This window comes from Aythya ferina (genome assembly GCF_964211825.1).
Source record: "Aythya ferina genome assembly, chromosome: 1".
NCBI lineage: Eukaryota > Metazoa > Chordata > Aves > Anseriformes > Anatidae > Aythya > Aythya ferina.
The window spans coordinates 139,722,848-139,794,936 of NC_140296.1; the positions used below are offsets into that span (position 1 = coordinate 139,722,848).

Sequence of the window (72,089 nt, forward strand, 5' to 3'; positions counted from 1 at the left end):
GTGTCTCACCACCCATGCCTCCAGGCTGCTGTTGGGAAAGGAAGGTGCTACAGAAGTAGATTCTGATGTAGAAGGGATTGTGGTAGGGAAGACTGGCAGCCCTTCATTGTTGTGCCATTCCTGGCACTGAACTTGGGATTCGGGAAGATGTAAGTAATGGCACTATGCCCATTTGCACATGAGCAAAGCTATGCATATGCAACAATCTGATCAGCTGCCTGTTATTTTGCCCACCAGCCATCTTAATGGTGGCTGTAGAATTGTAATATTTCTTTCAATAAATTATATGGGGAAAAAAAAATACTTTCACTTGACATACTTTCAGTTGACAGCATGGCTAAGGATACAGGAACATTTGGCTAATGACTGTCCTTCAGAATGAGCTCATGAATCAAAAACTTTTACTGTACCTAAATGCTTTCTAAGGAATACATATGTAATTCCTGTTCATGATTTCATTTCTGGTTTTGTGAGCTTTGAGGGAAAAAGATTGCTAAGCTTAATATCCCAGTGCTTATAATTTCTTCTAGTTTCCCTAACTCAATTCATTTGGATTCTATTCAGATACTAAGCTTGTCTTTTCTATTATTTGACCTACCTTGTATTTTCCTCACTTTCCTCCACTCTCTCTGTATTCACAATCAAATATATTTTCAGATAGATCTATATTTAGTATTTTTAAGAAACTATTGCTTTAGTTACTGTTACAAATATTATTAAAGGACTTAATAAACATAACCCACCACCTTCTTCCAACATTTCAAAATTCATTTAACTATTCACAAAATCTACAGACTTCTGCCTTAGCTCAGACCCTTCTGAATAGAAAAGGAGAATTCTTTTGGGGGCAAGTGACAGTAAGAGAGAACTTACGTTTCATATTGTTTCCTGAAGTTTTCTTTGATGTTCCAATGTCTACACTTGGATTTTTCTGAAATAAGGCTCCTAAATTAAAAATAAAAATAAAAATTGAAAATTCTGTGTCAAAGTTAGGCTATATGAATGCCCCGCAAAGTATTAGGAATTGTCTGTAGTAAGCAAAGTGCTATCTGATCAAATATTTAACCTTGAACAAAATCTAAAAAGAACTTGAAATTAATTTAATTGTTGCAGTATAACATGTTGTGTGAAAAGCCAGGTAGTCCAAAGTGAATTTTTAAGTCTGTCTCAGACAAAAAGTACTGTCAGTATAAGAAACAATTTAGCCAATCAATTTCTAAACAACTCCTGAATCTATTTGGCACAACCTGGATCAAAGCCAGCCTTTTATATTAAAAGTGAGGAGTCTTGCCCCATTTACAGAATTGAGACTACTTGACCTGCATGTAGAGTCCTGTTTTTACCAAAAGGTCAAACTCAGGACAAATGTATTTGTGGAATGACCCAGTCACACAGTAAGAAAGCATTAACTGTTGTAGTGGCACAGCTTATCCACAAAGTTTTGCTGCCTGAGTCACTGGCTGACACCATTCTTGTACATGACAGCTTGAATGTCTGTGCTAGCTTTGTAGCCAGAAGCATACAACATTGGAGACACATCTGGAAATTGGGTTTTATCTCATCTAAGCCCAGAATCTTCAGTACTTCTTAGATTTATCTGGGATGAAAGCAAAACCTTTCCTAATTGCTTGTGTATTTCTATTTCCAGTCTTTTTTTTTTTAAAAAAAAAAAAAAAAAAAAAAAAAAAAAGGCGGGGAGGACAGAGGGGATGGACACAGATGACAGAAGGAGAAGGAGAAATAATGTGTTCTTTTTACAGACTGATTCATGTATCGATAAAAATATATTTTGATTAATTCTTATTTGACCTAGACAATTTAACTCACTCCTAAAGATATATATATCACAGAATCACAGAATTTTCTAGGTTGGAAGAGACCTCAAGATCATCGAGTCCAACCTCTGACCTAACGCTAACAGTCCCCACTAAACCATTTCCCTAAGCTCTATATATTTATACTTAAAGTCCCCTACATTCTATTTGTCAGTGAATTCAAGATAAGTGTTGATTGAAAACATGTGCAGCACATCTTGTGAAAAGCCAATAGAAAAATCAAAATAGTATTGCTCACAGTGAAACAGAATGCTTGTGACAAGGATATTGAGACTTAATTCGTGAGAAGAAAAAAAATGGGCTGGGTTTCAGAAAGCATTTTTTAATGTTGAGATCTGATGAACTACAGCAGAGCTTCTCAAGACAGGAGTCTTATTGCATGAGTTTCTTAAAACAATGCAAAGCACTCAAGAATAGAGTGTAGGGAACAATCTAAATTGGTCCCCCGGGTAAGGACTAGCTGACCTAATTGGTATTTCCCATCTTTAATTTATGTGATCATACAGTATGCTGTTATCTTTTCATTACATTAACCCATAGGGTCAAACATTCCTCCAGTGGAGTTCCATTGGCACAAGCAGATTTGCAGCTGCACTCAGTTTGGCCCACACTATTTAAATATGAAATGAATTTCAAACACCGCTGTAATCAGCCTTATTAAATAATATTATTCTCAAGCAAGAAGACCATGTGGTTCCCTGATAAGAAAGACAGATAATTTTATCAATGCAAACTTTATAAAACACAATACCCATCAAATAGTCCGTGCCAGAAGAGCACTAAACTACTTAGAGCGATAAATAAAACATTAGTTTGGAAAAGTATTTGGATCCTTCCTCACATTATTGCAATGTTTTATTCATATCCAACTCTTATATTCCTTTCATTCTGTTAATCTAAGTGACCAATATGTGATCAAACAGCACAGTTCTATACAGTTCTGCTTCCTTTGAGATTGCACTGCACCTCCATCACCTTCAGGGCAAGAAGAATGCCACTATGGCAGTCTCAGTTTGTAAACACATGCCTTTTAATTTGTCTGTCAATCTCTTTTCACTAAGCCACATCAGTAATATCAAGCAAAACACTGGTACATTCAGGATCAATCATTAAATGATAGCTTCTGCAAAATAGAAAAAATACATTTTCTGAAAGTAAGTGAAAATGGGAGCCCAAAATAGTTCTATTAAGAGATCTGCCAGTGATGCCAAGATGTTGTCTTTAATAAGAAGAAACATGGATAATAGTCCTCTATGGTTCAACTTCTTATTTTACTCTTGTGTCAAAAAGAGGAAACCAAAATCTCCTAAAAACTGTTATTCTGATTTTGTTTAAAAATGCTAAGTGAACATCTGTAAATGTTCACTTTGTTTACTTACCTGTAAAATGATTTTGGAGTCTTCCTGAAATTATTGCAAACCACCTCACAGGAGTTGCAACACTATGTCAAATTTGTAAACTTGCAGCATTTCTTAAAATTTTAGGTACTGGGAGAGTTGCTCAAAAACATTTAATCTAAACTGGTTTGTGATGGACAGACAAATAAATGGTTAATAATCAATCAGGCAACAATTCAGTCTTCTTTATGAAAACCAAAGCCAGAACTACTCAGACTCAGAAATACAACTATGCTGCCTCACAGGAGCTGTATCAAGAAGCTTACGTATCAAGTCTTTGGAACCAAAACCCAAAGATGCACTAAATTGCAAAGGAGGATAACAGTGGAATATTATAGAAGATGTAGATTATGTTTATAATGCAGGAACATCAGAGGAATTTTTGGTCTCTCAGACTGACACCCGTGGTCTGACCGCATCTAGTCTCCAAACTGGATCTCTCCTGACACTGAATACATGTTAGAATTGAATAGCAGTAGTTCCCACAGTCAGCTATGGAAACTATTCTTTTTTCAGCCCATTTATGTCTTTGATAAAAGATGTACAGAAACTGAAATTCTGGTCATGACCACTTAATATTAATTTAACCCATCTCATTCACTTTAAACATGTTAATCTCCATGAGGACAGGCACTGAGACCTATCTATAGGACATAATCCATATCTATAGGACAGAATCCATACTGAACTTGACGCAAGATTAAGTGTTCAAGCTTTATACAACTGAGGCTACAAAATCTGACAGATTATTATTCTCAGGTAAAAGAAGTTACAACAGAAATTGCATTAATTTCTCCTAAAAGTTTTTTTCCTCTTTAAAATTTTGTTTTGGTTTTGTCAAGAGCAAATATTAATACTTTTCTTTGAAAATGAAAATAAATGTGTGTGTGTTCTCTTCTTGTCATTTTGTTTCCATACCCTGAGAAATATGCTACTTTAAAAAAAAAAAAAAAAAAAAAAAAAAAAAGGTAAAGACAATCATATGAAAGATGAAATTTCATTGATAATTACTGCGCATAAAATAGGTGTATGAAGCCCAGTACATAAAATGCTTTTATCATTTGGGGAAAAAAGACCCTGAAAAATCTATGAACTGTCAGAAACAGGGTGAGAGTTGTAAAGCTATCCTATCTGCTGTACCAAAAGGTTACTTCATCAAGTAACTTACAAGTTAGAGGCACACATCACTGTTGAGGGAAAAGTAATTTGTTGTAATCATTTTTAATTATAGTTATTCTTAATTATCTTTGCTGTATGTTTAAACATTAAAATACAAACAGTGCTGCCATAGCACAGATGGCTGGTGCCTGCTATGCAGACTGTCAAGCTTCATTTGAGCACCACTGTCATTTTTCCTTACAGTTGTAACTTAAAGTAATAATGCACTTTCTCTGAACCATAATTATTCATGTTTTAAAAAGAATACCTACCATAAGGTATCTAAACAAAAACATTCTGAAGCAAAAACCCTTTCTACAAGTTCCCCTAAAGCACAACGGCATTTGAAACCTGAACCCCAAAACTGAATGCACTACTAAACTCATATTCCTAATGGAAATCTTAGTGGTAACTCCAGTTATAAGCATCGGAAATTACAGTGTTAAGGGCAGGGGAGCAATTGCTACAAAAGGAACAAATGACTGGATTTTGCTATCCTTCCTCATCCAATTGCAGTTAGTTTTGTCTTTGAAAATGTTTTAGATAATAAATAGGTGGTAGTGGTGGGTGTTCTCTTTATACTTCCACATATGTTGATACAAGTACATTGTTCCTTAGTGTTTCCTTACAACATTAAGTACCATTTGCCCTAAACCAAACTTCAGTATTTCTGAAATGAAATATCACAGCTGCTGTGAGTCTCAACCCAACAATGTCAAAATAAGTTCAAAATTAGATGAGAGAGGTCTTCATTCTGGGAGACAAATATTTCCTCAAAACAGTACCCAGGAACATGCAGAACAGAGGAGAAACAAGAAAGAGCTACAAATGAAAATGCATGAGGAGCAACTGTGACTGGCCAAGGAAATTCTATAAGAAAATCTGAAAGGTGTGCCTGGATGAAGGTACTATTCAGTATCCGTTATTTAGTATCCAGTATTCCTGCTGGATATTAATGTGAAACACTACATGGAAGAATATCAGTGCACCATAAAAGAGGGATGAATGGATGCAGGAACAGCAGCAGTCAGGCCTCTATGTCAATAATAGTTAATTGTGTAATAAGGTCACGTGTCACATACAGATTTGTAGTATTGTGCTAGTGCAGTATACATTCCTACTGTCACCTCTACTTTGCCATTATTCTGTTATGAAAGTGGTAACTCGTTCTCTCCAGGAACTCCATTAGACTCATTCCAACTATTTTGCAAACCACACTTGACATATATATTAACAATTCCATCACTTTTATGAATAAATATTTAAATTCCTTCATTCTCTATTTCTGTAGGTTCTTAAAAGCAGTCCTAATTTGCAAGACAATGCTACTCATTTGCGTGAAATAAAAAGTGACTATTTCTATCTTGCAAATAAAAATATTTAATGAATGTTTTCTAATGATAGTAGGAAAAAAAAAAAAAAAAAAAAAAAAAAGTACATTTATTTGAAAAGATTTGGAACTCTTACTGTGGCAGGAAACCCAACCCATTTCTCTGAAGGCCTGGAATTTCTACTGAGGCCTGTGGCTCAACACCACAGATGAAAAAGTTACCATGAATAAAGTAGATATGAAGCTCAATTTACACTTGCAATACATAGCTTAAACAAGTATATGGATTTCAAGAGAGGTCTTCACAATACATTTAGCAAAATTTTCTGATTGCATTAGGCCATACTGCAATGTGAATGTGAACTAACTGTTAAAGCATAACTTAAATTGACGGTTAGTAACAGTGTAAAGTTGCCTGTTTGGGATTTGTACATCTATATCACATTTACTTTGTTTGGGCCATTACATTGCTCTATCACTATGGATCACTTTATTTGGGCTCTCTACATTGCTCTATCATGATGGTTCACCTAATGCTTGTTTCAGAAAAAGAAAGCTGAGCTCATTCTGTAAAGTCCCTTACTTCATTCTCAGTAACAGTACCATAGGCATCTTTCAGTATTTTATGCTATTCTTTGATGGCCAAGTTCTACAAATGGGCACGTTTTTTTGTTTGTTTGTTTGTTTGTTTTTCTCTAGAAATTGGTCTTATTTAATATCTCATTTCTTGCATGTCTTCAAAAAGATACTATGTAGTAGTTTTTGACCTGGTTTGAAAGCCTCAGTATTCTATTATCAATTTGCTGAGCCTCCTACCACAACACTGTATAGTTTTAGTGTTAATTTTTAATATTATTTTCATGCATTTTTAAGGTAAGAGGTTTTTTTATTTATTTTAACTAGAGTGCAATAATAGCATCTCAATATTAAATAAATAATGTTACAGTGTTGAGACAATTATGATTTTTTGACAGTGTTGATATATTATTGTTTCAGCTACAGAAATTCATCTGTTTCATGTATTTTGTGGGCCCTTTTTTGTCCTCTTTCTTTCTTTTTTGATTTATTTTTTATTTTTTATTAAATTTGTCCAATTGCCAAGATGCTTTCCGTGGGTCAACACTGACTAACACTTCAGGGCTGGATTTCTTTTTTGCTATGAACAACACACAACACATACCCTCATTTCCAAAAGATCTATAGCAAGATTCTAGAAAAAAATAAAATGATAGCAGCAATGTTTTATGAATCAGGCTCTTTTGAAGTTAGATAGTGGAATTAAAACCTTTGTGAAAATTCGACATGGTATTGTCTTAAAATCCAAATCAGTATAAGACTCCATGTTATTTTACAGGTCTTCTGTCCTTCAGAAGACTTATTTCTATCTGAAGAAAATAGTGTGCATGTATGAAAAGACCAGATGCACCTCCACTTCCTAATAAATCTCAAAAGAAATTAATGAGTGGGAAACAGGAGACATGGTTTTAAGCCTAAACTTTTGAAGTAAGAAATATTTAGGAAAATTGTTCTGGATCAATATATAAAGAGATGCTTTACATAAAAACTGAATTTTCATTTTGTCCTGGTTTCAGTTAGAACAGAATTAATTTTCTTCCTAGTAGCTGGTGGAATGCTGTGTTTTGGCTTAGGATGAGAAGAGTGCTGATAACACCCCGATGTTTTAATTGTTGCAGAGCAGTGCTTATACCAAGCCAAGGACATCTCAGCCTTTCGCTCTGTCCTGCCAACAGGCAGGCTGGGGGTGCAGTAAGAGCTGGGAGGGGACAGACCCAGGACAGGTGACCCAAACTAGCCAAAGGGGTATTCCATACCATCTGACGTCATGCTAAACAATATATAGGGGTGGCTAGCCGGGGGAAGGGGGCTGGACTGCTCGGGGCTAGGCTGGGCATCAGTCAGTGGGTGGTGAGCAATTGCATTGTGCATCACTTGTTTGTACATATTATTATTACTTTCCTATTATCACCGTTGTATTATTATTATTATTATTGTTATTATTATTTTGTTATTATTATTTTCCTGTCTTATTAAACTGTCTTTATCTCAACTCACGGGCTTCACTTTCCATTTCTCTCCCCCGTCCCAGAGAGGGAGGGGGGAGGGTGAGCGAACGGCTGCGTGGTGTTTAGCTGCCGGCCGGGTTAAACCACGACAGTCTTTTTGGCGCCCAACCTGGGGCACGAAAGGTTGAGATAACGGCAGATCTGACCAGAGTGTGTTAAACTAAAATTGGTGTAAGTATTAGACCTGCTTAATAGTCACTTGTCATAATGCTGATTGCTTTAATCTCAACTCTGCTGCGCCTGTTTTCCAAATTGAGTATTATAGTACATTATTTTCTGTATTTGCTCTCTGTCATGTTGTTTATTCTCTCCGGGCCCTGGTTTCAGATCATTATGGTACTGAGTGTTTTAGCAATGGCTTATGAGACGATGAGATATCTGGTCATGACTCTAACTTGGTATTTGTACTCAGTAACATCGTCAACTCTGTATTTTGGAAACTGTATCTTGGAAACTATTAGCAATTATACCTATTGTTTTTTTCCATTAGGGAGTCAATCTGTGGAGGGGAAAGGGGAAGATATTTTTTCTTACTTGATTACTCTCCCTTTCTCCTTCACCACCCCTGTATCCTCCTGGATCACTATGCTTTCCTCCTTCACCACCCTCTTACCCTCCGAGCTTGCTACAATAGCTCTCCAAGATATTGAATATCCTTGGGATACTCAGACCAGCATAGTCTTGTTGTTCTGCCTCCTGAATGCACTTCAGGTTCTGCTTAAAGTTAAACAACTACTTAGGAAGCTCATCCGGAGATCTGCCCGGAGGCAGTATAGTTGTGGGTGGCAGGGAGTATGGGAGGATATGGGCAGGCATCTAGAGCAGTTGGCACCCCCAGCCTAATTTGGAGAATGCACATCCCAAATTACAGTCTGATTGTAAACCCGCTCTACCAAGTAACCTTTAAGAAGAATGAGTTTGAATGGGGCCCTGAACAACGACAAGCCTTTGAACAAATCAAGCAGGAAATAGTCCATGCAGTAGCCCTTGGGCCAGTTCGAACAGGTCCAGATGTAAAGAATGTGCTCTGCACTGCAGCCGGGGAGAACGGCCCCACCTGGAGCCTCTGGCAGAAAGAACCTGGGGAAACTAGAGGTCGGCCCCTGGGGTTTTGGAGTCGGGGATACAGAGGATCTGAGGCCTGCTATACTCCAACTGAAAAGGAGATATTGGCAGCATATGAAGGAGTTCGATCTGCTTCGGAGGTGGTCGGTACTGAAGCGCAGCTCCTCCTAGCACCCCGATTGCCGGTACTAGGCTGGATGTTCAAGGGAAGGGTCTCTTCTACGCATCATGCAACCGATGCTACATGGAGCAAGTGGGTTGCACTGATCACTCAGCGGGCTCGAATAGGAAACCCCAGTCGCCCAGGAATATTGGAAGTGATTATGGACTGGCCAGAAGGCAAATACTTTGGGATATCATCAGAGGAGGAGGTGGGTTGTGCTGAAGAAGCCCCACTGTACAACCAGTTACCAGAGAATGAAAAGAAATATGCCCTGTTCACTGATGGGTCCTGTCGTATTGTGGGGAAGCATCGGAGATGGAAGGCTGCTGTATGGAGTCCTACACGACGAGTTGCAGAAGCTGCTGAGGGAGAAGGTGAATCGAGTCAGTTTGCAGAAGTGAAAGCCATTCAGCTGGCTTTAGACATTGCTGAACGAGAAAAATGGCCAGTTCTCTATCTCTACACCGATTCATGGATGGTAGCAAATGCCCTGTGGGGATGGTTACAGCAATGGAAGCAAAACAACTGGCAGCGTAGGGGCAAACCCATCTGGGCTGCTGCATTGTGGCAAGATATTGCTGCTCGGGTAGAGAACCTGGCTGTGAAAGTACGTCACGTAGATGCTCATGTGACCAGGAATCGGGCTACTGAAGAACATCAAAACAACCAGCAGGTGGATCAGGCTGCTAAGATTGAAGTGGCTCAGGTGGACCTGGATTGGCAGCATAAAGGTGAATTATTTATAGCCCGATGGGCCCATGACACCTCAGGCCATCAAGGTAGAGATGCAACATACAGATGGGCTCGTGATCGAGGGGTGGACCTGACCATGGACGCTATAGCACAGGTTATTCATGACTGTGAAACATGTGCTGCAATCAAGCAAGCCAAACGGTCAAAGCCTCTTTGGTATGGAGGACGATGGCTGAAATATAAATATGGAGAGGCCTGGCAGATTGATTACATCACACTGCTTCAAACTCGCAATGGCAAGCGCCACGTACTTACAATGGTGGAAGCAACCACCGGATGGCTGGAAACATATCCTGTGCCTCATGCCACCGCCCGGAACACTATCCTGGGCCTTGAAAAGCAAGCCCTATGGCGACATGGTACCCCAGAAAGAATAGAGTCAGACAATGGAACTCATTTCCGAAACAACCTTATAGACACTTGGGCCAAAGAACATGGTATTGAGTGGGTGTATCACATCCCCTATCATGCACCAGCCTCTGGTAAAGTTGAACGATACAACGGACTGTTAAAGACTACATTGAAAGCAATGGGCGCTGGGACATTCAAAAATTGGGATACGCATTTGGCAAAGGCCACCTGGTTAGTCAATACTAGGGGATCTGCCAACCGAGCTGGACCTGCCCAATCAAACCTGTACTGTAGATGGGGATAAAGTTCCTGTAGTGCATGTAAGAAATATGCTGGGTAAAACAGTCTGGGCTACTCCCGCCTCAGGAAAAGGCAAACCTATTCGTGGAATTGTTTTTGCTCAGGGACCTGGATACACTTGGTGGGTGATGCAAAAGAACGGAGAGGTCCGGTGTGTACCTCAAGGAGATTTAATACTGGGTGAGAATAGCCCATGAACTGAATTGTACCATGTTAATTACTATATAAGACTGTATGTTATCACTACTATGACTACTGTAGGTGACTAATTAGAATGTCTGGAAAAGAGTGTAACCTGAGCATGACATAAATGGTATGGAATAAGGGGTGGATAGATGTCCTGGTTTCAGTTAGAACAGAATTAATTTTCTTCCTAGTAGCTGGTGGAATGCTGTGTTTTGGCTTAGGATGAGAAGAGTGCTGATAACACCCCAATGTTTTAATTGTTGCAGAGCAGTGCTTATACCAAGCCAAGGACATCTCAGCCTTTCGCTCTGTCCTGCCAACAGGCAGGCTGGGGGTGCAGTAAGAGCTGGGAGGGGACAGACCCAGGACAGGTGACCCAAACTAGCCAAAGGGGTATTCCATACCATCTGACGTCATGCTAAACAATATATAGGGGTGGCTAGCCGGGGGAAGGGGGCTGGACTGCTCGGGGTTAGGCTGGGCATCGGTCAGCGGGTGGTGAGCAATTGCATTGTGCATCACTTGTTTGTACATATTATTATTATTTTTCCTATTATCACCATTGTATTATTATTATTATTATTATTGTTATTATTATTTTGTTATTATTATTTTCCTGTCTTATTAAACTGTCTTTATCTCAACTCACGGGCTTCACTTTCCATTTCTCTCCCCCGTCCCAGAGAGGGAGGGGGGAGGGTGAGCGAACGGCTGCGTGGTGTTTAGCTGCTGGCCGGGTTAAACCACGACACATTTTGATAAAAAGTCCCAACCAGCCAAACTACCGCCACCATTCCCATTTTCCTCCCCCACATTTTTCAAATGAATTTTAAAAATTGTCTGCATATTCATTGTGAATTTCATTGATTAAACTGAGATAATAGTATGTACTTTTAGAAACATGAAAGAGCTTTAGAGATAAGTGGTTTTGTTTTGTTTGTTTGTTTGTTTACAATAAAAAGTAGAGCCATTTCAATATATATCAGTAGATTAAAAATTCCAGAGCTCTATGTCAACAGAGGGGTTTCTCAATTTAATACAGATTCTGGAGATCCAGTGCTCACACGCAACACCTTCAAAAACTTTGGGGGATATAATTTTGGAGTAAACATACTGAATCATTGCCAGGAGAACTCCATGCAATAGAAACAATGAGGCAACCACAAAGATAATGGTTCCTATGCACTACTCCAATGCATCAATATGCACTTTCCCTTGCTCAGATTCTCCCCTTCTATCCCTTATTCTCAACCATGCTGACTTTTAACTTGCACCGTTAGTAGGAGAGCTGAATTGGGAGCATTAGAATCTCCCATCTGATCTTTTTTTAAAATATGAAGTAAAGTTAAAAACCACTTCAACAAAAGGTAAAGCATTCTTAAAAGCCACAGACACCTGCAAAGGTCAGCTTTAAATTAGAAGTCAATGCCATTTGGGCCAGAGGAAGGACTGGGATAAGACCAAGAAAACTAGAAAGGGACAAAGTAGTAGTGGAATAAAATAGACAAAGTAGTTCAACATTTTCTATAAAAAATACTGAAACACATGACATAGAATATGATGCATTTCTGCATGTTGAAAATATCATCTAGCCATATAACATTCTCAGAACATGAAAAGGTTACACGATATTCAAGGCAGCATCTTCAAACAGTAGTAACTGACTTGTCCATCTCTTCACAATTAAACCTTAGGTGTGGGACTGTGATAGCAACCCCTGTACACACTAACAAGACATAGCAGAAGGGGATGAGGAAGGAGAAAAAAACACATCTATTGCTGTTCAGTCAGAATAATTCCTAGAAGTAAGGCTTGCCCAGTTAAGGGCTGGTGGCAAGGCCTAATTAGAACAACCATCACTTTCAGTAACTAACAACATACAGATCTGAATGATTTCAGAATTGGCACAGCTAAAATGTCTCTTCATCTTTGCAGCTCATTTTTTCATGTTGATTGCCCGGTGCTGAGGACCAAAGGCATCAGCTTCATATATTACAGAAAAACGATTACCTGAGAAATAAGATTTTCCTTTTCTTTCAAATATCCTTAGATATGGTTGTTATGTAGTCCAGAGGAATCCACTTAGTCATCAGCACCTTTGGACATAACAGAGGTAGGTTGTTGGGAATTAAACAGCTTTGAGAAACAGGAGGAACGTATGTCTTTAAAATGATGGTTTTCCATGGTCTGGAAGGTTAGGTCAAGATAAATGCTTGAAAATCAGAGTCAAAATCCATTTTTAGGTATCTGATAGTTCTCAATACTACAGAAAATCCTTCCACTTCCTTAAGTGCATGAATATGGATTTGAGAACATAAGTTCAAGTAATGTTTTAAAATTTAGTTCATATGTATGCACCTTAGGATCTTCCCTGAGAACCAACCATGCTCTTTTTATTATTTTTTTTTTTCCTCAAGCCATATTAAAGGCTAAGTAAAGGTTATGAAGTTGCAAATATTGTATCATAAGAGCAAGTACTAATTGGCCAGGCCCTCCCTGAGGATACATTTTCATAGCAACTTCTCAGAATTAACCCTTACAGATTAACCTCTTACAGGAGTCACAGTAGCCCAATGAAAGGTTATGACCACACACAGAAGTGACTCTGAAAGCCATAAATGACAGAGTCTAACTCCTAATAAAAAAATAATAATATGGACTTTTTAGCTTCTCTGACCTCTGTCTCAGGGCACTGCCCTTTTGTATATATAGATGTGGACAACCTCAGCATAATGGTATGATAAGACCATAATTCTAATTGCAGAGGTTAGAGATCCACTATAGAGAAATTCAAGGTCAATGACAAGCTTGGTAGTATATCCAGATCATCTTCCTCCATGCTTAAAATTTAGATAGTATCCAGAAAGCTACTTTAGTGCCTGCAAAACCTAAGCATGCATAAGTGCAAATTTCTAGTATTTCTAGTATTCTTTCCTTCTACTTTTAAAGTTTTGACATTGGCAGAGGAAGTCAAAGTGTTTATAGCACAAAAATCCCCAAAACAAGGGTCAGATCATCAGGGTTCAAAAAAATTATGTTGATTTACACGAACAGTGGATTTGGCACATGATGTCTAGCAACAAAAAGGTACATAGATATTCCACGACACCTCTGATTTCTGGACTGGTCATTTGTCATGTTCCTCTCTCTACTGGGGTCTCTGTGTCAATCAAGTGGACTCAACTGTGTTTAACAGATTTTTATTTTTTTAAATACTTAGGCAAAACATCTGAGTGCCTCCTATAGGTTTATTTATTCATTACATGAATCTCTTTGTTATATACAGTCTTTGATAATGGAACCAGATAAACCTCTTCATTCCCTTATTATATGTGCAGTTTGATTTGCAGAAAACAGTGGAACAGAATACTTGGATTGAGAAGTGATATCAGAAGCCAAGGAAACAACTTGTACACAGTTCATTTTATTCCTTTGCTTAAAGCAACTCTGTTAGATGAAACAACTATTAAATACAGAGAACTGCACACAACATGTTCTGTGCATTGTGCTGAATACAAAAGGCAACACAGTGCCTCTCACAAAGATCCATACAGTGTTGTTTTTTGTTTGTTTGTTTGTTTGTTTGTTTGTTTTAATTTTACTTGGTTCTATTAAAAGAGCAAAAGATCAGCATGTGTCAGGATCAATCCAGACAGGAGAGCCAAACCCAATCATAATTCCAACTATAAATAAACCAGAATAGTCTATAGAATTGCTGATTTGAATTCCCTATAAATCTGTAGGTGTTTGGTCTTTGATTAACCCTATCTCCCTATCAATATCTACCAGGTATGTTGACTAAGATTAAACGCTTATGCAACTGGTGATATTTTTATTTCTGTAACAATATACTGAGGGACTTCATGCTCGGAGGACTAATTAGTATCCAGTCCTGTAAACCTTCCAAAAGTGCTAAGAACACAATGATGCTGTTCAGCAGAAGACCCTTGCAAAGGAGCAGGGAGTACTCAGGTCGAGAGATGAATACAGTGTGACTCTACGTGCAGCAAAAATCTACAAGACAAACATTTTGTGAGTGGGAGCACAAGGCCACAATAACACCCTAAGATACAGGCCATAACACTATATCATGGTGACTGAGCACCAAATTTGTACTCTCTAGGCCTCTGAATCCATAGCCCTTTCACAGTACACAGATTATATGGATTAATGCATTGTTTCTCAGGTCTTTGTTACATGTTTACCTAATTCATATTTAAGACATAATTGTATTATATAATATACTTTGAAAATATAAGTCATACATACTTGATTTGCCCAATGCTTTCTTCAAAGCACAGTATTCTAACCTTTTCTCACCTCCTCCTTAAAAAGATATTTACACTATCAAGGTCACCAGGAAAAAATATTCACTACTTACTTTCTTCTTCAAGAAATGAATCAACTAGCTAATACCGCAGTTCCTACACAAATTTATATTCTTGGCCACTTAGATCTCAGCCTGGAATTATTTTACTTTACACACACACATAAAATTATCCCATAAGTGAAAGAACTAGCTTTCCCACTTAATGAGAATGGAATTGCTGAGTTTTTTTTCCAACAAAAAAGTTAGTTCTATTTTGGCCTTAAAACTGACACTTATTCTGACTACCATTGTACTTTGTTCACTCAGCAATGGGAAGAAAATCAAAGTTCTCTCAATATTTCATAGAATCTACACCAAATGAATTGCATAACTTTGTAAATTTTCAAGATACTGCTTTTGAAGACCACTATTTTTCTTAAATAGTATTTTTTTCATACAAAACCAGCATCATGGGAAGGTCTATTCATTTTGTACTTTCTGGATATAATCATTTAATTGTAAATTTACATTGTATAGAAGTTAGTCTGGACCACTTAACTGAGGTAAATCTGTTAATTCTTGTAATAAATCTTAACACAGAAAACTGTACTTTTTTATTTTTTATTATTATTATTATTTTTAATCCTTATCAAGACTGATGATGCTGTAAAGGCTTTTTGGAACAGATGGTTGGTTCTTGTGTGTGATGCTTTTCTTCCCTCCTCTATTTTTTTAAAAGCACATATTGTTAACATTTGACCTGATGTGTTCCTTTGAATAATTATTCTGGCATCTTTAAAGCAAAGGAAAAAATCTGAGATTTTTATCCTTATTAACAACCTAAATATAATTTAGCAAACTAAGAAATGTCAAACATGCTTGTAAATAGTGCTAAGCACGGTAGATTTGGTGCTTTTCTCCATCACTTTTAGTTCTGTTGTGTGTACACATTACCTTCTTTAGGTGGGTGCTGTTAGCAATTAAAGAACTGAACCTGTGTGGCACAGCATGATCTCAGTTACCCTAAGCAACTTAATTACTTTAAGGAGTTTCTCAGTACATCATAGGACTGGATCTCCAGTTCTCTTTCAGCTGTTGCCCAAGTGAATTATCAATGGGACTCCTTGACTAAGCAACTTAAGTAGGCAAATATTAAAAGGTCTCTACAATATATAAAAGACGTTAAACAATGCCATGAGATGTACATGTACATAGCTGCTGTCCCAGCAGGGAAGCATTTCAGGACTTAGTGTTACCAGAACAAAGAAGAGTCAAATAGGAAAAAATACATCACACATAAAAGATTTAACAAACCTCTGTGCATACTCCCAGGCAACTGCAAGCCTTTTACTCATTTAGTATCTCCATATGCCCTTTGCTCAGATTTTAAAAAGAGACTTTATTTTTTATCTCTCCTTTGGACTGTGGGGACCACAGCCTCTTCTTCTACAGTGTGATAAACTGTTCCTCTTGCTCAGGGCCAAGCAACCTACTTGTTATGAACTTGCCCATGGAAGTCTCAAAGACAGACATATGAAATTCCTTTCACCCTTATAGGCTTCCAAAGAATAAACAATGCTGATGATGATCTTAGCTATTTGTTGAGAGGTAGCTTTCATGGGTGTAGCAAGAGGTGCCCAATCATCATATAATACAAACAATTAGAAGCAAATGAAAAAATCAAAGATGATGTAAGGAATATATAACAACAAAATAGATTTATGCAGGTGAAAAATATCTTCACATTTTGAGACTCTCCTAGACATGAGATTATCCTGAAATTTCAACTTTGTATAATTTGGTATAATAACCAAAAATGCAGTGAAAATTGCTCCATGCAAGACGTTCTGACATCACACTTTTAACTCTCAAGAAGAGAAAAACAAAAGCAGATTCTGAATTATAAACTTCCCCTAAATTTACAACTCTCAGCTAAGATAAGAGTTTCCAAAAACAAGCTTGAAAATCTAAGCATCCTCTCTTTTGAGATTATGAATTTAAAAACTGTGTGGATGCCAGAGGCATTTTTTTTTTTCCTGTGAGGATCTATAGCACATGTCATTACTTACAGTGCAATCTTAATGCTTACTATTTTCTGTCACTTTAGCACAATCATCTTAAGCGAAACTGTAAATATTTTGAATCAATGTAAAATTAATGCAGCTTTTCTATATTTTACTTACATGCCTGTGAGTGTGTGTGCATATAAATATATTCCCATGTATTTCCATACGCAAAAAAAAAAAAAAAAAAAAAAAGTTAACAGAAAATTAAGGTCGCCTACATTCATTCCTTAAATCTAACCCACATAAAGAGCACAGTGCTGAACCGATTTTTGCTAACTGGAAATCCAGGTCTAAAAACATCAAGAACTATTAGTGATGAAGTCAAGATTAACATCCAGTGTAATCTGTGTCCATATCTAACATGTAAACATTCGGAGTTATTCTTCTCCTCACACACACACACACACACACACACACCATATATATATACATGTATTATATATAGTGTATGTATATATATACTTCTAGTTTTCATTAACATACTCTCTCAGATAGATTTACAAGGGGGCTAGAGGAAGACTGTCCCTTCATGGGAAGTGCATGCTGTGATACACGTCCTGTTTCACAGTAAAGGCTGTGCTATTTCAATACAGTCTTCATTTACACACAAAACCCCACTCTCAGTGATGCAGTCAACTCCTTAAAATAATACTCTGACACACCATCTTAATTTTAGTCTCAGAAACGTTAATATTACCCGCCCAGACATTAGAAATATATGTAGCTGATTTATACATTAGTAGAGAAATTAAAGATCAAAAAGATTTATTAGGGTTACTCTACCATCCCCCCAACAGAGTATAATTATTCCCCATCGTATATATTTTTATGGTAATTAGACATTCAGGGCTCCATTCTACAGAATTCTAAGTGTTCTGGACCAGTCCAGCACCACAATTAAGTGTGTGCATAACTTAGTGCTTCTACAATCCCTCAAAAGTTAAAGTAGGTGAACAGTCCTCCCAATTTAAACACAGACTGAGTTATTTTCCAGGTTAGGTTCTGAGACTCAGCATACAGTAGAACAGAGCTAAATCTTTGTTTATGCCACCTTTTAATCTCTACTACTTTCCACTGACAGCTGTAGCAATGACAATGACGCTGGTAGTGAACTCAAGCCATTGGCACGCTCTTTCTAGCAGCAACCAGGGCTAATATTCACCGAAAAATTTGCACAACACAATTGTATTTCTTTATGTGTGGTCACATTTCAGCCAAACCAACTAGAGAAAAACTTCAAGACCACTGCAACAACCACTTGGGAGAAAAAAAGTCCTGTCCAAAGCAAACCTTAATCCAGCAATATGCTCTGTGTAAATTATGCTTGCTCTATAAGCCTGCTTCTCAAAGAAGCATGGTATGTTGCTCCAAAATGGTGGCTGTCCTTCCAGTTCCTTGGAGAAATGAAAGCAGCAGAGCAGCCCTGTTTCATGAGAGTAGATGTCCACCTCTTTATTGTACAGTGCAAGTACACATATCTATGTCTTTTTTTCTGTTCCTTCTCTCCTCTTTCTCCCCTGTTTTCTTCCATGCCTTCATAAAGCACTGTACATTGTATAAGCAGTTATATAAGGAAAGTTCTGCAGTCTCTAGTCTTGGATATGTCACCACATCCAAGAAGAACAGGGCTGAATCAGTATGTTAAAACTGATTTAAACATATGTTTAAATGTCAAAAAGTATTTAAATGCCTTTAGGTTATTTATATTACACACACACAGGAAACATATTCTATCCCAACAAGCACCTCGTAATACTTTAAACAAACATATGAAACATATGGCTAACTCTCTGCAGATGTGCATGAAGTTTATAATCTTTAATTTTTATTCCAAATACATTAATGTTTCTTACTTCAAAATGACCTGGGTAAACTGTGAAATTTGCTTAAGCTATTAAGAGTAAATCTGTCACACTGACAATTTCAAACAGTGTCCTTATTGCTAAAAGGGCATATATTGTGTGTTACAGGCTTAATGGCTATTGCTTTTTGCCCTGATGTGCACTAGTCGTTTACCTTCACATTTATTTATTTCCTGATAAGCAATCAATGTACAAAAATAGAAAAGCCAAATGGATTAAGAGTCTGGTTCTTACCCGATCTCAGTCTAACAAAAAGGGTTTGTTGTCACAAGTAGAATCAAATCTACAGTTAGAGGATTTTGTCACTGATGATTGACTAGATCAGTATGAGAAAGCATCAGAACCACTACAGCTTGTCTTGTTCCTAAAGGTCAGAGGCCTCACACTCTACTTAAGTCATTGACATGGACATATGCAGGGCTCAAGAAATTTATGTGCGTATGTTCTGCACAAGCATTTGACTGCCTAGCTCTGTAGCTGTGTCTAAAACCCCATACTTTTGAACCTTACATGTCAACTGTATTTTATTCATGAAAAAATATATCTACTCATGAAAATAAAGACAAGTGCATGTATAAGTATTTGCAAGACAGCTATACCCATGTGGACTTGCTTATAATTGACTTTAATGGGTTACCAAATAGTCATGAGACTTTTGATTTTCAAATGTAACATGGAAGCAAAATAGTGAAAAGAAAAAAACCAACTGCATACTGCAAGAAGTACTGTGGGGTTTAGAATTATCTACCCTCAAAGAAACAGATACAACTTGATTTTATTTGTGATACAGGGTATAAAATATTTCAATCCTCTGCAATAACTGAAACTTGAAAGTAGTTTACTTGTCCTTGTCACCAGCCTTGCATCAAGGGAGCAAACAGTATTCCCATGCCCCTCAAAACAGTCCATTATTCTACCACCAAAAAAAAACAACACAACAACAAACAAACAAACAAACAAAAACAACCAACAAAGACAAAACAAAACAAACAAACAAAGGTAAGAAATCAAACAAACAAAACTCCCTAGGGAATGCAAAGAAGTATTCAAAAATAAAAGTAAAGGTGTAAGCTGTTTTGGAGATAGCAAATGATCAAGGATATATTAGTTGTAAATCAGAACATAGAAGGACTTACTCCAAGTACCAGAGACAACTTCAAACAATGAAATATCATAGAGTTTCAGGAGAGGAAAAGTGGTGGAAGATTTCATGAGCTGTGTCACTTACAGCTGCACTAAACAAAGTACTTATGGTGTACTGTGTAGAATAATTTGACATTATTTCAGAGAGGGTTAAACAACTATTGACCCAACAGCTTTCTTCACTATTTCTCTGGTTCTAAACATCACATGTTATGTAGATTGAGAGGTTAGGGTCATGCTGCTGGAAAAAAAAAGAACGTGTGATGTTGTGTCAGATGTTCCTGTACATACAGCTGAAATCACTGGGAGGAAATATATGCAGGGCATATTTGTGGATGACCTTTTAGTTTTGTCTGTCACATGAAACATAATGGGGTTTTACTCAAGTGTTTTGTATGAAATTAGTAGCTAGAGGCCTGATCTAGTTCTCAATGCAGCCACATATATAACAATATGTTTCCTGTACATGCAGAAAGACACTTTTTCAAAAGATAGACTTTGGAAGTCATTCCTCATCAGGCTTCATAAAGATGTCTTTTATAGAATGGAAGGATTTCAAAAGATAATGCAGAGGAGTTGAAATCATTAATAAATTACGAGGAAGAGAGAGAATCAAAACATGAGACTGAAAAAGAGTTATAAAGGAAACTTGATCACGATGAGTGCAAAGCCTGTTAGAGACAGGCAGCTGATACAGAGGGGACTGCAGCCAGACAGGAGCATTGCATATGTGCTATTCCCTACCCACTGCATTGCCTTCCGGAGACAGACATCCTCTGTTACTGGTTCGGCTGACTGCTGGGGCCATTGATAACCATATGAAACCTTGGATTTCAGTCGAGTGCTTTTACATCAACTCATAGTGGGATGGAGTCAGGCTGTCTGTCCATTACAATCCACATCACAAGCACCTAGAGTTTAATCTAAACAAGGGACTTATGACTGCAAGTATATCACTATATTGGCATATCATATTGACTTTCTGATAATGTTCTAAGCCAGTCAGGTAAGAAAGAGAAAGTGCCACTGGGTACAAATTGTGGCATCAATTCTCTGCCAGACTGATCAATTGAATTTATATATTACCTCCAGATACACACTTAAAATCTATAGTTTCATTTCCTCCAGTGCACAGCTCACAGTTTAAATAATTGCAAATACAAATGAATTTTAAAAGGACTTAGCTGGCTTTAAATTAAAAATTTGTGAACATTGTTGTTTTAAGCACTCTAAATTATTTACTAATATGACCCAACAGATTCACTTTTCTCTTCTTTCTGTCTTTTGCTTGATTTTTTTGATCCCTGATGCCTCAGTGGAGCTTAGCATACCTCTGATAAACTGCAAACAGTAAAATAGTACTCTATTTTACCCAAATAAAAAAAAAATCAAATTCAGTCTATGAAATAAGTAGCAAAATATAAACAGTATGAGGACTTTTAAATCCTACATTACAAACAGGCAAGTTGTCAAGATAAATAAGCAGTTAAAGCTCAAGTCTAAATTCTTAAAGTTAAGCAAGTGTTTAGGGGTTCTGTTATATATGAGCACTGTGGTGATATAATAAAATGAGAGTGTTACAAAAAATCCTTAGTGCATTACAGTAAAGGACTCTGGTTATAAGACACACTTGCTGAGTATGATTTACCTTAATCAAACATCACAGCTGTTTTCTGTTTTAATCACATCTTTTGGATTAATCTATAAGAAACTTGATTCACAAGATAAACATTGCATCAAAGTAATAAATTACGTCATTTGAACTTGTCTTAAAAGTGAGCACCATCTTACATTTTTCTGACTTCAGTCTCCTAATTGTAAAAATGATTCATAAGCTTCTTCAGAGATAAGGGACAGATTTGATGCACTGAATAGCTTGTGCATATAGAAATTGTGAAAAGTGACTTCAATGGGCCCTTACAGAGCTGGATCCAGTCCTGAATCACAGCTAAAACCTCCCTTATATGCCACTAATGATATATAGACTGCAGAATTTGAGAATAATCTTAAAAAAAATAAAAAAATGTTAATTCATCTGAATTCATCTGTAATATTAAATTCCCAGTTCCCGATTTACAAGGGCATTGCTTATTCCCTGAGCAGATAAATGTGATAAAATTCCATTTGTCTTCTTGCTGGGAAAAGGTATAGGTAACTCTATATCTGTTTGTCCCCACTATTCTTTTTTCTTCAATGTGTTGAGAGAAAGAAAAACACCTATTGTGTATGGATTGTAGCCTAGCACATAAAAATATAATGTTGGGAAATTTGCAAATAATTGAAGAAAGGGTATTATTGGCTTGAAGGAAAAAAAAAAAAAAGTTCTTATTAAGTGGATAATTATACCTCACAAAAGATATTTGTCCACATTACCATTGTTATTTTTTTTTTTATTGTTAAAGTGAAAATTTGAGGTAATTTGAGATTTTCTCCCAGAGTAATCCTGCAATTTTATTCAAATACATCTTCATCAGAGTCAACAGTAGCATCACCAAAGTGTGTCAAAAAGGCTCAGTCACCCTCAGTCCTGTTTTAAGACTGTTCTGTTTATGGCATTTTTTTGTAAAGCCTGAATTAGGGGGAAGCTGCATTTACATTCAATGTATATCCTTAAGAAATTGAAATCTTACCAGAAGTCCAGGTTGAATATAAAACAGAAAGTCATTTTTCACAGCACTGACTCCCCAGATTCATCTAGATCACTCTGGAGAGGAGTTTCTTAATCTAAACTTCAATAACAGGTAGAGTTATTTGGTATCCTGTAACACACTGGATGCTCATAATTCCAGTTTGAAGTATCAAGGCCTATATAAAAGCATATACATTATTACACCCCCACTCCCAAACCCCAAATTCCCATTTGCTTTCAATTTGTATAATTAATCTGAGGCTGAAAGACAGAGAAATTCTGTTGGTTCACCAATGTTCCCATACTCTGCCATATATCACCATATATCACCATCACAAAGCTTAGAGCTGCTACTTTTCTGCTGCAGCCTTCTACTTACTTTCTTTGCTGTGCTCCCCAGTATATCTATCTCCTGGATACTTCAAGCTACTGCATAGCCAATAGTAGCAGATGTGGCAGTAGCCTACAGAGTAACCCATAAGAAACAGAAAAGGGGATAGAAATATTCAGAATCCACAAGGCTGGGAGGAGGTTAGACCTAAGGGAACACCTTTAAGGACCCAAAAGGCTCAAATTTAGGGTTCACTCTTGTTTTCCTCAGTGATCCTATCATGTGTGAGGAATATCTTTAAGCTTAATGGGATTTTGAAATCAATAAGAATCACTTATTAATGGTTCAGGGAAGTTTTTTGCACTACAGAGTGTGAATTTACAAGATGTTAGATATTCTGTCATAGCTCTCATTCTGCACTAATGCACCACTTCCAAAACAGTGAGGTACCCACAGGAAGACTCTTTGAATGGGAAGATATTGTGGAGTGTCTGCGTGCTCTGAATTTACACCCCAGCTTATCTTCCCACAGGGCTTCCTTTGTGCACAAGTTAAAGTGTGTGAAATCAGTACTGCCAGGTTGCAGGGCAATTTTTGTTGATTTGTAATAAGATGTCATATATTTGTCACCTAATATTTACAGAGATGTTTCTGTAAATATTGATTCAAATAACTGAGACAGCTAGATTTAAAAGTTTCCATTGAAAGAATGTGTTTCACGATGGGGTTTGTTAAACATTTTTTTTTTTTAAATAATGATTTTGCATAAGAGGTGTTTTTGTTTGTTTGTTTTTGCTATTAGTTCTTATTGAAACCAAGGCATTTTTAATGTGTCTGTGGTTCTTTAAATGTAAAGTAAGGTAGCGCAGGGTTTCAAAGGGATGCTATAAATTGCACAGTGGTTGCCATCCTACATTCAAAGCCAAAGCAATAACCCAAACTACCAATTCCTTTCATCAAGAGGCAATAACCAACAAAACTGGATGTTGCTGCCATGTTATGGGGTACTCTGCACTGTGGCAGAACCATTCTCATATTATGTACCTAGCAGATATATGTAGTAGCAATTTCATAGGAGAAAAACATCCCTTTTAACCATCTTGTCCTCCCTGTGAGAAATCTACCCTGATTTATGCAAAATATGATACAGATTAGAAGTGATGACTCCATACAGTTAACCTCCTGATATATAAACAATTCTTCATATTACCCCTCCACTTTCACTGCAAGAATCATATCAGTATTACTACCTTAGATATGAAATAAATCATCTCTTTTTTCCTTAGAAAAGATAATTTGTTCAGAGAAAATCTTGAGGAAGCAGCCTGATCTGTTTGGTATTAAAGTCTTGTTTGACAAAACAAATTTGCAATAAACACTCAGAAAACAGGAGCCATGCCAGTTAGAATGATAGAAAATCATGTTGAAGAGATAAATGGATCATTAAAGAGAAAGTACTTGAATTTTCATTACAGATCACTACACAATCACTAAAGGTTTCTGAACTTGTCTGGCTTGTTGATCTTGTGCACTCCTCCTACCTCGAACTATTATGCCTAATATACATATTTTCTCATACCTTTTTGAAACCTATATATTTCATCCTCTGAAAATATCATTAAAAGATCTTTGTAGCTATCAGAATTCATGAATTTTGATATGCATTGGCCTAAATGGTATAAGAACCTATTTAGTGAGTAATAATGTGAACATCATACCTAATGATTCAGAACTTGCATGACATAAGTGATGGTATTTTGGTGAACATATGGATTTTAACTAGAGCTTGGCAGCACAGGACCCCTGTTTTGTTCAGCTTGTTGGGCTGCTGGGGAAACTAAATCAGAGGGATGACTGAATTATTAGTTAGGATTTTTCCCTGTCTGTAGACTTGTAAGTAAAATGCTACTGGAAGCCAAGAGATTTAATTATAAACAGAAGGCAAGCTTTCTTTTTTTCTTTTCTTTTTTTTTTTTTTTTTTTTTTTTTGTTTGTTTGTTCATTTGTTTGCTTTTAAGTGCTGTAAAATTAGAAGAAAATTTTTTGCTATTCACCTAACTTCTGCAGTGCACTGAAGGCTTAAATGGTTAGGACCCAGCTGTCATTTACTGCCAGGCCCCTTAAAGGCTGGACTGAACAAATTAAATGAAAGCTTGCTCTCCAGTTCTTCAGATTCAAGATGAAACATGGATTCATTTCTAGGAAGTGCAGAACTAGTATTGTTTAATACATGTCTGGTAGTAAAAGGACAAGAAAGGAGTTCAGTAAGGTGTAGATCAAGAAATACTGATTTCTACTGAGCTTGAGTTGCAGCAAAATATGTATCAGCAGAGAGGTCTAGATTTAACTTAGATAAAATTTTGACGCAAACTGGTATCTTTTGTCATCAGTCTGAAAGCATTAAGATAAGTCAGCAATATTCTGCAGTTGTTACTGGAAACCTTCCAGCCTAAAAAAGAGCCTATATCTCTGCATGTTAACCCCAAACTCATGGCTCAACTTAAGAAACAGAGCCAATTACCAGAAGGTAATTGGAAACAAATTGTTTCTCCAGTCCAAACCAAACTGTGGTGTCCATACTCTTTCCCTTTACTATTTCCAGTTTTTAAAAGGGATACTCCCTGCTTTTATCCAGATAGTTCTTTTCTTTTTACCTGGGTCATCCTCCTGTGACAGTTACACTACAAAAAAAAAAAAAAAAAAAAAAGTAGTTTTTGAGTAAATCTGACAGGTACAACTTTGCTTTTGAACCCTCTATGTATAAACCTGAATGAGTTGCAAAATCACCCAGTCAGAGAAACATTACAGGAACCATCAAAATCACGTTAAAACACAATTTACCTTTCCTTTCTGGGGAAGGAAGATATTTTTTTTTTTCTGAATACATCTGTCTTAAAGAGTTCGAGAAGCTGCAGCAAATCAATAGTACTAGCACTAGTTTAATAGTCCTAATTAATAGTACTAGCACTAGTTTAACCAGAAATACCCTATTTGATAACAGTTGATCTTCAGGTAATACAGACATTCTAGCAAATACTAACTTACAACAGGGGACAGAAGAGCTTTGAATATAAATTCATTAGACTTTAATTAACTCATAATCTTTTTTTTCCCACTAACACTGGATTTTAGACCTTTGGCCAAGATGCAGTTGTCCACTACAGAGGGTTGGGTGTTTTGCAGCAAATGTCGTTGCCCTGATATGTGTTTAGTTTCAAGGCTACTAACTGAACATCTTACATGAGCCTATGTCTGGGAGAGGGGGAAGTGCCAAAAACGAGTGGGAGGTAAAGGAGAACCCTTGGTTATTGACAGTTCTTAAAGTATAATGATCATATGTGCAGTATAGCATATGCTTTGAATAATGGAAGTACTTTAGAATAAATATAGGCATTATCTTTAATGTTTTGGTTAAATCCCAACTCAAAAAAATAAATACATTACTGCCTCCATATTTCTTTTGACATTATATTCTGTCCCAAGCTGTTTTTTAATGATTAAATTCAAAATCACCACTTGCTCTTAATGTTTTATCCCAAAAATGACTGCCTTAAGCTGGTGGATGATCTAGTCCCAGCATATTGATTTACATCTCAGAGTGCTCTGGAATAAGTAGTGCACTGAAAATTCAAGACCTGTGTTATTGTTTCTGTTATTACTAACTATGACAAAAAAAGCAATCAAAAACATACATAGGCAATGAGTTTTTAAAAATAACTAAAAATTTTGCATAAAATTCTGAGTGAGTTTTTAGAAAGCACAACCCTCAAATTTGCAGTAGGTGCCAATGTCAATGGTATCATTTTCAGTTGGCTTACTCCTCTGCCAAACATCAGCAGACACTACAAGTCTTAGATATATCTGGCATAAGGACTGGCATGTTTAATTCTATTGAAAAGTAGAGAGACTTGATAGAAACATCTAAAAAATAAGGAGTAAAAAAAAGAAAAAAGAAGAAAAATCCTAAAAAATCAAAAAATAAAGGTAATTAAGAAGTTAGTCTTACTGTAAGCTTACATTAGAGCAATTTTGTGCTCTGTCAACTTCAGCTAGACCACTTGCACAATGTTCTAGGTGAACTTTGTCTTCCATGGGTCCTAACTGGAGATATAAAATAACAACTAAAAAATAAAAAAACCCGGGATTGCTGCTTAGCACTTTTATGTACTTTTCAGCTATAGATCCCAAAGTGTTTATAAAGCTCCAGAAATATAATTATCTCCATTTCATAGCTGAGGAAATTGAAAGGCAAATTTAAGCAGTTTGCTGAGGGCCACACAGTGAATCATTTGAAGAGCCAAATTGTTACTGTAAATCTCCACACCTAGGCAACGATTACACTGCTGTGACTCAGACAAGATATTATTCTAGAACATCAGTTTCTGCTGTGTAACCAGTGCCACACACTGACTCTTACACACTTTTTGTTACTTACAACTGCATGGATCTGTTCATCAAGAAAGTAGGTCCTCTTCGGAACTCCCTCCAAAATTTCTTGTAAAGAGGCATAATTTGCAGAGCTGAAAGTTTCTACCTAAAACAGTTAAAAACACTGTTTAATAGTCTAACTTCCTTTTGACAGCTAACTTGTATCCAAATTCATCAAAAGAACCCTATAAGCATATGATTGCCATGTAACCTTCCCCATTCATCCCCCAATGTATCTGAGAAAAAAGCCTGGATCACCCTGCCATAAACTACATTGGCATCTAAAGCACAAAAGAATAATGGCATTTTCTGATGGCCACAAAATAAATAATTTTGGAGAAATATTTTGAACTCATCTGAAGCGTAAGCAAGTCTTATCGCTTGTAACTCTGTATATTCTAATATCTATTACTATTAGTTGTGATATTTTACAAGATGGGAGCAAGTTCTGTCTGCGGTTCAAGCCACCCAGAAACTTTGATTAGTATGGCACTAAATCAGCTACATTGTTCTCAATCTAATGAATGTTTATGAACTTGGGCCTATTGCTGCCCTTTCCATCATAGCTGCTAACCTGACTGAACTTGTGTTTGGCTGCAGTAGACTATGGAAATTATGCAAATTTGTCTTAACGATAAATGACTCCTTGATGACAGTGAAAAAGTGATCATTTTACACACAAAACTATATTCTAGGTCTGTCTCCCCTCTAGCATCAGTTTTTCTTTTGCGTGACTCCAATAATCAAGTGGGTTTAGTGTTTTTCAGTTCACAAGCACTGTTAAAACCTGCCCTAGTTAAACAGTAGCTGGACACTTCTGAAATCTCTCTTGTCACAGACTTTGAACATTTACACTTCGTAATATCCAAACACTGTCTGCATACACATTAATTTCAAAGATTTTTGTAGACAGTGCTATTACTCTCTTGTAACACCAGATACTCTAATTTATATAAGCTTTTATGAGGTTTCTGCTAGCGGGACCATCTGTGTGAAGTACCTTGCATCTGACTAAATAATCTTATGCCATTCAACAAAATTTATTCCATTTAAACAATTAAGCAATCACTTTTCTCATACTGTATAGTCTCAAGAAGACACCCTAAACATTTAATAAATAGTTTTCACACCACTACAATGCAGCTCAAGCTGTTGAATGAGACTAGGTAGATATTTCTATACAATGTTTTAGAATAAGATTTCTTGGAGAATAAAATAATCTGAGAGTATAAAAGGGAAACTAAAAGGCAATGCTTAGGAGGAGTTTTTACCAGCATGTCCTGGGAAGGAGCTGTCATGTTTGAGACGTCTGAGCTAAAAACTCTACAATGGCTTACTATTTCAAGCTCTTGTGACAATTTTACTAAGATTAGACCATCTCATACCCATATGTCAGACATACCCATTCTGTTGTCTGCAGTTCCCCTTTGGGTTAAGATGAATCTATCATAGCCCATTCCAATTTCAGAAGTGCTGCAGACTCCACAGCAGCTGAATTCCACCACAGAAGTGGTGTATTTTAGCAATGAAACCAGGCTTCTTTGTGAGCATCTAGAAAATTCCTCAAAGTGATTCCCTAACCAATATCTGACCTATTATTATTATTATTTATTTATTTATTTTTATTTTATCTATTTTTAGGTCCACAGTTAATTTTTGCAGACATTTTCATAATGATTTTCTTCTCTTCATAGATGTATAAACTCCCAGACTAGGAAAAAAACCTCACTGTGATAATCAAGTCTGATCATTGGTGAGCATAAGGACTGTTTTACAGGGGGATTTGATTCAATTTTAAAGATGACAAGCTAAGGTGAGTCTATTACTTCCTTCAAAAAAATGCTCTAATGTTTAGTTATAGAAATCTACATATTTTTCAAGACAGAATTTGTTGAATACATCTGCAAAGGAAGAAGGTCCCACCTGTCAGGTGTCTTCTATATCTGTTCACATAAATGCATATACAGACCCATAAGGTACATCACATCCCTAAGACTCATTTGCCCATGTGTATGCAGTGGTTTTTTTTTGTTTTGTTTTGTTTTTTCCAGCTTTCTCCTGGCATTTATTTCCATATTATTCCTAAAGGGCAAGCCCAAAAGTTGGATATGGTCTTTCTAGTGTAAGGTGTAGAAATGAGGCATAGTTCCTGTTCCTGCTTGTAAGCCTTCTTTTCACCCACCTAAGGATGAATTGTAATAAGAGCTCATGATGAGGTAATAATTTCTGAGGACCCACCAAGATCCTTTTCCAAGGCACTGTTTTCACAGACAGTCTCCCTTAATATCTGTCCTAAATGTGTTGCTTGGCTTTTGAGTATGTTTCACTGGTTCTTGATCATCAATCAGGCAATTCAAATTAGTTTTTAAAAGTAGAGTATCTTTCTCATTGCTGTGTTATCCAGTTTTGTGTTCACCAAAACCTTATGTAAATGGCTAGCAAAACCATTGAAGAGTATAGGATCATACTTTGATCCATGGTACTCACCACCAGCAATGATTTAACTCAGAGACATTTCTTCATTAAAAACTCCACTTTAACATCTGTTACTAGTGCAGTTTTTAATTCATTTAATGATACTTTTTAATCCAATATAGTTGCTATAGATTGCTTGGGGCCCTGTTTGCTAGCTTTTTAAAAAGATGATGTATTTAAAAAAAAAAAAAAAAAAAGTAACTTGGAGAAATCCCGCTATAAAATAAAGACCATCAACAACTCTGTGTTTGTATCAACCTAACTAGAACTCTACAACATAAGTAGATAAAATTAAAAAAAAATAAATAAATTATATTTGTTCAGAAAGATCTGTTTTGCACGGTATGGTCGGGAACATTATTTCTACTAGTCTTCCAAAGTCGAGAAGTTAGGTGCTTGCAAGACAGCAGAACAGGCTGAATACCTCCATTTTGTAGTTTTTAAGAAGCTGGCTAAATAGCATCTCAGCTAGTTCCTTTGAGATTTTTGGGTCTAAAAGAATCTAAGCCTGTTGATATGAATATGCTCAATTTTAGCAGTTGCTGCCTTACCTCTTTCTTTGTTACAGATGGCAAACTTTCATTTCCATCCACAACATCATATGGGATGGATACATCCTTCTGTTTAATTCCAAGTGCAGAACAGAAATATTTATTAAACATTTCTGCCTTTTCTGCGTCATTATTTATGATTTCCACCATCTGCATCTACAGTGGAACTATATCTGACCTAAGATTCTTTTTGATACTAAAAAGATTTTAAATTGCCTTCTTGTTGTTTTTAACCATATTGGTCACTGACATTTAACTGAGTCGTTAATTTTATTTTTTTTATCAGTTACTTATAAGTCTAGGTACAGAACTTATCCACTCTCTTTTTCAATTCTTCATATATCGTTATTTTGTTTTATACTACTTTTATGTGTTTTAATCAGGGCATTTTGACTACTGTACACATTTTGTGTGTAAGTGAAAACAATTTATGTCCTTGAACAATTCCCAGTTTTCATTAATACTTCCTAATTAAAATTTACATTCCTGTTCAGTTATGTTAACTGATTCAAGTCTTGATAAACTGTCCCTCTTAAACATCTCATATAGCCATGATTGCTTGGTGTTATGTACAGTTCAAATTCATAAAGTAAATACAGCTAGATTATGATCATTAGTTCTTAACTCTTCCTGTTGGTGACAGGTGGGCATAGCTGTGTCTTTGGCCATCAAAATGATGTTCAGCTTTGAGTTTCTTTATGAATGATGTAGAAGTTTCTACACTCTGATATTATCTGCTAATATTTTAGAAGCTCTAGGGAATCTCAGTACTGGCAAAACAAAACCTCAGCAAATATTCCCCATCTTAAACTCCCCTATGATAGTACAGGGTTTTCCCCCACCTGCACTCCCCTGAAGGAAAGATGCTGAAGAGGCAGCTCATCCCATTGTCTATGAGTCTGTTTTTAATTTGTAATGTACACAGATGTCCTATCTAAAGCTATATTTTCACTCAGAAGTACTGGGTGCCTGTCACTTAATTGTTTTTAACTCTTCAACATACAGCATTGTATTTGGTGCTACAGCTGATCTCCATTCCCTCCTCCTAAAAAAAAATGTAAACAATTTTCAATGAGATTCCAGTATTATGACATTTTACTACGTTTCAGAAATGCTATGTGACATTCCCTCTTATATATGAATACTGTCTCTGTCTACTTATTACCAAGATGTTTGAACATGAAAACATGGATTTAGAGATTCTTTCAAAACATGTTCTTCATACATGCCTAATCACTTATTTTATCACATATCTGGTATCCCGGTTGTCATTTACACCCACAGAGTTGCACACACACAGACTTGCACACATGCATGTACATATTTGCCACAATTTCCCTTCATCATTATTCCATACTTTATTTAATGCCCTTCTGGCTACACTGCCTTGTTTTTCATTGTTTTCTATGGTTCCTACTAAGACGATGTACTGCATCTGGCTGAGATGGAGTTAACTTTCCCTGCAGTGGCCCATATAGTGCTGTACTCTGCACTTGTAGCTAGAACATGATTGGTGCGACACCAGTGTTTTGTCTCTTGCTGAGCAGTGCTAGCACAGGACTAAGATTCTCTTCAAACCCATCAGAGCCAGTAGGCTGGGCATGGGCAGGGGACATCACCAGGGCAACTGACCTAAACTGACCAAAGGGATATCCCATGGCATATGGTGTCATACTCAGCAATAAAAGGTGGGAAAGGAGAAGGAGAATGCAGGGCTGTCATTATGAAGATGTCTGTCCTCCCAAGCAACTACTACATGTATTGAGGCCCTGTTTCCAAGAACATAGCCGAACATCTCATAGCTTCCCATCTCATTGATGGGAAGTAGAGAGTATTTTTTTCCTTCTCCCTGTGCTTCTGTACAGCCTTTGCTTGATTTCCGCCCCCTCCCCCCCTTCTTTTCCATTTAATTAAATTATCCTTAAATCAACCTGTGAGCCTTTTTAATTCCTTTCTGGTATACTTTATTCCCTCCCCTCCCTCCCCCTGCTTCTTTAGAGGAGAGTGAGAGAGTGGTTGTGGTGGAGTTTATCTGCCCAGCAGGATAAAACCAACACAGACAACCAACAGAATTCAAGAGTTTCACATCCCTCTGGTAGGAAATCATCAACAGACTGTCAAATGAAGCCTGACAAGATTAGTACCAGCCTACATCCTGCTAACTTAAATCTCACATAGGCTTGAATTCAAATCCTTTGTCTTTGCTCTAGAAAAAAAAAAAAAAAAAAAAAAAAAAAAAGCCAGTCATCCTCCTGTCCCCTGAAATGTCCTGCAGGTCCTTCTTAGAACAGCATCAACAAGGACTACATTTTATTGTCCCACTTAGGGTGCTTTCATGTTTGTTTGTTTGTTTGTTTGTTTTCAAAGATTTTCTGCTCTGAAGTAGGTATTAGGTCTCTTTTATGATTATTAATCCAAAAGTGACTTCTTAAACTCAGCTAAACAATATGTAGAAATAAAGGCATTTCATTTAGAGCTGATCACCATCTTGCAGGTACAATGATTAATTATAAATAGATAACTCATGACATTATTGCCATGTGAAACAGCCTGCAAGGAATCTGTAGACTGGAATTCTTTGCCTAAACTATCAATCAAATAACTTCAACTGATGAACAAAAGAATCCAAGTCTGTACTAAGTCTGTACTTGGATAATTTGCAAATAGGAAAAAAAGAAATACTTTTGTCAAATTAATTATTCATTATAAGCAGTTCAACCAGATCTATTCTCACCCCCATCCCCCTTTTTATTATTATTTTTTTTTTTTTTTCATTTACATAGGTTTTACATTCTTGAAGTGGTTTGGAAACCTTAAAGAGTAAAATTTTCTATAAATGCTTAATGCAATGATAATTTATATATGGCATTGTAAATGTACAAACATACTTTACTTAGCATTGAACTAGGCATTGGAGACAAAGAATCATTATGATATATTTAACTGTCAAAAAAAGGTGAAAATCTGATATTATTCACACAGACTGAAGTACGAACTGGATACTTGCATTTTGAGGATTACTGCTGCAAGTGACCTGAACCACAGTTTAAGGACCCTTTGGCACTTGTATCCATATCATGGCAATAAGCCAGCACTGTCAGGTATGCAGTTGCCACACTCCACAGTACTTGGGCTGCCTGATTTCCAGAAATGCTCACCAGCAGCTCCATGCTGAATATCTTTTTTTTTTTTTCTTTTTTAAAGAATTTTTCAAGTTATGACCTAATATAAATATATATATACACACACATATATAATAATCTACTTAGATGGCTGGATTAAAATGGTTCACAGAAGGAAAGAAGAAAATAGATAAATGAGTGAATACACCAGTTAGCTCAATCAGCATAATCTGAATGGGACTTGTTTGTTTTATAGTATCACTGCATTCTGACAACTGGAGCAATATCATCAAACTTATCAGAATAGGTCAGATTCTATCATTTTTGTCCATAGTATGTAGCATCACACTCCATATACAAACCTACTGAAACCATGCAAAAGCTTACACTGTGTACTTTACTTATTAATATAAACATAACTACTTGCTAAATTTAGAAGATTAGATGTGATTAGAGAGATCAGTGACAGACATAATTTTGAAGCCTGAAAATTATGTAAATAATAGGAAAAAAAAAAAAAAAAAAGATTTTATCTTTCAGATTTTCTCTTTCAGATTTTTTTTTTCCTCAAACTGACTAAATTTGACATATAGTCATCTGGAAGAAACACATATAAACCACTGAAATCATGTTTACAACCCCTGTATTAAAGCTATTTCTGTATTAAGCATGCCACATCTCTGCATCACTTGTATTCTGCTGTGTAAGAATGAAGTATTAAAATGACTTTTAATGACAAAAAACCTTATATTTTAGGGCTGAACATCTGTTATCTGTTCAGATAGTGAGTACTTAATTCGATATTTGGGTGGATAATTTGCAAATTCAATGCATAGAAAATTTTGTACCAATGCTAAGGTTAATTCATTTTTCCTGGGATGGTTTGTAGCCAAATGGAATCAAAATGTCCTCGCATATTACTTTACACCCCTTTACTTCTGTAAGAAACTAAACAGTGTGTTGGACAGTGCTGAAGGGTCTAAAGATAACATGGTATGGAACAGGAGGTATGAATAAAGCAGGAAGGAGAAAAGTGCTTTAGATGTTAGTCTACAAAATTCACTTTTCAGCTCAGTGCAGCAGAAACATAAAGCAGTAAAAAAAAATCTACAAAGGAACCATAATGAGAGGTATCACTGTTTGAATTTATTTACTGTTGCAACAACAGCTAGTAGCCTAGCTTCATGAAGAGAACTGTGCAATATTTTACATGTGGTGTTGGCTAGGAAGCTTTCAAAAGTCTTTTAAACAGGAAGAAATCATTAATTCTCAAGTATTCAATCTTCACCATATGGCCTCATGTGCTTGTTTTTGTTTATTTCCACACAAAAATACACCTGGAAATTTCATACTTCTATTTACAGCAGCCTATGGTTTTTCTAATGGGGTGGTGTCACGGTAACTAACCTGTTACTTTGTATTGTTAAAAGGAGAGAATTATTCCATGAAATAATTCTGTATAACTAGCAGCTTTTGGTATTCAAAGGCTTGATGGGAAGTCAGTTGCTCTTTGTGTAGGTGGTCCTCTTATACTTTAGTCTAGTAGCGTGGCTGTAGCAAATGGGATTAGTCTGGAAGACTATGACTGTGGAACAAAAATGTGCCAGTATTTCTACATATAAGTTTGATAATACAATATTAATAAGAGTACATTGAAACAGAAACCAATGGAAATTGTTCAGTGGCTTTTAGATGAGGCCTTAAGAATATACCATCTGCAGATTTCAAAGTTCATTAGCAGCAAAAATGAGCTGGAGTATCCCAGTAAAGGGATGGAAGCATTGTTAAAGTTACCATCTCCTTCCTCCTCTGTCCCCCCCCTCAGCACTCTCTGCCCCCCAACCTCCTCCCCCTCACACACACTCCCAACCCCCCTGTTACACAAAATGCAGCAAGTTTACAAGAGATTCAGGAATAAAAACTAAGCCTGAACTCACAGCACTGGATTGGAAGGTCAGAACACTTTAACCCTTTTAACCTGTGTCTGGCTCACTATCATTTAGCAACTCTACACAACAAAGGTCTGATAAGTGAGGGAGGGGGACAGGGGAAGGGAGAAGTGCTTGTCACTTTACCTGCAATCCTACAAACCTTAACAAGCAGAAAAATCCTGTTCTTTAGCAGATTACCAGAACTTTCCTAAACACTTCATTTCCCCCCCTTTTTATTGGGCTTCTTCCTCCAGGGAATCTCCCTGGAACAGATTTTCACATGATAGACTGTCACTGATTATTAAAAGCTGTGTCATCATTGACCTTATGTACAACGTCATTATTCACAGCTAACTGGTTCCCAGGTACAGGGAAGCCTTTTGTCCCTATAGAAAAATGAGATTATAACATTTTATCCAGAAATTAAGTCCAGTTTATTGATGCCTCATCATGGTTATTGCAGTACTTAATTTCAACATGTTAAAGAATTAATGAGTACCATATACACTTCCTATGCACACTCTAAACTTGCATGGTTATAAAGTTGTGGGGTTTCAGGTTGATTCACTATCTTGGGAACAATAAAATACAATTAATTGTTGCAACCACTGTTCTAGATAGAACCTGCATCTCTAATGAGACTGAATATAGGACAAAGTTCCTGCATGCTGTCTGCTGGCTTTCAAAATGGTCAAACTGATTTTCACCTCTTTCTCTGAAATGATGCCTCTGTTTTTAATTAAAAGGAGAGTGTTTTATTACAGAAATCCATGTGGGTGGTTTGTGGTTCCTTACTGCAGAATACCAAATGGCATCAAATGTTGTTCTGCATGTTTCTCTTTAAGCCTACACAAAGCTTTCAGTCCTTCTTGTGTATGTTAAGTCTTGGCAACCTTTCTATACCACCTCAATCATACAAATTTCATATACACAAACCAGCTTTTCAAGCAAGAAACAAGATAAATGTCCCGTTTCAGACCAAAGCTATTTTAACACTCTCTATCCACCTTTTTAATAGAGAGGTGACGGCAGAATCATGTATCATTATTATGCCTGTTACAAGCATATTCTAATACTCAATTTCTTCCCAAAAGTGAAAAAAAAAATTAAAAATAATAATAGCATAATTTCTCTAAATGAATGGAACATCTGAGAAACTTTCTCATACTATATAATTTGAATGTTTTTGACATCACTTATTTTATTTCACAACAAACTTACATTTTATCACATGATTGCTTTCCCAATTATAGTGCAAAATAAAAAGCATCATCAAATAGTTTAATAGGTGCAGAGGAAAATGTAGTTTTGTTCATCAAATGATGCAGAAAATAACGTGACAACAAAAAATCTGCGTGTTTGGATGGGAAATTATTGCTGTGGAGTTATTTATCCTATATCTCCTCAATGGAAGGGAAGGACAGAGGGCCCCCAGGTTTGATTATTATTTTTCTGATAAAGTGTGCACTGGGATAAAGGGAAGATTTCCTCTTCCAAGTAGGGTCTGCAGTCCTCCCAGTAAGTGTGTAATCTCAACAGTTAAAAGACAAACCTCATTTATCCATGAAAACAGAAGTCCATGCTTAGGCTGCAGGGTAGGAGATTTAGGAAAAGAGACTGACAGTTTTTCTTTAGAAAACTGTTTGTATTTCTACCACAACCTACTCAGACATATACTAATAGAATTTTAAAAGGTCTGTACACATCCACCGGTGCTCAGATGGCATGTTGATAAGTGCCTCCCGGTGATTTTCAGATTTCCGCCTCAGACGTCGGCTGATGATTACCACTATCTGCCTTGCAATACAAAGCACTAATCTGTTTTAAAATAAAGGCCCAGGCCAGCGTGTGTGGCAGCAAGCACTTGGTCACCACTGAACACTGCAGTATCCTTACGAGGCCTGCATCCAGGTCGCGTAGCGCAGGTATGTATTATTTATAGCCATGCCTCCGTGTGATTACCTCCAGTTAACTTGAAGCTTCTCTTAAAACAAAGGTTGCTCTAGTCCTGCTTGCCACTGGTGTGAGGCCCTCCTCACTCCCACTCTCCCCCACCGGTGTAAGCAGACATAGCAGCCTTCGGTCTAATTAGCTGTCTTTAAGGCAGGGCTAAGTGGGCTCAGTGGGGGGAAAAGGCTTTCTCGGGCCCCTCCAAGCCTCTCCTCAGCACGGGCAGACAGAGCGTGTACGGCCTCCAAGAGGCACCGCAAACTCACTGACATTATGTCCACGGGTTATCATTATCATCTTTTTTTAAAAAACCTGATCGATTGCTCCCAACCACAATGATGCTTCAGGGCATCTCTCTCTCTGCTGGGGAGTGATTGACCATTGGGTATCATTAAAGAGGGGAGGCGAGGGGAGGGAGGGAGGTGAGGGAAAGACGGAGGCAGCTGGGGCAGCAGCATCGGTTCCAGCTCTTCCTTGTGCACACTTCTCCCTCCCGGATGCTGCTGACCTTTCACTCAGGAGCCAGCTGGAGCTGGGAGAGATTTAATTGAACAGCTTCCTCGATTGTGTTTGGGGTTTGGGTGATGGAGGAGGAGGATACAACACTGAGAAGTGGGGCGAGGAGAACAGAACAAAAAAAAAAAAAAAAAAAAGACACCACCAACAACTTTGGATGACCTTCAAATGCTAATTGCTAAGTTCTTCCTAGGCCTTTGCCAGGCCAGGGCTTGCACAGGGAAGCTGTGGCAGCATTGAAGTCGTCCTTCATCATACGTGGACACCTCTATCATGTAGCCCTGTTGCCCCGCTGCCAGCTCTCCCAGTGCAATCGACCAGAGGTGAGCCACAGAGGCCTCCTACACAGAGGCCTCCTGCATGAGCCTGCATGGCCTGCAGGAGTCACCCTCATTGGTGTGAGGAAAGTCTTGGGGGGGGGGGGAGGAGGGTAGAAGAAGACATTACTCTATATAAATTCATGTATATGGATGTATAAATATACAAAAGTGTACATTAATGTCTTCCCATCTTTTTAAAGTGACAGCTTTCTTCCTTTAGAATACAAAAATGGAAGTAAATAAAACCAGAGGAGGTCCAGCATGAGAAACCCAGATGCTGCTCTCACTCCTTACCGTTCATCTCACATTTATTCCTTCTCTGCTCCTTTGTTTGTTCCTGAGATTCTGCACCTTTGCCATGCAAGCCACATGATTCCTTCTTCCCCAGTTTACTCCCCCTTCCCACCTTGATTCAAGCTCCCCCCTCGCTATTTTAACATGAGTAAAAAGGAATGAACGAATCTCAGCTGAGTTAAATGGGTGACAAGGGATATGGAAAGAAGGAAATTCATCCCTTCTTGTCTTTGAGAGCAATTTAATTAGGCCCAGGCCCCCTGTGAGCGGGTAAGGGGAAGGCTGAGGATTGGCTTGTCTGGGCTTTCTCTGAAGGCAAAAGCGGCCTTGGACACACATACAGAGAAAGGATTTTTAAAGGATCATGTAAGAAGATCAACAGATAAGCAGCTAATTTTGTGTACTTAGGGAGCAAATGAGTGTGCACACTCCCGCCGGAATAGTAAGAGTGATGGGCTGAGAGGAAGAAAAATAAGGAGGAAGCACGGACAGATCTTAAAGTATTTCACTGTTACTGCTGATCACCAAAATTAAAGATTTATACTGTTTGATAGGGTACTCTAGCTTTTGCACCAACTGTGCATGTGTACATATATCTATATACATACTTATACAGATATAGATTTTTTCTTTATACAGCTCAGTTATTTCAAGAATTTTCATCAGAAAACCACTTTTAAACTAATTGGAGTCTGTGGAGAGGAAACCTCATTTTTGGTTCAAATGAATTTTCTGAAAATGTCATTTGATTCGGGAAATATGACTGATCTGCCCGATTTCTTGATAAGAAATGAAATGAGCCGTTGTCCTTCAGGATATCATAGACTTGAAATGGGGGATTTTATGGTTAATGCCATCAGATAGAAGTGTCCTACTTTGAAAGGAGAAGTCCATCAGCCCCAGGGAAAGGCTGAAGCCTGAATTTCATCTCTAAATCTGCAGCTGCAATTTAAGCTGGCACAGAGCAGTGACAGATTTTTATTTTTTTTTCCAAGCAATAATTACAAAGTAAATGAAAATAAATATTACAGTAATTAATAAAAAGTTAATGTTTTTCAAACTTTCAATTTTAATTCATGTTTTTTCATCTCAGTGATGTGGTCAGTGCTGAACACAGAATCTAAAATTAACCCAAAATATTAAAATATCTTTGGTTATAATTAACTCACATGCTTATATAGAGTAAACCTATTTCTGGAGATGGCTGACTTCTTAGCACACAGGATCTCTTGGGTGACAGCGTACAGTGTTACCTCTATTTTTTGTGTGGGAAAACAGAGAAAGGCAAGAAAAGTGACTTTCCCAAGGCCAGAAATGGAATTAGAGAGACCAGAAAGTCCCTTAAAGTCCTTGCTGGAGGGCTGGCACCATTATATAATCTTCTTCATTACAGTATATATGCAAATAGAAATAGAATCATATGGATGAAAATATGAGATCAGGAATAAGAGAAAAGGCAAAGAGAAGGACTTCTAATTCTAGCCCATCTGGACTCCCACCCATGCCACAAAAATATAAGCCTCGGGTACTCACCTCTCTGTCCACTAAATTTATAGTCAAACTCCTGTGGACTTTTATAGAAGGAGATCTTTACAGAACAACAGCTATTTTATGGTGTGTTATAACCATAAAAAAGGTCAGATGCTACCGGAAGTTTTCCTCACTTGATGATGCCAAAAAAAAAAAAAAAAACAAAAAAAAAAAAAAAAAAACACCAACAGAAGGAAAGAAAACCAAGGAAAACTCAGGTGTTCATATTTTACAGTCAAGAAATCTTTAAGGAGCAGACAGAAAACATGCCTCAGTTTGATAGGGGTTTATTTTAGTAATGCAGCATCTCATTAGTTGCTGGAAAAATTACCAGTTCCTTTACCGACAGTACTAAACTGGTTTCTCTGTATACAAATTCACTTCTCAATTAGTTGCTGGACAGACTGTTTCTTAAATGCACAGAATGGAAGCAGGAAGATGATGTACTACTCTAACCTTTTCCCTGTTAAATGGAAACAAATGGGCCTTTCTGTGATGCATCACTGATTATTCTCAATGACTCTTTGTATTTCAAAATAATGTCATGTTACAACTTTGCTGGAGCTCTTGCAAGAGACAAATGTAACAAATGCTAAGAACATTTTACTTCCCCTAAAAATACACAGTACATACTTCATGTTTTGCACCTTCTTGTTAGCCGTGGCTCCCTTACAGTGAGTAGAGATATAGAAAGATAAGACAGGGCTGAGCAGTAGTCAATAGGAAGAAAAATCCTAGGACTACTATTTACAGTAGTAAACATGTACAGATGTCTGATTCCAAACCATTATTCTGCCTTACCTAAGGTCCCTGTTAGGGCTGGTCTTCTGGAAACTGTCATTCATGGGAATGATGCCAGGGGCTGCTTTTTGTGACCACCCTGAGATATTGGATACAAAAAATTTGGTAGCATCTTGCATGAACAGTGTTTTAATTATACTGTATGTGTAATCCTGGTTCTGTGTTCTTTTCCCCTACTAGTCTTCAGTGGGTATGACAATTCTAGATAGTGTGAAAAAATCCTACATGAAAGAAAAATATTTCAGTATTTCTCAGTCAGGATGAAATCATAATGCAGTACATAACTCTGAAACTCAGGCATAAGTATTACAGCTGAAAAAGAATTATTATGTCATCAGGATTGTTCCCCACAGTATATTCCTCAGTTCTAAAACTAGTCTAGTTTTAATTGACACAGGCAATGGGCTTTCCATCATGTTCCTTGGGAGACTGTTCCACTGACTGAACTCAGTATTAAGAAATATTTCCTGATGCTCACCCAAAATTTCTGTTGCTTAATTTTGCATTACACCAACAATGTACTGCTAGTTATACTACATTCTACAAGGTGAGACACAAGCTACCACTAGTTTCCCCAACAAGACATTTCTGTTTACGTGCACTGAATGCATGCTTTCTATTGGGTGGATATATGTATTTGATATACAGTATTCTCTGAGCACAACATATATTTGTTTTGTACAGCAACTGCTGAATAAAGAGTAGGCCAAAAAGAATTACAATGGTGGAGACTTTGATGTGCGAATAGTTAGAAGAGCAGAAGAGCAGAAGAACACATAACTCAGACCCAGATTGCACCCTCAAGAAATCATGTTGAGATTCCCAACAGGTAAACACCTTGACAAATCCTTACTAGTTTGATGAAAGCAGTTTGCAAAAATATCATAAGAGAACAGAGTGGATAACACAGCAGATAGATCAATTTGTTTTCCTACACTTTTACAGGACTGTTTCACTAGAGATAGTATAATATTCTACTGCACATAGTATTAATTAGATTAAAATATATATAAGAATCTTAGAAAAAATATAGATACCTAGGAAATGTCATAAATAACACAGGGTTCCTTCTGGTGTTTGTTGTTGTTGTTGTTTTGTTGGTGGTGGTGGTGGTGTTTTTTTTTGTCTTCAAAGTGCTGTACAAACACTAAATGAGTAATCAGTTTACTTTTACGGATCCCTGTTGAGCAGGTAAGTATTATTCCCAGATGCAAACACATGGGCTCATCCTGAGAAGTACTGAGTAGATCGCACCCCAAGACTTGAGAGAGGGCTGAAACAACATTTTCCTTTTTAAGGCCACAGTATGACAACAGGGTGCATTCAGCTTTAGGTCTTCTCTAGCTGTCAAAAACTCTGAGACGACACAACATAGAACACTTATCTTGTATAAGCATCACATTAAATGTGATGAAAATGTTCAAAAGGTTTAATTCTGTGGTGATGGCCTTTATGCCAGACTATGCATCATCTGTTCTCACCCCTCTAACTTGATGCTGGCCTAGGTATCATCTGTCCTCTGACACAAAGACACCATAAACACTATATAAAATCTTGAAGCCAACATAAACCCTTAATAAGCTGTTTCATTCTGCTGATACCTTATAAACAGCATGGATCAAATCTGTGCTGTAAGTACAAGATCTTTCAGTAGATCATACAGTGACTATTAATGAACATGAAACCTAAACTTTAACATCACAGGCCAAAAGAAAATTGGACAACCAAAACAAAGTGTTAAGGGCACTCAGAGCTGTGACCACAGCTGTGGCCCATGGTGATCCAGCTGTTTGGTGACAGCGGAATTTGGTGCACAAGATTCAATACAGCACAGCTTGTCTCCATTTAAGAATGAAAACATGTTAAGAGTAGAAAAATCATCATAGTTACTACTAAAAAAATTGCAAGTTCCCTACAAACACTATTTGCTGTTTCAGAGTAGCTGGTGTCTGACTACCATTCCTCTTCAACTAACTGCTGTATTAACGGTTGAGTTCAAAGAGTCAGGGAGCATATGGACAACACCCATCCTACTACTCCTGTGTTCTGCATTTTACTATACAAGGCATACGTTACTGTCAGCAGCAAGACATTTTTGCTGATGTGCACTGGGCAGAGGCTGAAGAGAAGGAGCAGAAGCCAGAGAACAAGTAGCAGAAATTGAGGATGCTTTAAAAAAATAAATGAATAAAAAAGAGTTAATTGTCATTGTCCTTTGCATAGCTGTAGGTAAGGACATAACTGCTACTTTTAAGCTATTTACCCAAGTTGCATTTAGTTGCTTCAAATTATGATATTTTTTGGTGGCTGAGTAGCTGCTCAATTACTTGTCAAGTGACACACGAGTACTAGTAAGGCTGAAAATACATGTATTTCTACCTCCTTTATTTTCAATTCCATTAATGATTTTGTCTTTATATCCTAGATCAGTGAAAATCTAATTAGAAAATGGTACAAATAGAGCTATGCATTAGGTAGACACTATTCATACTGAACTTCAGTGCTTCACACAGAAAGTGAATACATTCCTGAAAACTGTGCATTAATTTTAAAGGGCTTTTAGATCTTTTCAATAAGAATATACAGAAACCCTGGTTTATTTTGTAGAATATACCTCTGGACACTGAGTCACCAAATCACAAAGTTCCAGAGTAACATACCAACTCATGGTCACAGTTGCCAGTAAAACAGTGATCCACACCAGCATTTTATCAAGATAATTAAACTTTTACAGGGTATAGCATTCTCAGTAATAAAAAGCAGAAGGAAATATACAAAGCTCAACATAAATCTAAATGTGAGGGAATTAATTTTGCCACTTATTTAAAAACTAAAAGGTCACAGCAGATGTCTAAATTGTTGCTATCAACTATTGGAAAAGGAAAATGTCTAAAATGTCTCTGTGCAGTCAAAATCTAAAAATGACATCTAGACCACCTATCTTTGCATTGTACATGACCAAACCCCAAAGTGCCTAGGAAGAAGAATTCACAAAAAACACTTTCACTCTGTCCCTCCTCCAAGTGAGTGACACAGTAACACTACTTGGTCTCACAGGTAATTTTCTCATTTACAAGATGTTTACTCAGACCTCTTCAGCTACTACCTCTGAAAAAACTCTGCATCATGACTGAAAATTCAAGTATAGCACACCCTGACAATAATGCACAGAGAGGTAGATGAAACTGAATGAGTGAAGTGTGGAGCCCAGACTGAATGACAACCTTTGGAACCTCTCCTCCTTACTGGACCTGTTAAATCTGCTGTTAGCAACAGCTTCAGGAAGGATAAGGCACCTTAGCGCATGTCGCTGTCAGGAGCAATAGAGCAAGGGATTGAATACTCCCTTTTGGATGCCTGGAGCAACCTGTGACCAAAACAGGGGAAAATATAAGAGAAAGAATGCATTTAACTTATCTTATAAAGAACATATTTTCAAAAATCTAATCTTCTAAGGATCTGAGTAGCTTTGGGGTTTTGTTTATATTTTTCATTTAGGAGTCTCCCTTGGGTCTTTTTTTTTTTTTTTGCCAGAAGCACAGTGGGCAAAATCAGGATCTTTGGCTTCCCCAACGTGCTCAAGAACTCTATGGATAATTTAAGCTTTTCTACTGCAGTAAAACAGAAAGTTCATAAAAATAAATAGAGTAATACTTTGCACTCATTCCACAGGAGGCTTGTGCTTCACAAAAACTATTCAGTGAAACATCTTTTAGAAGTAAGTATTGTTTTCCCATTTCAGAGATATGAAATGGAGATGAAGGATGTGTCAAGACCACCTGAGTCACTGAGGACCGTTCTGCAAAGTAATGCTTTTTTTTTTTTCTCATAAAGTCATGATTACTTCACCTTTATGTGATGTATCACCTTTACCTTAGAAAGCTTAAAGAAGTAATGACTAAATGGACTAATGGACTAATATGGATATAAGTGTGTAAGTGCTTTGAGCAATACTTCTGCTGATGCCATTCTACTGTTATTCTCACCTCCCAGTGCTGCATACAATATCCACAGCCAAAAAATAACATATGCCTCACCCTCAGCCATTACAATAGAAATTGCTAATGAAGATGTACCAGAACTAAGATGGACTTTGAACTAGAGCAGCAAAGTTTCCATTCAGCTAACTGTTACCAGCCAGAGATATTTTACTTCTGTGCAACAAAAGCTCCTCTAGGCTCAAGTGACTTCTGAAAATAGATAATACATGCTTCTAAAATGTGCATCCAGTGTGTCTTTTTTTGCTGTCATTCTCTGAAACCCTGATCAAGTATATAATGCAAATCTTTCAAAATCCCAATCCCTCATTTAATCAGAAGTAGTATCAATAGAAAGCCTCAGATCATCAACATAATCTCAGGAACTGTTGCATCAGTAGCAGAAACAGGGCATGTCAACATTTCTTTATTCTGTCAGCTGTGAAGAGCTATCTGGCCACGTGTCTCTTGTTTTCTCTTCCTCCAGATACTTAATTCCATGAATTGGCGGGGAAAAAAAAAAAAAAAGTATATATATATATGCATATATACACACACACATATATAAATATATATATAATGTTTAAAATACTCTTTTTTTTTTCTTTTTTTTTTTTGGATTACTTGTCCATATGAGCAGTTGCTGTAGTCAGAGAATACCTTCCTTATAGAAGCTATTGGGGAAGAGGATGTTCTATATGACCTCAAAGGAAGATCTAGAAGGAAGGATATTCTTTCAAGAAAGATTCAATATACAGTCAAAACAATGACAATAACAAAGAATAGAACAATTCTTCCCTTTCACTTCCACATTTATTTATCCTTCCTCTATTTCTGCAAAAGGCAGAAGTATAAAGGATGTAAAAGAGAAAAAGGCTCAAAAGAAATTCAGAATGTGTCAATAATCAGCTTGGTTTACTTTGTTTAATTGGGACTTTCTTCATCATGATGGCCACTTTACAGGGATCTTTCCCATGAAGCTAATTTAGCCTGAATAATGGATACCTTAGCCTATTAGACTAATTTTCATTGCCAGAGACACAGTGATATGTAACTTAAATGCCATCTAACCTTGTTTCAAACAAGTTTAAAATCTAAACCAGGAGACTTTAATCTAGTAGTTTAATCAAAGTTATCACACATTCAGGAGCAAAAGATGTGAGCTGAATATTCTTTGTTTTAGACAGAGAGAACTATCCCAGATTTACTCTAGGTGTATAATTAACACATAATACAGTTTTTCAAGACAAAATTCAACTCACCTCAATTTAAATACCCAGAAGTTAGACATCTAAAGGTACATGCCTACTATCTTAATGTCAATGGAAACAGGCAACTAAAGAAACGAAATTTATTACATCATTACCTGAGTGAGGAAATTAGAAACAGGGTAGATTAACCTCACTGGAGGTGCTTCTATATTCATTATAAGTGGAATCTAGAGATGTTTGTTAAGCTAGATGATCCCTTAAAACACAGTTAAAATTAGGAAGATGGAATCTTTTTCTCAGAATTGCCAATACCTGATTCTTTTTAGGAAGGTAAAAAAACACAAGGAGAAGATGGAGTAAAATGCCTGAGTTCCATAACTCCTGTTCATTTATCTTCTGCTTTCCTATTTTTATTCAGTACAGGAGTTGACACAGTCTAGAGTCCATTTTGTTTTAAATAATTGTGTCTCTTGATAAGCTTATCTGATTTTAATGGTGAACCTTTAACCCATTTCTCTCACTGATTCCTACTGCTGCTCTGACAAACTCAGTTTCCACTTCTTGATCTCCATGGCCATTTTCTGTTAAAACTAAATCTTTACTTATCCTTTCCAGCATCCTCTCCAAGTTCTTCCTCCTCCTCTTGACTATTCTTCCACCACTTTCTGAATGACACTATTTTTTCACTATCCACTACAAAAATAAACAAACAAATAAATAAATAAATAATGTATATATATATATCCTGAATGCCATCCAATTCTACATTCATGTGTGAACTAATAAGTTCTTTATTTAAATATATTGTCCTGTAAATGTCTTGCTGAAATCTCAAAAGCTGAATTTGATGAAAACACTCCAGAAACACAAGGGTCAGTGGAAACAAAATTCTATACACCATTATGCTTTATTAAAGAAGGTTCCACTGTATGATTTTTGTCATGAGAAAGGGTAAAAAACATGTCAAATTATTAGAGGAAAACCCTTTTTAAAATTCAAAAGGTTAGGAAGATGAATGACAGTTAAATGCCTATTACCTTAAAATGCCTTTAGGTAGCCTCAAAAATCTCTTTCTTACCTCCTAAGCAATGCAGTTTGATGTCAGTCCTAAAGCAGCATCTTCAAGCAAAATAAATAAAACAAAATACAATAATTTCAGAACTACTTTTACTTTACTACATTTTTATTCTAGCTAACAGTCACAAAAAGCATACAACAGTAGGTTGTACCATGTTGGTAGAAAGCATAATGTAAACCTCCAAAGTAAGGTAGCCTCCACTAATTGCAACCCACTTGTCCTGAGATCAGCAGTGGCATGACTGGGATCTAGATAGCTCAGAGTCTCAGCCCATGCAAAGTCGAGATCACAGAATGTTATTTCTATTAAGGACTTTTCTCTTTCACTCAATCATCTTCCTGTTCCCAAGGTCTGGTGCCATCAGTAACAACTGCTTGCTGATCAGACCGTACCCAACACCTTTCAGTGTGTTCAGCTGTGTTGGTCTTTAAAGATTATCCAGAATTTGGATTTGTTCTCATTTAACCTGGCAGGCAATTAAGTACCACCAAAATGGTAGAGAAAATCAGAAACAATGTAAAACTCACAGGCTGAGATAAAGACAGTATACAGAAAAGGAGGGGGAATCATTAATAATAATCATAATATACAAAGAAAAGGATGCATAATGAAATTGCTAACCTCCTGCCCCCACCCCACCCCCAGCCAACTTCCCACAGTTTTATGTTCTGCATGACACTGTATGGTATGGGATATCCCTTTGGCCAGTTTGGGTCAGCTGTCCTGGCTGTGTTTCTGTTGCATACCCTGTTTAAAAAGAAAAAATACAAATAAAAATTAAAAAAAAAAAAAAAAGAAAGAAAGGAAAAATAACATAAAGTATTAAGAGAACAAGTGATGCACAGTATAATTGCTCATTGCCAGCCGAATGATGTCCAGCCAGTCCCCAGGAAACTGTGGCAAGGGCCAACTCCACCAGTTTTATTGAAGAGAATGAGTCTGTATGGTGTGGCCAGTTTGGGTCTTGGTTGCGTCCCCTCCCAGCTTTTTGTGTAACCCCAGCTACACCATATTCCCTGTGATGCAGAGTACATGAACACAGCTATTTCCTCACTTATTTGTAATCGCTGTGAAGTTTGCACACACACAAAATGACACCAGCTGAAACTTCAGCTCAGTGAACATTTTTAGCTGTGTAAAGCCATTATAGAATGGCTTTATACACATTATAGAATGTCAAGGTGAAATTCCAGGTACAAAAACTCCACTAATTACAATTTTGAGACTGAGTCTACACAACACACTAAAACAGAATACATTTATGTTTAGGGTTTACCCACATAACCAACTACCAAATGAAACACATTTACTCCACAAGGATAGCCACTTAAACAACTGAAGCTTTATCTTCCATTTATCTACTATTACACCTCTGCAAGTCTCTTCTTCCATCACCTTTATTATGGTAGACCTCCTAAAATTCAGGCCAATAAGAATTATAATATCTATAGCTGTTGATTACGATTTGAACTAGGAATTCATGCATTTTAATCCATGTCTCATTCGAAAGAGAATATTGTATTCTCAGTCTTTCAGGGAAAATTGGAGGGATCTAGGTTCATTTTGTGTAAACCATACATTTAGTTTTTCCAGATCTTGGCAATTCCACTAGCATCTGTGAAAGGTATTGAATGGCTAGTCCTAGCATATGCATTGCTATATTCTGTGAAATATTTTGTCACGTGCTTTGTTATCTACAGAATAATCCTATTATCGTAATAATTCACAAAAGATCAATGTCATATTCACTAAGATTAGTCTCCTACACATGTTATAATAAAGGGTGGGATACATTTGTAGTACTATGAGCTGAACAAGTGTTTCTGCCCATTGTCCACCACAGGAAATTGCTTATGCACCTCCAAGATAAATATATACTTTCTGGATGTCTAAAGTTAAGTAAAATAAAGCTTATCATAAGTGCTGCTCTGTTGATGGTGAATGTGTAAGAGAGAGCATCCTATTGAAGCTAAAATAAAATTAGTTACCTATCTCACATGTGTCAAACAAGTCAGGTCTGAACAAGCTATGTGAATATTTCTTCTGTAAGTCTGATGAGTTTTACAGATGTATAGCAAGCAGTTGTTAGAAGTCAGCGGATATATTTTCCGTTCCTGGCTTGGCAACTCTGCAACTGCTCTGTGACTTTAAGAAAGTCACTTAATTCTCCCTATGCCTCTGCTTCATCTTCCACATTTTGTTTCCCTACCACAAAGGTTGAAGAAGGCTATTCTTCAGTCAGCAGTTTGGAAGCTTTTGCTTCTAATGTGAATTATGTAGCAGCCAAAACATATTTTGTGTTAAAGAATATTATGAAAGCCTCAACCCTTCAATCACTACAGCTTGCATATATGTATTCTTTCCAGCCTTCATATCCATTATTTCAAAACATATGTTGTCTCAGGTCAGACTACAGTTGCAGAGGACAGCCACTGGACTAACAGTTTTTGTAGATGCACTGGTTTCTGCAGTGCCACAGTTGAGGATAACACTAAGCAATACTGATAATATTCAAACTAGTTAGTTGCACCCATGTAAAGAACCTGGCTGTTAAAAAGAAAATACTACTTTGCCTATAACTTGTTAAGGATGATATTCTTCCTTTTTTTTTTCTTTTTTTTTTCTTTTTTTTTTTTTGGGATACATTCACAGCATCATGTTTCATTGTTATCAATATAATATTGTATGCAGTGTGAAATTTAGAATGACAGGAGAATGGTTTGTATTGAGAAAATGATAGCCAAAATGTGCTGCAGAGTCTATGTGTTTTTCTCATCGATACATCTCTTTATAAGTGCCTAGAATATCTTTTTTAGCCTTTTCTTTAAGAGTTTTGATTTTTTAATGTAACTGGTTATTTTTTGTCAAACAATGAGACTGTCATTTAGAAGAAATATTGAAAGGGGAGGGGGAGGGAGGGGAGGGAAGGAAAACATCCAACCAATATTAGCTCCGAAGTGCTGGGTAATTGTAAAGGGCCCTGGGCAAAAACAAAACATAGATGTGCAGTAGTCATAGCACATCTTGTCTTAACTTGTCTTTGTTAGTGTAAGTGAAAAGGTTAATGCTGTTCAATTCCGTCAACACAGAATGAGGCACTGCGGCACCTTTGAAATCTGAACTTACCCACAGTGCAACTGATGTGATTCCTGAGAGAATCACATTATTCATAAGTCAGTTTAGTAATATGAATGCCAATTAACCACGTGCTGGTATATTATATATAATAACAATAAAAAATAAATAAAATAAAAACAACAACAGATTGCTTTTAGTATGCTTATCACAGGGTAACGCTTTGCTGCTGTCTACCAGCAACATATGGTTAGGTCTCAGCCACCTACTAGCCATAAGGGCTTAATCCTACTAGCCAAGACAGATACCAGGGATGGATCCCTGCAAGAGTCTCAAATAGCATGCTTAGCAGTTCTGAGGAATAAAGCTGCCTTTAAAGAAAAATAATTGATGATGACTTAAATTCAATGCCAATTAAAAATGTCAGAGGCTGCATCTTGACTGTCTTGCATTTTGTATAGTCAGTTAAATTCAGAACAGTGAAACAGTGGCAAAAATATATGTGGAGACAAGTGTAGGTCAGAGAAGAAGCAGATACTTAGTTTTTAGGGCCACATTCTTCACCAAGAAAAGTGTTATCTAGCTCACCTTAATCTGTTGTATTACCTAAACTGTAAATCAAAAGCCTTGTAATCTTGTAATAGCCTTGTAATAGAAAAGTGTAATATTTTCTTATGAAGTTCTGACTATTCTTTTTTTTTTGGTCTACATAAATGCATTCATCTCAGAAAATATTTAGAAAAAAGGGTTGCAATCTTTCATCTGCACACCTTGCCCTATTAATAGGAACAGACTAGTGGAGTTTATTATTTAGAGAGTAATCTGTAAGTATGGCCAACTTAGAACTCCCAGCATACCAGACCATTATAGTGCAGCCACTGGAAAACTCTGTATTCAAATAATATTATTAATTTTTACCAATTTAAGACTCAAATGTTCAAGCCCTACACACAGATATTTCCATAGATCTTCTATTAACTTCTCCAGATCCGATCCCAAAAAACTGTCCTTGTGTGAGTAACATGAACAAGAGGTCAACATGAAAATATACCCCTGTATCACTGCTGCTAGATCCAGAGCTGGAAGTGTGGCCACAGCCACAGGCATACCTAGCTTGCATAGAGTGATTATGACTCTGAATCTGCATAATGCTTCTGGCTCCATTCCCAAAACTACCCTCTGTGCTAACTCATGCAGGGCTGGCAGAGGATTACTCCATGAGGCACAGACAATACAGAGGGCTCTTGTTCTTCTGCTCCTATGGTGATGCCTCCCTTAATATATCATGGAGTCATGCAGACTCCAGACTGATTTTTTCTACCACTATCTACAACTAGAAATGTGTTATTCTTGTCATCCTTACTCTGAGCTTGATTTCTGAGTATTTCAGTTTTCTACATCTGAAAACATAAATATGCCAAGAAGCAGATCCAAAGCTGCAGGTATCTTTCCTATTTTGCTAAGGATTAAAAGGGATTAAAGATTCTGTTGTAGTACAGTACATCTATTCTACCTCCATCAGTCCCCAAAATATGACCCAATATTTCAAGAACATCACATATTTTGAGATGACCAGCTTTAGAACTGAATGTCTGATTTCCAGAAAGAAATTCAAGTAATGGAATCCCATTAAATTTATTCAGGCCAAAATATATCTTGCATTGAGCACTTACAACAAGAAAACAAAATAACACCACACCCCACCCACACACCTAAAAACTCCAGGAAGTGAACGCTTTCCAAAATCTATTTATTTTAATCCTACCTTTGATTATATTTCACCTGCAGTTTATTTCATAGCCCATTATTATTAGAAAAAAACTATGTGCCACAATCACATTATTTTGATAAAAATCAAAGTTCCACAATGTTCCTCAATGTCTCTCAGCAAACAAAAGGTGGACCAAGTCTCCTCCACAGCAATACTCCAATCTCCTTTATTTTGGTGCTCTCAATTCAGCCTTCCCTGGCCAGAGTAGGCCATTCTTTTGATATGGTTGGAACCCATTCCTGCAAATTTACCTGAATTGCTCTTAGGACTAGTAAATGTTCCCTTATTCTATGGCAGAAAATTGGATAGATCCATTTGGGAAGGACATGTCATATCCATATTACCTATGAGCCAAATACTTGTGTTCATTTCTACAGTTAGGCAGAAAAAAGTGTGATTAACATTCATGAACACAACTGTACATATATGGATGTGTGGCCTAGCCTATTCTTATGTCCAAGTCTATAATTTTTACATATAATAAGAAATTAGATTATTATGTAACAACGGAAAGAAAATTGTATTTACATTCAATGCCAAAATAAGAATCAAAGCAAACAATGAAGCATCTGCAGACAGGAACACATTAGAAGCACCATCCAGACTTCCACCTTCTTTACTCAAATAAAAGACCTGTCCTTCTGTTTGGTATTGACATCTTTCTATAACAGCTTTAATTTCTCTTGCTACTTAATACATGTCAGAGCACTTGACTACACTCACAATCTCTATTAATCAAAGTCTAGGTAGTTGCCACAGACTGAGCAGAAGTATAATCCTTAAAACTCAGTCCCCCCTCAAAAGGAAAAAAAAATTGTGGTAGTTTGCCTGACAACAGGGTAAACAGATTATTGTGTTATTGCTGGCTGATTGCCGGAGTTATTTTGGAGCTCCATAATTCGTTTAAAGAGATTTTTGACATTTATGAAATGACTTCTATAATCAACTGACAGTGCAATATCCTATAATTGTTCAATTAAAAATGACTACTAGTGCATTCATTTATTAGTAGAATCAGATAATTGTCTTGCCACTAAAGAGTACTTCACACTTTGCGCATCAAATGAAAATGTTTGAGTATAAATCTGTGGCACAGCAGCCAAAGTCCTGGGGATTTTTCAAGTGAAGGTGTAATTATTACAGGCCTCTGAAGTAAATACAGTTTCATGTGATAATCTTTAAATGGATTGCATGTGTCTTACAAGACACACTTCTGCATAAACTGCCACATCTGGTGAGATGGACATGAACAGGTTTTCTGTGGCAGGTGAAACTCATGTCAGTTAAAATATGGTCAGCATAAAAATTGGCACCTAAATTACAGAGCTGCCCTTCCTTCCCTCCACTCCCCAGCTCTGTTCTTGGGAAAACACCACTCTACTAAAGGCAGGTGGCAGAGGATGGGTGTGCAGGTAAATCAGTTTTGCATGGGAAATTTGCCTGGAATAACAGTGCATAAACGTCTCTCACAGATGCATATACACTCACCCTGTGCACCTGGGAGATATTAATATCTCCATGAAATGTTTGGTGCTCTTTAGATACATTTGAAGTCCACTTGAGGTCACTCAGCACCTTGAAACAATTTCAGAATAGAGGCTCTCTCTTTAAAATTGAACATTTTAACTTTCATTATCCAAACCATCTGCTAAGCAAAATCACAGATCAATTTTTCATTAAATAATACAAAATCTTTGTATAGCAAGTAGGTAGAGATCATATGGAAAACTGAGTAAGCAGATCACTGAAAGGCAAGCACCAGCAGCAGCCCCTTCACAGATATAATGATTTTATTTTTTATTTTTAATTCTCTCTCTGTTTCTAAGGACAACCTTCCAGAATTCTTGGCTAAAACTCACAATTTATATTCAGATAATAATAATTAAAGAAATCCAGTGCATAGTCACCAGATGGAAGATAATACTTAATTTGTGGCTGCTACAGTATACTATTTAGTAATGTCATTTCAGATTCTCAGCTGAGCTTAAGCCCTGCTCCCTCCTTTTCTCCCTCCCCCACCGCACACCAGTTTGATCGCAGAACATAACGCTTCTTCACCTCACACTTGAGCTTTTCTATGTTGCCTTTCATCCAATGATCTTCAAATACTTTAATGAACCAATAATTAGTGAGTTTTTTCTTATACTGTGACTCAGCCAAGTGTTACTTTTTCCCCGTGTTTCACAGGGGGAAAGCTGTAAAGCGGGGGAATTATTGCCAGATTTTTTTTTTTGCCAGCAGTCCCAGGATGAGGGGGAGGGTAACTGGCTCCTGTCTGGAGAGTGTAAACGAGGGAGCATCTGGAGAACACCTCGTTTTACAGTGCGATACCAATTAAAACCAAGCAGTAGATGTAGCTGCATGGCAGCGAGCAGAAGCCAGCTCTAGCCAGGCCCCCCCTCCATCAGCATGAGCTTCATGAGCCTGGTGGTGCTCTCCAGCCACCCAGTAGCCCTGTGGCAGAGCCCACGCCAGATCTGGTTCTCTCCCCCTCTGCTGTAATCACAAGCCCACCCTTCTTCCTACTTAGGGAGGGGAAAAAATTAAAAATCAATGTGTCCTCATATCAGATCATCTTCAGTACAAAGCTTTGCAAATGACCCATCAAGGATACACTGCTTCATAGACTGCATTTTTGTTCTTTTTATTCCCTTACCTCCCAGTTTTGCTATTATTTGCTGTTGTTTTAAAACCATTTTATTTAGTGCTGTATGGATTTTAGAAAGACTTTTGATAAAGACCGTCCTGGCAGCTTGATGATAAATATTATTTTCTTAACCTGCCCAGCTTTGTCAGCCACCTGCAACAGCAGCCTGCCATGCGTTGGAAGCAGCTCATTATCTTTCCCACCGCTTCCCAGGAGTTTTCCTTGTTTTCTTTCACCTTGGGTGTGTGCTGCCTTCTCTGCGAACAGTTAACTACGTGAGCAGGCCGAGTGGGCTTTGGCACCACAAGCATAGCACGCTTCAGGCAGCCTCCCTGCTAGGGCTCAAAATCTCTCTTAAACACATTAAGCAGCCCATTTTGGATTGATAGTGCAGTAATTATTCTGCTTCACCCTAAAAACCATCCTGGGGTAATTGGCGCAGAGGAAAATTACCCAGAGTCCTCTGCCACCTGGTAGTTAAGGAACGAATCCAGGGAAAGATAAGTGAAGCAGGGAAAAAATCGGCACTTATTTGATTTTAATCTCACCACTTTGCAAGCATTTAAATTGCCTTAATCAGGTGGCTGGCTCCCAGCCTAGCTGGTAATCTGTTATCAAATTTGAAACTAGATTTTTTAAAATGTCAGTGTAGGCTGAGAATTGAAGTCTATTAACAGTTATGAGCCTCCCTCCTAAACTTCCATAATCTATGTATTAATGATCCCCTTTACAAAGCTGTCAAATATTACTTTATTATAACTATATATTAGTAATGTCAGTGTAAAAGCAGAATTTAATTATTTATTTTTAAAGATAGAAAAAAATCATACACATACACAATGCTAACATTCTTAACACTGAAACCCGATTTTTCCGAGGCAATAACTTGAGTGTATGGAATAACCTTGATAAATGTAATTGAATTTTTCTCTGATAAGATTAACTAGTGGTAATTGTGAATGGGGAAGGTCTGACCCACTACAAATGAGATGTATGACGAGCTGAAAATAATCAATTTTTTTTTTCCCTCTCTCTTTTCCCCTCTGCACTCCCCCCCCAACTCTGATTTAAAGAAAAAAAAAAAAAAAAAAAAAAAAAAAGAGAGAGAAAAAAAAAGAAAGAAAGAAAGAAAGAAAGAAAAAAAAGAAACCTGAAATAGTAATTCTGAGCCTGGCAGGATGAAGCATTTATGTCTGAAATGTTTTTGTATGTGCTGATTATCTGCTATCTTCTCAGTGTGCCTAATTGTGCTGAGCTCAGTTTAAAATGAGATCAACACATTTAAACCCCAGAAGGCTTAATTAAGGGAGGGACTTAATGCTTTGCAAAAAGGGGAATTTACGTCTTTTGACAAATGTAGTATAAATTTTACCTACAACTTCCCTGACTAGAGTGCTCCAAAATTTTGTAGCTCATTGAATTGCTTTTAAAAACAAACAGGAAAAAAAAAAAAAAAAAAAAAAAAAAAAAAAAAAAAAAACAACTTTAAAACTCATAATTGCTGGTAGCATTTGAGAGCTGTGATTTTTCCTTGCTTACTAGTTCTTGCTGTTTGTTTCCACATGCTCTTGTTCAAGCTGTCCTGATCAAGCAAGCATGTAATATAGAAAACAGACTTGATAACTCCAGTATTTAAACTCTTTCAAAGTGCACAGAAGCTATGTCCTTCTCAGAGTTGCAGATGCCTCTCTGCTGCTGCATGGAAAAAACACACGTGCAAACACAAACAAAGCATTCCCTTACCTTACATTTGTTTCCAAATGTAGTAGACAAACTATTGTAGCAGAAATTAAAAAGGGCCTATGGGGGGAATTAATTCTTTTCAGTTATGTGATAAAAGTCAATCAAGTATTCTTTGAAAATAATACCACAGTTCATTTTTTTTCTTCCTCCCTCATTATCCTATGACTCTGACCATTGAACTCTGGTGCTGTAGATCAGGCTAAAACACCACTGACAACTGAGTATTCATATTCTTTTCATTGAATCCTATGTAGGTTCTGTGAAAGACTCTTCAGAAACATAAAATCTACCGACAATGAAATTAATCACAAAGTACAAAAGAAAAGCAGCTGGCATCCAAGTACTGAATAATGCAAAATGTGCAGATTTAAATTACATGTCACCGTTAATGTATACAATATATCTATATCTACACACAGAGAGAGTTGTGCTATAATCTGTAAATAATTTTTCACTGTCTACAAAATAAGTATTTTAATTTAAAAATAGTATATGCTCAAATTGCATCAAAATTAAACACCAGATTAGTTCATCATGATTAATGTTACTGCTGTAAATACCAGAAGGAATTAAGCTCAATATGAAATGGTTGCAATTTAAAATTAGAGTCTAAAAAAAAAATAAAAATCTCTTATATGGGTGTTTTATAAGTTGTAAATGAAACCAGTAAAAATCTGTCAATATCTCTATCTGCATATATACTAAGTCTTTAATTAGTCATCAGGATCAAATACAAAAAGGAAACAAAGTTTCCTTCATTTATGTGCTTATTATAACATAAATTATTTATAAAGGAACTACCTGGAAAAGTATAGGAGAAACCACCACTGAGGCCATTATTTTCATGCGACACAATGGGTAAATTATAGTTCTGGAGATTGGTATTACTTTTCCTTTATCCAAAAATGATAGTAGAATAAAATACAGAACCAGATTCCATAACTACTTGCCTTGAATTCTGAAGTTTGTTAGTTCTGAGCTGTACAGCCATACATCCTTGAGAGCAAACAAGAACCCAGTGTAGCTTATTCCTCAGCTTTTGACAACCTTTATTATTTCGTTTATCTGCTATTCATAGTGAGATGTAAACATCTTACTTCCCAGTGTGATCCTCATATCAACAGTGGGTCAGTTTAAAATATTGGGAATCAATATGTTATAAAACATTAGCCAGTACTAAAAAGACAGTGTGAGAGCAAATTCCTTGAATGTCAAATAAAAAATAAATAAACATGGACAGTTAAAAAAAAAAAAAAAAGTCAAGATCATAAATAAAAGACAAGGAATTAGAAATACATATTTCTAAAACAATGACTTGACAAGGAAGATGTCCCTATATTAAATATCAAGTAACTTACAGCAAAGATGATTATTAATTTCATGTAGACGTAGAGAAAATAAGTAGTTTTAAATTAATCTTACTACAATAGAACTTGCATAGTAACAGGGCTCATTACTATTACAGGAGTGGTGAGAATGGATAATATGGGCAGAGGAAACTTGGTTGAAATTCAGCTTGTTGTTCTGTTGTAATTTATTGGGCTAGACATTTCAGACTGACTGTGTACAGGCAGGGGACAGCATTCACATCTTAGACTAAGAGTCATCCTGGACATCTTGTAACACAAGCTTGACGTAAATGAACCAGGCCTCCTGCTGTTCTTTCCCCCTTACAAGCCTCAGTTTAGTCAATGATAAGCCTATAAGAGCTGGTCAAAAAAACAATAAAATAAAAAATCCCCAATGAAACCATTTTCTAATGCAAACAAAGCAAATTAATTGAAAATAAAACAACAACAACAGCAACAACGAAAAGGAAGGAAAGAGTTTGTAATTAATTTTTGTTTGTTTGCTTTTTGACTACAAGTTCAAACTAATCTTTTTAATATTCAGGTGAACAGATTCAGAGAGAAAAATATTGCTTGGATTTCATAAGTTTGATGCTTTTAGTATTTTGTCAAATGTGTTGATGTAACACAAGATATTTATTATTTTTACGTGAAACATTTATGTTCTACACTGTAAGAAAATATTTTTCAATGAGCAATATGAATAGATCACGTCTAATATACTAATACTATAGTATTACTATTATACTGTACCACTACTTACTTATATATACTACTTATTATAGTATAGTATTATACTACAGCATTACTATAGTATTATAAACATAATACTAAATTATGCAATTACAATTGTTAGAATTTCACATTTTTAATAATTTATTTCACAAGAAGACTTGATTTTTCTTTATTCCAAATCTGAAATACTTTTCTTTCTTATCAAATACAAATCTATTAGTGACCAATTATGCTTATAGATATACCTTATGTTTTCCCTTATTCTCATATAACTTACAAGAGACTAAAAATGGATCTTGAAGCTTTGAGACATTGGAGGATTTGCAGAAATTGAGGGCGAGGGAAGGAGAGCTAAGGAAAGGAGAGCTAAGGAAGAGGAAAAGAAAGAAGGATGAAAAAAGAGAAGCTGGAATCCAGATCTTCAGGTAAATTCTTTGTCTACCTTACAGAGTATAAAACAATTTTCTTCTAACCTTACCAACCACAAGCCCTGCTAGCTCCACAGATCAGCATTGTTCTAACAACATGTTATATGAAAGTTGTGTTCACATTTTGGTATTGCTCATTCTTCTCCCTTATTTCTCCATCTTCCTTGAAACAGTGGTCATTTGCACCACTTGGTTCAACACTAAATCTTTTGTTGTGACCTCTTATAACGTTTGAGTACATTTTGGTTTTATTTGGTTTGTGAAAGATTTCTGCTGTTCAGTTGAAGGTGACTTTTTTAGTGCTATTTTGAAATGAGAAGCTTCATTTTTAGAGGAAAAGGTACATTCTTTCTGAAATGACAATGTGCTACACAGGAATTAAAATATTTTCAAATCTTTCTATTTCTTCCCCCAAATTTCACATTCGTCAGATTCTGTTCAACTTTACAAACAGATTTTCAGCATTCATTTTCCCCCTCTACAATGACATTCCTAACCATTTTGACAAATATACAATTAATCACACATATACTGTGTGATGCTCTTGATATTCACACTGTAGTTTCATGGGAACACAGGGGTTAGGAATTTATCATTAGTCACTGCTCACAGTCTTTCTGAAGACCCTGATATGCACTACCTGACAGGCAGAAAGAACCATAAAGGCAAGGGCAGGAGTAGGGGCTAATCCACTAATCTAGAAATATAGAGGCCCTACAGAGACAAACAGTAGTAGAACAGAAAGTGCAAATCATCCTCAACTGGAACTGACATCCTACACCTCCTTTCCCATTCATTTTGTTGAGAGGTTATGGAAAACAGCAGGTCATTAATTGTGATTGTGTCACATTGGGAGCCTTGTTTATTTGGGTTCCTTCTTTAGTTACTCACTGCAACACCTTTTCCTCTACTCAGATGACTTTTCGCAGAGCCAAAACTCAGCCCAGCAACCATGGTGAGTTTTTTGAATTTCTACAAAGAAATTCACAGAAGGCAAGAATGAGACCAAAACCTTTTTTTTTTTTTTTTCATGAGGCTAGGTGTCCAGCCATGTTTTTCATGGGTTCTTCCATGGTTTCAGGGTCACATGGCCTTTGTGTCCCCAGTCTTCAGATCATTACCCCCTACTTCTGACCCATGGAGAGATTAATTAACTCCTTCTGTTTTGTCCTATTCCTACCTGCTTTGCAGAATGAGAGATATGATTAGTCTGGGCTCTTGATTATTCTGTGCAACAAAATCAGCTGGAAAACATTTTTTTTTCCCAGCAACCATAGGAGACCTGTTCATTTTGGTTTGATTCCTTCTCCCACCAGTTCCGGCAACTTTGGATTTGGGCCCTTTCCAGAGAATGAGAAAAGGGAGTTGAAGGCAAGGAGTCTCTTTACAGTTTGTTGACTCAAACACTGTAATATCATTATAGTCCTATGTTTTTATAGCACGCTCACTGAGCATTGATGTCCCCTAAAGTCCTCCATCTCTTTTACTGCCACTCTTAATATGGCATCTTTCCTCCACAGAGGATTTAAACCTGATACCAACTGGCAGTTAATCAAACACACAAAACAGGCTCTATGTTCTGTTGTTTTTCCCCACTAAAAGACAGTTTTAAATGATTTTATTTTATTAAAAGAAAAAAAAAAAAGAAAAAAAAAAGAAAAAAAAAAAAAGAAAAAAAAAAGAAAAAAACACACACACAAAAAAAAAAAAAAACACAACAAAACAAACAAAGAAACAAACAAATGAACAACAACAAAAAAAAAGACTGGTGTTTATTGTTAAGTCCTTGAAATTTCACTGGCAGTGGTATGCTAGCCACTGTCTAAGATTCACTCTCTCTTCAGTATCAGTCCTGTTGAAGTTTGACCTGGAAAGTCACAGATTGCAAAGCAGCAGCTCCACCACTTGAAATAGGAAAGAATCTTTCTTGAGAGACAAAATGATAAAAAATTAGATCATCTTTCAGGTTTCCTGACACTAGAGGGCAAGCCCATTTTAAGTAACACTATATTTGATGAAGAATCTTAAAATACATTTCCTTAAGAGTGAATAAACTGTGTAAATTCCTTCACTGATATTTTCTCATGGACTCCTCTGGCCTCTGAGGTAGAATAATTCTGCTCAAACTGGTGAAACTAAAAGGGATGAGGTCATCAAACCACCAGTCATCAAACCCTAGACCACAAGTAGTACTCCTATTGACTATAGGGAAGGAGCTGATATTAGTGTTGGATAACATCCAATCTTAAGGACATTTCCTATATCTAAACAGATTGTTTTTATTATATTTTAATATTCTAGAATTCTGGTAACTGTTATAGTAAATTGATTCCCCAGTGGTCAGCAAGATGGATACAGAATAGAAAGAGACATGAACAAAGTTTGAGGAAATACTCTACCACAAATTAACACCTCATCTAACCATTTCTGCCCACTAATAAGAAACAAAAGGAAAGCAATGCTTAATTCATATCTTGTCGCTTTGTAGACTTCTCCATGCTGCCTTCCTCTTTACTGAAAATCAGACACTACAGCTCATTAAGCTAGGTTTTGAAAGATAATAAAGCTTTTAGACTCCTTCACTTCTCTGAGGTTAACAATTCTTTAATAGAAGACAACGGTCTTGTGGTTAAGCCACAAACTCTGTGTCAGGGGACCTTGGTTACAATCCATTACACATACAGACTTTGGCAAGCCGTATTACTTATCTTGCCTTAACTACATTTCAGAGATGAGGGCCGAATAAGTTTCCCTTTCAACTGGGATAGCACAAGGATAATCAAGAATGGATGCTGACTTCCCTGCACGGACAACCTCCTTGAGATGAGGGAGGCTGTCCTTGGTGCTAACCTGCACCTGGAGCACAACAACCCCAAGCAGCTCTACTGTCTGGGAGATGAGTGGTTAGAAAGCTGCCTGGAAGAGAAGGACCTGGGAGTATTGGTTGATAGTCGGCTGAATATGAGACAGCAGTGTGCTCAGGTGGCCAAGAAGGCCAACAACACCCTGGTTTGCGTAAGAAACAGTGTGGCTAGCAGGGCTAGGGAAGTGATTGTCCTCCTGTACTCGGCTCTAGTGAGGCTGCACCTCGAGTACTGTGTTCAGTTTTGGACCCTCACTATAGGAAGGACAGGGAGGTGCTCAAGCGAGTCCAGAGAAGGGTTATGAAGCTGGTGAAGGGTCTGGAGAACAAGTCCTATGAGGAGTGGGTGAGGGAGCTGGGCTTGTTCAGCCTGGAGAAGAGAAAGCTCAGGGGCAACCTTATCACACTCTACAGGTACCTTAAAGTAGGCTGTAGCGAGGTGGGGGTTGATCTGTTCTCCCAAGTGCCTGGTGACAGGATGAGGGGGAATGGGCTAAAATTGTGCCAGGGGAGGTTTAGGTTAGATGTTAGGAAGAACTTCTTTACTGAAAGGGTTGTTAGGCGTTGGAATGGGCTGTCCAGGGAAGTGGCTGCATCACCATTCCTGGAGGTCTTTAAAAGATGTTTAGATGTAGAGCTTAGTGATATAGTTTAGTGGAGGACTTGTTAGTGTTAGGTCAGAGGTTGGACTAGATGATCTTGGAGGTCTCTTCCAACCTAGATGATTCTGTGATTCTGTGAACCAAAGGAAATTCTATTTTCAGTTGAAATTGTAAAATCATATGATAGGTATTGAAAGAATTCAAAATGAGCATATAAAAATCAATCATCTATATTTTTATTTAGAAACTAAGTAATGTGCCTTTTTTTTTTTTTTTTTCCCAAAAAAGATTTGTACACAGACACACAGATATTTCACTGAAGAGCTCTGAGTCTCAGAATCCTTTAAGGTGCTTACTGTTAAAAAAAAAAAAAAAAACAAACAAAACAAACAAACAAAAAAAAAAAAACCACAATTGTAAACTTAAGGTTGGACTAAACTGAGGAGAAATGGGTTTAGCACCATTTTAATCATCCTAAGATATCCTACAAATCCTCCAGCTGCCATTCTCAAAGGATATAGGTCTACTTCTTGTAGACCAAATGTACAAGCACACACCGAACATATTCAGCTATCTTTCATAGCCTGTAGCACCTAACACAGCACTATATATTTGTGGTTAGACAATTAAATCTCCCTTCTTTACGTCACCAAGCAGAAATATTTGGAAAACAGATAAACGTGAAAATTTTCACAGAATCACAGAATCACAGAATTTTCTAGGTTGGAAGAGACCTCAAGGTCATCGAGTCCAACCTCCAACCTAATGCTAACAGCCCTCCACTAAACCATATCCCTAAGCTCTACATCTAAACGTCTTTTGAAGACTTCCAAGGATGGTGACTCCACCACTTCCCTGGGCAGCCTGTTCCAGTGCCTCACAACCCTTTCAGTGAAGAAGTTCTTCCTAACATCTAGCCTAAAACTCCCCTGGCTCAACTTAAACCCATTCCCCCTCGTCCTGTCACCAGGCACGTGGGAGAACAGGCCAACCCCCACCTCGCTACAGCCTCCCTTGAGGTACCTAAAAAGAGCGATAAGGTCGCCCCTGAGCCTCCTCTTCTCCAGGCTGAACAAGCCCAGCTCCCTCAGCCGCTCCTCGTAGGACTTGTTCTCCAGGCCCCTCACCAGCTTCGTCGCCCTTCTCTGCACCCGCTCAAGCACCTCGATGTCCTTCTTGTAGCGAGGGGCCCAAAACTGAACACAGTACTCGAGGTGCGGCCTCACCAGAGCTGAGTACAGGGGGACGATCACCTCCCTAGCCCTGCTGGTCACGCTGTTCCTAATACAAGCCAGGATGCCGTTGGCCTTCTTGGCCACCTGAGCACACTGCTGGCTCATATTCAGCCGACTGTCCACCATCACTCCCAGGTCCTTCTCTGCCTGGCAGCTTTCCAACCATTCCTCTCCCAGTCTGTAGCTCTGCTTGGGGTTATTGCGCCCCAGGTGCAGGACTCGGCACTTGGCCTTGTTAAACTTCATGCAGTTGACCTCAGCCCATCGGTGCAGCCTATCCAGATCCTCCTGCAGAGCTTTCCTACCCTCAAGCAGATCGACACACGCACCTAACTTGGTGTCATCTGCGAACTTACTGAGGGTGCACTCGATGCCCTCGTCCAGATCATCGATGAAGATATTAAAGAGGACCGGCCCCAGCACCGAGCCCTGGGGGACGCCACTAGTGACTGGCCTCCAACTGGACTTGGCTCCATTCACCACGACTCTTTGGGCCTGGCTATCCAGCCAGTTTCTAACCCAACGAAGCGTGCGCCAGTCCAAGCCAAGAGCAGCCAGTTTCTTGAGGAGAATGCTGTGGGAGACGGTGTCAAAAGCCTTGCTGAAGTCAAGGTAGACCACATCCACAGCCTTTCCCTCATCCACCCAGCGCGTCACTCTGTCATAGAAGGAGATCAGGTTCGTCAGGCATGACCTGCCTTTCATAAAGCCATGCTGACTGGGCCTGATCGCCTGCTTCCCCTTCAAGTGCTGCATGATGACTCTCAGGAGGATCTGCTCCATGAGCTTTCCTGGCACTGAGGTCAAACTGACAGGCCTGTAGTTTCCTGGGTCTGCCCTCCGGCCCTTCTTGTAGATGGGCGTCACGTTTGCTAGCCGCCAGTCGATTGGGACCTCCCCCGATAGCCAGGACTGCTGATAAACGATGGACAGTGGCTTGGCCAGCTCCTCTGCCAGTTCCCTCAGTACCCTTGGGTGGATCTCATCTGGCCCCATCGACTTGTGCACATCTAAGTGCCGTAGTAGGTCACCAACCAGTTCTTCATGGATAATGAGGGCCACATCCTGCTCCCCATCCCCTTCCACCAGCTCAGGGTACTGGGTATCCAGAGAACATCCGGTATTGCCGCTAAAGACTGAGGCAAAGAAGGCATTGAGCACCTCCGCCTTTTCCTCATCTCTTGTAACTAAGTTTCCCCCCGCATCCAGTAAAGGATGGAGATTCTCCTTAGTCCTCCTTTTTGTGTTGATGTATTTATAGAAACGTTTTTTGTTATCTTTAACGGCAGTAGCCAGATTGAGCTCCAGATGAGCTTTGGCCTTCCTAATTTTGTCCCTGCACAGCCTCGCTACTTCTTTAAAGTCCTCTTTAGTGGCCTGCCCACTTTTCCAAAGCTTATAAACCCTCTTTTTCCTCCTAAGATCAAGCCACAATTCTCTGTTGAGCCAGGCCGGTCTTCTTCCCCGCCAGCTCGTCTTTGGGCACGTGGGAACAGACCGTTCCTGCGCCATTAAGACTTCCCTCTTGAAGAGCGCCCAGCCTTCCTGGACCCCTCTGCCCTTCAGAACCGCCTCCCAAGGGACTCCACCAACCAGTGTCCTGAGCAGCTCAAAGTCAGCCCTCCGAAAGTCCAATACAGCGGTTTTACTGGTCCCCTTCCTGGCCTCGCCAAGAATAGTGAACTCCACCATTGCGTGGTCACTCTGCCCTAGACAGCTCCCGACGATCACGTCCTCCACCAGTCCTTCTCTGTTTGTGAAGAGAAGGTCTAGCGGGGCACCTCCCCTGGTAGGCTCACTAACCAGCTGCGTCAGGAAGCTATCTTCCACGCTCTCCAGAAACCTCCTAGACTGCTTTCTCAGGGCTGTGTTGTGCTTCCAGGATATGTCAGGGAAGTTGAAGTCCCCCACGAGTACAAGAGCTGATGATTTTGCAACCACTGTCAGCTGCCTGTAGAATTCCTCATCCGTCTCCTCATCCTGGTTCGGCGGTCTATAGCAGACCCCCTGCTATAGACCGCCGAACCAGTTCAGAAACTTTCCTAGCAGTTTTAATGTATACTGCAAAATGGAACAAAATTAATGCCTGAAGTTGTGATCACTGACATCAGCTAACTTATCCAGAATTACACATGATGTACTAATAGGCATTTACTATGTCATGTCTGTTAACAAATTATGAGCATACAGAATAACTACTTTGTGTACAATTACATCTGTAAATCTTACCTTCTTTTGAACACAGACTCAGTTTCCATTTGAATAACAAAATTTAACAGTAGAGTGCTGTAGTCACTAAGACCTTAAGAATAAAGCAAGTGTAAAATAACTGCTTGCAAGCAGAATCGAGAACAGTAGGAGGCAATTCTACTATTTCACTTCTGAATTGTGCAAATAAGGACTGTTCAGATAAAAATTGCCTAACATTTCTATCATAAGTATAGCTTAACTACACTTGACAAATAAGCTTAGAAAGATTTTACTATAAAGCAAAATATCTTTTTGAAATTTTGCTAATTCAAAAATCCCAGCAATTTCCCACTTTTTAATAATCATTATAGAATGTTGAATTGGTTTTGTTGTTGTTGTTTTTATAATTTTTTAATTTGTTTTAACACCAAGATGGAAAGTATGAGAAACATGACAAATCATTGTTAAAGCTCTTTCATTTGGGAAAAAACTTGACTTCTAACACACTTGACTTCTAACAGACTTTTTTTTAACCAAATATCAAGTATTTGGGATCTGGTGACACATGTAGCAGGGCAGGTTTTAGACTGACAAAGTTTAAAGCAATAATAGTGTTGTCATATCTGTGACAAGTTTTGTAGGGAGAACTGATCGATTTTATCAGCAGATTCATTGGTAAAATATTTTTCTAGTTTAAAATAATCTCTTCCAGCCTTTGGTGATAACTAAAGATATCACCATTGCTTGCAAACCATGTTGAGTTAAAAAAGACTTAACAAAGACCTGATTAGCAGAGCTTCCGTAGACTAATAATTCCATGATATCATAACAGTATGTGCATTCCAGAAAAGATGATATTTTCCATCTTTCTTATTTGCAGTGTAATGCCTGATATCACTTATTGTACTGCTGATGATGAGAGATATTCATTCACCATAGCATCTTCTCCAGAAAGCCCTTTCCCATATGCAATATCTACTCCCAGTACGTCGTCACTCCAGAGCCAATGTGATGTCTTCAGACTTTTAAAGATCTTTCAATGAAGTAGTATACTGTTTCATATATAGTTCATATCAGCTGCTGCAAGTCATTAAAAAGAAAATTTATTAACTGTTATTAGCTCTGTTATGGTGGTTTTTTGTATTTATTTTTTTTTTTATGTTGGTTGTGGTGCATTATTTTTTATTATTATATTTTTTTTTTAGACCTGTGTGGTGCCAGGAGATGGACTTGATGATCCTTATGGGTCCCTTCCAAGTCAGTATATTCTATGATTCTATGATTCTTGGAAATTTAACACTGTGAATAACATGTTTACTTTTTGACTTTTTATGCAATGGTATGATTCAATTGCTAATGTGAGGTGTAGCTTTTATTTCTACCTTCTGAACAAGTTCAAATCAACTAATAGATTAAATATGCATCCACACCAGCAATTGAAGGATGATCAGTCTTCTGCGTTGTGCTTGCTGTCTGTGACCCATCTGCTCAGAAACAGTCTAAATTTAATATCACCCTAATCCATACCCTCAACCCAAAACTGCACAGTAACACCTCCGATAAAACTGCAGGTAGAGTGTCTGGAAGGAAGCACATTTTTTGTTATGGAGGATATCCGCTTAGTGAAAGCAAACACTCAACTTCCCTTTCCTTTACAGAATACTTGTTAAATAGATCAGAAACTGTTAGTCAACTATAGAACTAGTTGGGTTGTGCTTTGGTAAAGGAAGAGGAAAACCTGAGAAGCATTTCATTTTTCTGTGAAGTAGATCTGTGTAGATAAGTCCGTGCCTATTGCCTCACATTGTAATTACTTTTTTTTTTTTTTTTTTTTTTTTTTAATGGAAACCAGACTTCCTAATATTGAATGCTGTGACCATGAGAGCTCCATGGTGAGTCTTGGTCAGCTTTCATTATACTAATCAGTGAAATATAGACTTGCAAACTCATTAAAACTCAGATAACCAAACAAACAAAAATTACAACCAAGTATTGAAAAAATATAAAAGCTACATAGTAAGTAGGCCTACTACATATAACAATAGAACAAATGCTCAGAAGTTGCATCTAATTTTTGTGCTAAGATGATTTGTCCATATAGTGAATGAAAAGTCCTTAATTTTCCCTTATATATACAGTCTACCACTTTTTACACTATAATCCATATTATAGTTGGTAATTCAACCATATTTTACTTTACAATTACACTTGACCAAATCCTACCTCAAATTTGTGTGCACTTATTTAGCTCTTATTGAGTTTGAACACTGAAGATGTCCTTAACAGCTATATGCTTTAAAAGAAAACGAGGTGCCCATCTCCTCTGAAAAACCTCTTTAAATATCTAAATGTGGCTAAGATCTGTCTGTTTTTCAATATCTACTCCAGAAAATTATACTTGTGGCTTACAAGATATTTCTGGATGAAAAGCAATACTATTTGAAACTAAGTCCTACAGCTGGGATAATGGGGAATATATTAAACCTCAATATACATTGATCTCCTTTGCCAAAAACACACACTCAAACAGGTGTTTAGGAATAAGACTATTGACTATATGACATTTTTCATCAAAATATTTTTTCAGAGGCAATAGTTACTGTATTCTTTGAAATCATGTTTCAAAACTTCAACATTTCCTATTATTTAGTAGGTGTTTAAAAAAAAAAAAAAAAAGAAAAAAATATATTCTTATTTTGTCATTTGGGAAGGTAGTCTCAGGTGGAATATGGAGCACATTCCTTAATCAAGGTCATACCAAAAGCTTGTGAGAAAACAGTGAAGATCAGAAGTTCCAGCTTTCAAATAAGTTGCTATAATCCTGCAGTGAATATTCCACTTATTCATTTAAATGTTTCTTTTCAGTAAAGCTTAATATTATCATTAACATAAAGAATCAGAAAAATCTTGGCTTTATTCCATATGCAAAGATAGTGGCTAATTCTATTCTGATGCAACAGAAAGAAGAAATTGAAACTCGATATATTAAAAAGACATAAAGCTATATATAATACAAAGGTATTGTCAGGTAAATATTAGGCCCTAACTGCCGAACTAGTTTGTACAATTCCTCAGTATTGTAATTGCCAGCTTTATTTTCTTATGTCTGAGCATGACTGCATCTTTTGGAAATTTACAATTTACACTATTTATTGAGACAGTTCCAATTCCTTTTTTATTTGTTTTCCAGAAGTACTTATTTTTTACCTCTGCTGACCGGTGCAAAATCAGGCTCACTAATGTTTATAAAATACCACATTATTGTTAGATATAGAATCCAAATGCAAGCACTGCAGCTTCTAACAGATAGGAGCTTGATGGAATCTGTCTTGAGATTGCAGGTGTCCAGATTCTCTCAGCACCTACACTGGTAATAGCCCCTGACACAGAAGACAGAAAGAGCTCAGCATTTTCTAAAACTTTCTGAAGCTTTGACATTTTAAACAAGAACATAAAAATACTTTGGTTGCCTTTAATTTTCAGGTTTATTATGAGCTCAGTAAATACAAAGTCAGAGGAAAACAAGGCAGTTATCTGTTAACACGTAGGGTACTGATCTGATGCATAGGTTGAAAAAGATAGGGGGGATCATACATGTAGAATCATAGAATATCCCGAGTTGGAAGGGACCCATAAGGATCATCAAGTCCATCTCCTGGCACCACATAGGTCTACCCAAAATTTTAGACCATGTGACTAAGTGCACACAGTCCAAACACTTCTTAGCAGAAGGTGACAAGACAGCACCCCCTTTCCCTGGCCAAGATATGAGTCAACAGGAGCAACACTGCTGTTAACAGGGAGGGGATGAGGAAGACTTTCTTCCTGCAGCTTTTCTTCCACTAAGCTCAATTACTACAGCATGGTGTGAAGGAGTGGTGAATTTCTCTCTCGTTGCTTAGCTGAAAGCAATTGCTCTTCTGACTATGTTAAAAAATAAATTTTCTTCTTAAAGATTCATAACCTAAGAGGAAGTTGCTGTGCACATGCTTTTCCACTCCCTCTCTCTGTAAACAGCACACAACAGGCTTCTGTGTAAAAGAGGACTTGAGATTTGGTCAAGGTACAGAAATGTGCTGTACACTAACTTTTTTTTTTCTTTAACAGATATATTATTCTATTAGATGGAAATAGTACCAGGGCAATTCACCCCCCTCCTGGCTTTTCTATCTGTGTGTGAGCATCTCTGAGAAGTGGGATTAGAGAGAAACCTGCAGGCATATTAATAAATAAACTTCACATGCTGTTAGATATTAAGTAAACATACTACTAAATATTTCTCTAGGGGATTGTGATCTCATAACCCATGGACTTCTAATTTGGTTACCTGTGACATGCGGTTCTTACCCCAGGGTTCCACAATGAATTAATTCTAAAACACTTTTAAACTTTAACATCCCAAGATAAAATAAAATAATCAAACATGTTCTTAAAAATTTCTGGTACACTTTGCTTCATAGATAACATGAAGAGCTACTATTAAAAAACAGATGATACAACTCAGAGTCCTCAGTCAGGGGGACATACATAGGTCTGATACAAGTTAATATCATATAACCCATTCTGGGATAAGGATCAGCTTCTGCATCAGGTAAGCTTCTTCTCCCAGCAACACCGTGTCTTGTTAGTACAGCAAAGGGGAATTTCACTGTAGCAAAATGTCTATCTATTCACACACAGAAATAGTTTAAGTCCTTTCCCCACATATTGGTCCTTTTATTCCTCACCACTGAGGATTAAAGTTTTCCATTGAAAATAAATTAATAAATTGATGAAAATGTGTTCATAGAGCTTGGGCCGGGGGGGGGGGGGGGAGAGAGGAGGGCATTTTATTTTTCTGTTTCTTATGTGAATCTTGATTTTGCAAGATGAGTGTCAATATGTTTCAAATGTTCTTTGCAATAAAAATATAGACAAAAATAAAACAAATAAAACATACACTTCAGTTTTCAGTAAAGTTAACAACTGTGGAATTAAATGCAGAAGGTCTGGAAATAAAGTTTAAGTCAGAGGGAACTCTGACTAGATATCTGAATAGATAGACAGTTTTATTTACAAAATAAAATGTTATTTTGCCTTCAAGTATTTGACTGATAAATTTCTAAAACAATGAAATTCAAGAAAGTGAGATAATTTCAGTCTGAATATATTTAATCCCCTTTGCCCCTCCCCACTATTTTTATTTTTAATAGGAAGTTGGTCAGTGCCCATGAATAATGATTGCTTTGGCTTGAAAGACATTTATGTAAGAAAGTAATTCAAAAGAAGTCTTTGGACAAGCTTTGGGTGTAATAGACTGCATTTTTTTTTCTATGGAGCTTCAAGGATGCTCAATGTTACAAGCTGTATACACATGAAGCATTATTTTTTTTACTTTTTTTTTTTTCTTTTAATTTGGTGCAGCAAAGTAACCATTATCACAGTTTTTCAGAATGGAAGTTAAGGACACAGACTTTAATTGAGATGACCAACACTGCACTAGACAGTCCAGGAATAGGAGCTAGATGGCCTGATTAACTCATTGAATTAACCAAAACGCTCTCCTACACCTAGAGACAACATACAGCTATCTCAGGATAATAGACCTATCAAAATTACATTACTTAATATTTGGCCATTTGTGAAGAATTTTTTTTTTCAAATTTCAGTATTCAAAAAGTAAGCAACTCCAAACCTTCGATATATGTTGCATTCAGTTCTCTAGCCTTTTTTTTTTTTTTTTTTTTTTTTTAAATCTAGTCTAAAACATAACTGAGCTTGCCTGTAAGAAAGAAAACCTACCTAGTGCTCTAACTATTCTCTAGTTTTGCTTTTTAATTTCCTATCTCTCAATATGGACCGTTCTTCCCAAATGGGAGAATTGTCATGTATGTCAGTAGTTTATTTCTTACCTTAGTCTTGTAAGAAGAGTTAGAATTTCCTTGGAGAAAAAAAAAAAAAAAAAAAAAAAGATGAGATATAAATGTATACATGACAGAATCAATTTTTCTTTTAGCTAAAGGGCATAATATACAGCAGTGCATCTCCTGCTGCTGAAGGGAAATTATTGGAACATCATTCCATGCCCTATGAATGGAGAGTATCAAAGAGCTTAAAGAAAGGGATAGTTACTAGGTAGAGAGAGTGAGGAGAAGGAAAATTTAATTGTTTAATTTACCCCTTTACTTTCCAACACAAGAAATCAGATGTCTAAAGAAATACATGCAATCCATGCACATTTATCCATGCTTGACTCCAGCAGGAAAGCAGAGCTATGCTTGGGGAGAATTTGGCTGCAGATGATTGCCTCTTTCTCTGGTAAGCTA

The 72,089-nt window shown here is 37.2% G+C and overlaps 1 long non-coding RNA gene across 1 annotated transcript; it reads left to right on the forward strand.

The window, feature by feature from the left end:
• The first annotated feature begins 12,662 nt into the window (after positions 1 to 12,662).
• LOC311429645 lies at positions 12,663 to 45,105 on the forward strand. Its single transcript, XR_014688320.1, has 4 exons — positions 12,663 to 12,735; positions 29,085 to 29,203; positions 41,565 to 41,709; positions 44,623 to 45,105. It is a non-coding gene; the product is annotated as an uncharacterized lncRNA (long non-coding RNA).
• Positions 45,106 to 72,089: the final 26,984 nt, after the last annotated feature.